Consider the following 57569-nt stretch of genomic DNA (forward strand, 5'->3'; position numbering starts at 1 on the left):
ACAGGGATTCATCACCCCCTGCCGCCCCCTCCTCTTTGCTCTCGATCGAACCCAAGGGCGGCCGCAGCGGCCGGCCTTGGCAGCGGCAGGTGGTGGCGGAGCAAGCCCGGCCACCCCCCGGCGGCTGGCGGCGATGAACGCGCGACGGCGACGAGCTTACGGGCCGAAACCCCGTTTTGGACCCAAGTCTGGCGCTTGGCCGGCTCAAAACCACAGTAAATCATGGCTAAATATCACGGAAGGAAGGAGATGAAAGTTAGAAGCCCTTACCTTAGCCTCCGACGAAGACCGGCGATCCTCTTTCTCTTCGGCGGTAATGGAGGAAGAGGAAGACCCGTGCCGAAGAAGACACACCTTTTTAATGGTTCTCTCTCTCTCTCTCTCTCCCCCTCTCTCTCGGCCGGCAGCAGCTCCTCTTCCAATCTCTTCAATGAGAGGAGAAGCCCTAAAAAAGAACAGGGGAGCCGGCTTCTTCGAGATGGCTCCCCCCTCTCACCCGCCCTCACGTGCGCCGCACGTGAGGTCGAAATCCTTGGGCTGGGCCGGTCAATGGACCGGGCCCAGTTTCAGGGTCTCACATCCTTCCTCCCTTAAAAGAAATTTCGTCCACGAAATTTTCATACATGCAGTTCAAGAGTAGATTATACTTCTTCCAAACTAAGTCATAACACTCTTCAAATCAAAGTCGTCTTGTCTGACCAATTTCAAATAATTCTATTCACCACATTTTCTCTGCACATTCTGATTTAAACCTCAACATACCCGTGTCAAGTCTAGATTTTTTTTCTAGAATTACTTGCTTGTTGGTACATTCATTACTATGTCTTAATCTAGGTGAACACTTTCGAAATTTAAAAGTTCATATTCTTCTTTTGATAATTAATCAAAAAAATGTTATGTAACTATTGAATCTTTTCTAGTAGCATAATGAGTTGTCTAACAAAGAGAAGTGGGCATGGCAAAACAATAAATAGAAATAAATATTGGGACTAGATTAATACATGTCGTCAACACATCAGAAGCCTGTGCATCTTGTTGTGTAAGTGCAAATACTCTTCCTTGAGTCTTTGGCCCCTGGCTTCCTTCCATTGCCTGAGTAGATCTATTCTCGTTTCTTTGTGGGCAGTCTGCAATTTTATGACCTATCTTACCACATCTAAAACAGGCACCGGTGTTCCAATGGCAATCCTTGTTAGCATGAGCCTTACCACATCTAGAACGTTTATTGATATTCACCTGCTTAGTGTTGTCACTCGTTGATTTCTTGTTCGAACTTTCGGCGTTTTCATTGCTCTGCCCCTGAAATTCATTCGATCTGTTCCTCTTCTTTTGATTTCTTTTCCTTTCCAACCGTTCATCATTAACTTTCCTTTCAATTATTAAAGTCTTATTTACCACAGCTGCATAGGTAGTCAATTCATAAGGTACCACTTGTTTTCTACTTTCAGTCTTTAGTCCCATCTCAAATTTATGCACTCGATCTAGCTCATCCTCGACTAACTTTGGAACAAATTTGGCTAGCTCGGTAAATTTAGCTTCGTATTCTGCAACAGTCATATTCCTTTGCTTTAGATGAATAAACTCCTGCTCTTTTTGCGTCCTTACACTCCGAGGAAAATACTTATCATAAAATGCTCCTCGAAATTTTTCCCAAGTGAGTGGCTCCCTATCCTGCTCATATTTATGTTCCAACATCCGCCACCAGTTGAATGCCTCACCTTGCATCATGTATGATGCAAACAAAATCTTTTCATCATCCTGGCATCTCAAGACAGCAAATGTTTTTCCATCTCTGTAAGCCAATTGTCTGCTTCCAACGGTTCTGTAGTCCCCTTGAAAGCTGGAGGAGCCAGCCTCTTAAATTCAGCTATACTGCTACGTTGTTCACATTGTTCCCCTCGTCCTTGCTGTGGTTGTGTCTGGGCCAACTGTGCTTGTTGTTGGAGCAACTGCTGTTGCACTTGCTGTTGCATCTGCATAAGGCCCACTCTGGTCTGCATAACTTGGCCTAGGCCTGGCTCCTGTTGTCCTGTCTGAGTATCACTAGCAGGATTGACGACTCTCTCCTGCTGAGGGGTGTTACCAGCTTGTTGGGGTGTACTGTCATTTTGCGGGTTGGGTGCCTTATTAGTAGCTCTGCGAGTAGTCTTTCTCGTCCGACATGGAGGCATCCTGATCTATGTCTATCAGATAGCATACCAATAATAAGCTTACCAGTTCATTACAAGTACATAGAATGGTTATTACAATCATCATAAACTAACGTCCCAATGTCCCTAGTGTCTACCCACCTACACTCATGTCATGTCAGAGTTTTTTTTTTTTTTAGAATTTATCCATTCATGCTCTGATACCATAAAAGTTGTCACGCCCCCGGCTCGCGATCTCACGCCCCCGGCCCGAGATCGCGAGCCGGGGGTCCGCGCCAACCGCCGCACACCCGTAGGAAACTCTCCCCACGAGCATGCAAGGCATCTTAACCAAACATCTCAGTTATATAAATAAAATAATTCAGCTGAAATAAATGCAATCTTATTCCATTGACTGACACAATTTATATAGTCTCACAGTTCTAAATACACAGCGGAACAATAAATATAAAACATCAATTTAAATAAAGCCTAATCTAGGATAACTTGTGCTTCAGTTCTTCTAGTCGCTCTCCCATTTTAAATCCCCGATAGGTTAGTTCTCAGAATCTGTAAAACAACAAGAAATTGTATAATGAGCTAGACAGCCCAGTAAGTAATAAACACCTTAACTAGTCAATTCATATAATAACATAAAATATAAATACAAATTACGATGAATCAACATAATAACATAATCAATTCCTTTTCAAGCATAAATTCTTTAAAATTCGTATTTTTCAAATATCTATATACATAATCATAAATCTGATTCGAAACAAATCATATTCATCTCATCAGCCTTTAGCTACGACCACACTTATACCCTGTGGCTAGGCCAGAAACAGAGCCGCACTTATACCCTGCGGAGTGGGCCAGAATACCGCACTTATACCCTGCGGAGTGGGCCAGAATACCGCACTTATACCCTGCGAAGTGGGCCAGAATACCACACTTATACCCTGTGGTGGGGCCAGAATTGCCAATGCATAACCCCCTATTGGCAGGATCCAGAACATAGCCAGGCTGAGAGTTCTAAATCTAATGCACATCAAAATTCTTTTGTAACATAATAGATATATCATAATCCGATCTAAATATGCATATACAATGCAAGAACAGTAATATAACAATAGTCTGAAAAATATTATTCCAATTTATATATCCATTTTTCATTCAAAGCATCATCTCGTAAAATTCATAAATCACATATAAATTTATTAACAATTTATTCGATACAAAAATAATATTATATAAATAAGAGTCTAGCGAAGGCAGTTCATTACTTACTTTGAACGCGATCCACAACAAATCCAATTAATCTCACAAATTCCTCGGAGGACCTAATATCCAAAAATCATATTTTCTTTTAAAACTAATCACAATATATATAAAAACTTAAATTTTAACATGCTCCCAGGGCCGACCCTGCCGAAGTGTCTAGCACCTCGGGTTCGAGTTCGGATTTGGATTCATATCCATAGACCACCCTCCTTTTATTTTATTATCATTATTTTTTTTCTTTCTCTCTTTCTTTTCTTTTCTTTTCTTTTCTTTTCTTTTCTTTTCTTTTCTTTTTCTTCTTTCTTCTTTTCTCTTTCTTCTTTCTTCTTTTCTCTCCCGACTCCCTTCCTCTCTTTCGGCGAAACAGGGATTCATCACCCCCTGCCGCCCCCTCCTCTTTGCTCTCGATCGAACCCAAGGGCGGCCGCGGCAGCCGGCCTTGGCAGCGGCAGGTGGTGGCGGAGCAAGCCCGGCCACCCCCCAGCGGCTGGCGGCGATGAACGCGCAACGGCGACGAGCTTACGGGCCGAAACCCCGTTTTGGACCCAAGTCCGGCGCTTGGCCGGCTCAAAACCACAGTAAATCATGGCTAAATATCACGGAAGGAAGGAGATGAAAGTTAGAAGCCCTTACCTTAGCCTCCGACGAAGACCGGCGATCCTCTTTCTCTTCGGCGGTAATGGAGGAAGAGGAAGACCCGTGCCGAAGAAGACCCACCTTTTTAATGGTTCTCTCTCTCTCTCTCTCTCTCTCTCTCTCTCTCCCCCTCTCTCTCGGCCGGCAGCGGCTCCTCTTCCAATCTCTTCAATGAGAGGAGAAGCCCTAAAAAAGAACAGGGGAGCCGGCTTCTTCGGGATGGCTCCCCCCCTCTCACCCGCCCTCACGTGCGCCGCACGTGAGGTCGAAATCCTTGGGCTGGGCCGGTCAATGGACCGGGCCCAGTTTCAGGGTCTCACAATATCCTTATTAAATGGCTTATTCTTTTGTTCTTGTTTTTACTGGATCTTAAGTACAAAGTCAATATATATTTGCGGTCAAGAATGAAATGAGAAATAGAAAAAACTAAAGTGAAGAAACAAGTAGAATAGAACGGAGCCATGGAGAAAGTTTGGTTCATTATATATTGAATTTGAATACTTTTAGACATTTAATTAAATAGCCTAATACTGTGAATGAAGGTCTTAGGGGCTAAAAAGTTTGTCAGGGCAGTCCTTTGAGCGTGTTTTGAAAAGAAGTGGTCGTCATAGAAATAATTTAAAAGCAGCACTGGGTCTAAGGATGCCACGAAGCTCAAGTTCGTCTTGTTTTTCATATTGAATTTTGCAGGCATGGACTTCTTTGGGAATTGATAGCAATTGTTGGGCAAGGTTAAAATTTTGCAATCTTGAATGGAATCATATTTCATATTGAATACCAAGCAAATTGTACAATCCATCAGTGTTGGGTTGAGTTTTGGAGCTTTAGCCAAAAAGATTATGGAAAATCAACAAAAATAGAAAAAATAAGGAAAAATAAAGCAAGTATTTACTTAACATTTTTCTTTGTATTTTATAGTCTGGAATTTCTCGGTATTATATATAGTCTCAATGGATTCATGGCTTTTAAAATATAAGATTTATCAGAAATAAAAGTGTAAAATGTTTAAAAAATTAAAGTTGTAGCACAAAGTTTGAAAATTAAATCAGATACCATTTTAATGTTATAAGACGCTACTTAGAATCTTATCCCAAAATGTGTGTGTGGGCATCAATTTATAAATTTTTTAACTTTTATAAAAATATATCCATATTTGTGAATTTTTGGCCTTTTTGTGATACATGACAAAATGTAGATAAGGTTTACAAAACTCTGTCTAGTTTGAGTCAAATTTAAATCAATAACATTTTTGTTTTAGAAAAATTCATGTTTCCACCAAATGTTTTGCAACTAAACACCTGACTGCTTACAAGCGATTCAAAACTACAAGTTTTGAGTTCAATCTTGCAAATATTGCATTCTAGGGGCTTACTCTTTATCATCCAAAAGTACCTACATGAACAAAGAAGAAATTAAAATGGCCATTTTTGTTCAAAATTAGGTTCCATAAGTTATTTTCTATCAAAACTTCAAAACTGACCCCAGATTCAGTTTTAGTTTTGGCTAAAAGTGTAGATTTTAATATCGAAGTTGCAGACAAAACTTCAAACGTTGTTTCCATCATCGCTGGATGATTAACTGAACATAGATTTCCCATTCCACTACCTTGCACATATCTTCAAAGTTGTGAATTGTGTGATCATGTCTAGTTGATGTTACCATTTCAGTTAGCATGCAAATGCACCATTTACTAGTACGCTCACTTCCGATAATTTCTCCACCATGATAAAGTTCAAGCTGCTCGAGTCTTTTTTATCATCCATTCCTCGAAAGATATTGCAAGAAGGGACATAACTTTTATTGGTGTGTTGTAGACCCCTATGTTTATGCACAGGTCAGATATATACTACAATTCTTTTTGTTTGCTATTCCGTGACTTCATTACTGGGTGATGCAGAAAGCCTATAACAAAGTCTATTGTGTGATTTTAGGAATTAAAGAAACTAAGATTTGCTATTCTGTGGCCTACAGCTAGCAGACCTAATGGTAAAGAGGAGTAATATTTGATGATTTTTGAGAGTGCTTCGAAGTCAAGATATCATAGAATAAGCCTAGAAAGGGTTACAGAATGGATGAATATTTTGATGCTGTTTCGGAGGATATAAGTTCAACTCAGATTAGACCTGTGGATTGGTTCGGGCACAAATATGATAGAGCTGAATCATTAGCGAAAATTAAGGTTAAAGTGGTGAGGTTGTTATTGGCATGGAGGCTGTCTTTTTCTAAGGAAAAAAATTCCTTTTGGGTTAAAAACATAACATATGGAGGCTGTGTTTATATGGGCTAAATGGAATAGTATTTGGCTGCTTAAAATTGTTTAGCGAGAATCTGGACGGATTCGTAATCAATCTAATGTTCAGATCTATTCTAGGTTGGTGCAAGCAGCTTCCCCTCATTTAAATAATTTGGCTAAGCTTAGTTTACTTATTTGACTTCATTTAAGGTTCTTAGGTTAAACAAAAGATGGAGGAGAAGAAATTAAGCAAGGAGATAGATATCTTGTAAAATCCTGTCTATGTTGGAAATGGACTTGTTCAACAGGCGAACCATGTAGGGTTCAGGTCGAGCTTACCCTTAAGGAATAACTAAAATCACTCATGCCCGGGCCTGGCTTCTGGCCTACTTACTAGGTCCAAGCTCGGTTACTGGAGCTTTGGGCTAGCCCAATCTAAATAAACAGTTGTTCAATTCCTAAATCATGCTTTTTCTATAGCTGGATGGGGACAACGGTAATTTGAAAACTATACAGAGTTGAAAGATGCAGATCATGTAACCATCCTTTTGTAGGTCAAACCCCAATAAAGAATAAAAAATAATATAAAATTTATCTTTCAATGAACGGCCTTTCCTTGGGAGAATATCAAAATTATGAACGTGCCGTCACTTGGCCAATTGTCCTCCAAGTGGGTGCTGAGTGAGATAAGCTTCACTTGGCCATATGTCCCTTGCACTGATAAAGAATACCAAATTATCACGTTCTTATGCTGCTTGTCGTCGGATCAGGGACAAGAAAATAAATAAATAAAATTTTGATTCTTCCCCTCTCCCTGGGAGAGGGTACTCCCCTCTTTCCCTCTCCCCAGGGAGAGGGAATGGGGAAGGGAAAGCCCGATAAAATCTCATTATGCAATGGAAGCCATCATGCAATCACCTTCCACATGCACAAGCATTAGAGAAAGCCCGATTAGAAGAGTTCTTAGGCAGAAGCTCAGCTTGAGGGAGATCAGCATGGCTCAGAGGAAAGGTGAGTGAAGTTCATTCAGGAACTTTTGATCCACATTGGAGAGTCCTCATTGTGGTCATATGTATTTTTATTGCCATTTGATCTCTTCTTGAGTATGAGCATTTGTTAAAGTTCCTTTTTAACGTTACCTGTTCATTATTTGTCAGTCCGCTCGGCTTGCTAAAGCCCGAAATCCTTAGGACAAGTTCCAGACTCTGCGGGCTGAGCCATGCCCGGAAAACAAACCTGTTTAATAAATAGACCAGGCTCGGACATCAGGATTAAAGCCAGCTTGGCCTGAATATTTTTTATTTTTCTTGTATTGTTTGTTTCTATTTGATCTATTTATTTACTTATTTGACAATTGTTGCTGATACATGAACTTAATAGAACAATAAGCATGTTTAGATTGTCAGCAATATTTAATCATTCATACTTCAGCCAGAAAACCCGAGATCCAACTTAAGGCCTGAAGCTCGAGTAAGGATTTGACTTGGACTTGGAAGATAAGCCTGAATCTATATAAATTATGTTGATATGCGGGCAAAGCCAAGCCCAGCCCGATCCACAAACACATCCACATGTAACATAAGAAGCCATGATGCACAACATGTCACGATTCCTCCAGCACTTTCCATTTCACATTGCTACATCATTAAATTCATATTAAGATATGTATTTCTACAATGTACCATCAAGTATCCTCAAGCATTTTCCGTTTCATGCTGCTACATCATTGAATTCATATTAAGATATGTATTTCTACAATATATTAGAAAAATCCAATCTTCGAGGAGATGCTCCTAGTTCCGGTGACAAAATTCTTCAAGGATCTGCTAAAGAAACCCCTAGCAAGCATGAGCCAAGCCACTTGCCTCTTCCTAAAGTATAACTTGGAGATAAGATGCTTAAGTTAGATATAAAATCGAACGACAAAGGTAAATGTTCAACTACAACAAAGGAGCTTCATATCGTCGATCTGTCAAATGGAACTAAATGGATAATCGATGACAAGATTGTAGTCGATCTACTCAAAAAGTACAAGTCTGCACCTGATCAGAAGACGAAAGATGAAATTATAAAACTTCTTCAGGTCAGCCAAAAGAGAAATTACATTGGACACAAGCTATAAAATATTGCCCATCCTCCTTTATTTTATCCTGTTTTATGTTTATCTAACATTTATTTATTTCCTTGTCTCACTTGCAGTCAAGGGTTGCTTCGTTGAGCACCAAACGTCGAGGCCGGCCAATCCCATGAGATTTGCCAAGCATCAAAGGACAGAGCAGGAGGTGGTTTGGATGGAAATCGTTTGGCTTGATGTTATCGCATATAATGAGGCAATGTGGTCTTTTACCTTTGAAGTTTGGCATAACCGTTTATGGTAGGTTTGTGAAAATTAAATTATATGCTTTGGTTATAGGGTCGAAATGGCCTGACTTTGCACGCTTTGAAGATCTTAGATTGCTAATAGAGGATAACAGAACGAAGTGTTAGTTTGGAATTATCAAGGAAGTTTTAAGGAGCAAAAATTTTTGGAAAATCCAAACAAACTATGTGGAATATAGGCTCACTTGCAACATATGGAATGCCAATTACAACAAGAAAAACAAAATCAATCTTAGAGCAAAATTGATATAGACAAGAAAACTAAAACAAATAATATAAAATTCTATTTTAGTGGGCAAATGAGGAAATATTAGTATTATCAGTAAGATATGGAGCTTGTTAGTTAAGGAGGGAGAAAATATATAAAAAAAAGGGCCTTTTGGCTCTTCGTTTTTTATAAAAAAAATATTAGTTAACATTTTCAATGCTCATTAGAGTAAGATATCTTTTTTAATCTCTAATTTTTATGTCAGCTGATTTTTTTTCCTAGATAAATAGTTGCTGAGCAATTTTTCCTAATATTCTTAATATAATTACAAATGGCCAATAATTTTAGCTAGGTGGATTAGGAAGCATCTTAATTGCAATGCGTGTAGCCTTTTTTTATTTACACGGAGTATAGATGCGTGTGCCTGCTCCCCAAATATTAGTATCTCTCTCAAAGAGAAATAAACCCTGCAGTAAAGAATACCTGGTGGATCATTTTGAAGTAATTTTTATTAAAAAAAATAGAACCCTCACGGAGTCCAAAATAATACTCAAATCTTTTCCTGCCGTGCATTATACGTTCAAATAAAATTAGATGGGGAGAAACAATATGCTTCTATTTATTAAATTCACTCTCTTGACTAAGATGACCTTATGAATTTGTTATATGAAAATTGCCTTCAAGCCGAATCTTGTAGCAAAAATCTTCAACGCCACATGCTTTATATTAAAATTCTTGAAGGCAATTGGTGGAAGTACATAAGATTTCCAATCCGTGAAAAGGAGGAGCTATTATTGGCACGTGCTCAGGGCCGGCCCGTCCGTTAGGCGACCGAGGCGGTCACCTAAGGCCTAGGCCCGAAGAAAGGCCCTGCATCGCTGAGAAATAGCTGTCAACTGTAGCTTGTCCCAATCCCATCGCCATGGCTGTAAAGCTGGTAAGCCGTAAACCTATCACCTATGGCATGCGGCTACGGGCTATTCCCCTTGTCCTTGACGTCTCCTTGCCTCCTTGGTCCCAATTCCCACTTTCCAGTTCCCAAATCCCAGCAAGGCAGCACGACTATTCCTTTTTCCTCCTCGGAAGTCAGACCTCATTTCCTTCAGGTATCATCGTCGATCAGTTCTTGATCCGACCCTGTCTCTTGGTTTTCTTTTTTCGATCCGGGCTCTCTATGTGGCCGTAGATTTCTAATTGGTTCTGGCTTGCTTTGCTCTCGTGATCTCTGTTGGCGATGGTTTTGTTTTTCCTAGCTTGGGTTTTGTATTGGATGGATTTGGATGGGTTTTTGTTTCAATTCATTTCTCATAAAGTTTGGGGATTTCAGTCGATCTGGAATTTAGGGGCTGTGGTTGTTGAACCACCATTTCCCCATTTTTATTCGAGTTTGATGGGGCTTTGTTGTGGGGTTTGAATCTTGATGGGGCTTGCCGCGGAGAAAGCTGAATGGCTTTGATGTGGCGCATGAAATGCTCTGTTAATGAGAGCTTCCCCACACAGCAAACAGTATGGGTTGGGATTTATTTTTTTAATCTGTTGAGGGCCAGGTTCCCTGTAGGTATTTGTTGTTGTTGTTGGCTTGCTGCTGCTGTTGTTTTAAGAGCTTAGCCGGTTGCCTGTAGGCTGTGGGTAGAATTAAATCCACCCTGTGTTTCTCAGAAAATAGAGACTCCCTCTGATTAATAATAATTAGAGGCTCTGTCCCTCACCGCTCTTCCTCTCTGATTAACAATGATTAAATTTTGGTTTTATTCGAGTTTTACTAGAGATTTTCATTTTCTTTTTGATAATTATATCGTCTCACTTGCTTACATTATCAGATAACTAGAGCTTATGTTTTGGATGGTGAAATTTGTATTGTATTTTTCTCTTCTCACCGGTGATCATGTTTTAATTTGGACAATCAATGTTCTTTTTTGTAATAATCAGGTTAATGTTATCCTGGTTGTGTAGTTCTTTTGTTTGAAACAGTCAATAATATTGCAACAAAAATGGGACTTGCATAGGTTGTCCAAGTTATAGCATGGCAAAAATGAGTTGTTTAAATCAGTTCCGATAGTTTCTATCTTTGTTTGACCTACCTATATACTTCTTATATAATAAAAATTAATATTGAGGATTCTTTAGCCCGAAAGTAGTACATCCAGTGGACCTTTGTGAATTTGATCTCAACTTTTCATGACTTATGTTAAAACTCTCTGACTCTTTAGCTAGTATTTAAACAGCCTAATTTTTTGTTTTTTCCAAAAAAAATAAATAGTCTGGTTTCTAAATATATGAAGTACTAACCACTGTTTCATATGATTATAATCTCTAAGATACATAAATGTCATCATAATACCTTTACAATTTCTCTGGGATTTCAATTCATAGTAATCATTATATGACTATTGTATAACAGTGCAGTAGGAATTTTCATTATTTCAAAAAATGACACCCTTATAATGACACCGGCAAGAAAATGGAAAGATCTTCAAAAGAAAATAAAATTACAATAGCCAGATAAATGTATTGCAAAGCTTATGCTATTTTATAGCACTTCATGAACCCCCAAAATTAGAGCTATTGTGGCTTGCTGAGTCCTTTTTTCATCCATTCTTGAGCCCTAGCAATGAACCCCGTATGGAACTCCATTCTTAATTAGCTGAAAGGTGATGTCTTATTTCTTTTTGTGGACGTGGGCTTTCCCATAATTGTATTGAAAGATGACAGCATGTGGGAATGCATAGCTAGTACAAATAAAATTCTACAGTTAAGTTATTGAATTAAAGTCAAAGAATGAAACCCAGTGACAAGCTAGTACAAATAAAATTCTACCGTTAAGTTATTGAATTAAAGTCAAAGAATGAACCCAGTGACAATGGTATGCACAATATAATAAAAATGTTTAGTTTTGGCTGGCACTCATGAGCTTAATGGTAAAGTTATTCCTTTTTCTTACTCTAGTTAAGTTTTCTTACTCATGAGCTATTCGTGACGTGCTCTCATATTTTCCTGGCAATAAATACAAATACCTGGCTACTTCAGTATGGGAGGCAAATACATGATGTATGGGAGGCAAATACATGATGTATGTACCAAGGCCATTTGCCCATTCTGAATCTGGACATCACTGAACTCTGAAGCTCTTGCAGTTTTAACTCATTATTAAAAATGTCAAGAAAAGGGTGGTAGGTCCCAACCAGAGAAGAAACCAACAAAGATAGGGGAAAGGAAATGATATTCAGTGGCTCTTCCCAAAGAGAAGAGAAGCCATGCAAAATAGCAAAGATACAGTTCCCTCTTCGGGTGAGAGAAACCCAATACAAGTTAACCAACAGAACAAAGACAAAAACTCCCCGCACTCCCCCTTCCACTTAATTACTCCCGTACAAGGCGAGCCATCGTCCATCACACCCTATCACGTCCCCCCTCTGCTTCGGAATCCATCAGTGCCCTTTTCCCCCACGTCGACGCGGACTACGGGCCATCACACATCGCTCCCATTTCCCCACGACCACTCCGAAGCCCCTCTGGCTCTCCATCCTTCGTCCGCGTGTGATCCGAGCCATCACGCGTCTCCGCCCCTCGTCTCGCGTTCGCTTCAATTGTACTTCTGCTCTTTGAACATGAAGGTCCTTTATCGGTTGAAGAAATCCGGATCCGACTGCTGACAATGAAAAACGGAGAAGATAGAGACAAATTATTAGAGCTTTACGAGATCCTTCACCTTCATCTGGCGAATGTCCGGCTGATAGATGCTGACAAAATCTATGAGGCATTCCTCTACAAGAAAAACAGAGCAGAAACAGATAATTACTGTTTCTGCTCTATTTTTCTTGTAGAGGAACGCCTCATAGATTTTGTCAGCATCTACCAGCCGGACATTCGCCAGATGAAGGTGAAGGATCTCGTAAAGCTCTAATAACTTGTCTCTGTCTTCTCCGTTTTCCATTGCCAGCAGCCGGACCCGGGTTTCTTCAACCGATGAAGGACCTTCAGAAGGAAGAGGGCAAAAACCCTTCTACCTTGTCACGCTTCCATCTTAGATCAGCTTTCTTAGCCTCAAATTCTTACCTGGTCAAATATCCATGCCCCTGGTTCATACCCACGATGCCTAAATCGGACAGATCCCTGCAAAATGTATATTTTTTTCAATTTATGCAGCTTTCCCATATGCTATAAGTGAACTATGCATATAAAATCAAGAGAACTATGACAAAAAAAAAGAGTTGGTCATCAGCTGTCATATCTATCACAATTCTGTAATAACAAGGAACATTGCATGAAGTCAACAACTTACTCATTTGGCTTAAGAACAGCAACAGCACCACCAGGCAATGCATAGGAACCATCAGGAGTTGCCATTAACATTGATTTAGGAATGCCAGTTGGGGGTCTCACCCTTTTAACATCATAACTTGGATCACCATTTGTGGGGCAGTGCTGGATAAAATTACCTGAATAAAATTAAAAAAAACTCTTAACATACATTAACTGGCGCTCGCAAATGCTGAAAACAATTAATTACAATGACCTCATTAGTCAACATATTATAAACGTACCTGGCACTTTGCATCTATGACAAACATAGCCTGCTGGAGGTGTCCTTCGCTCCAGCCCACCTCGGCCTTAATTTAATGAGAAAAATGAAAATGTCAGTATCCAGGAAAATGGGAAGATAAAATAAAGTGATACATGCAACATATATCATAAAACTAAGAATTTGACTGCTCTTGCAACAAAAAGTCTACAAAAGAATGGATAGCAAATGTTTTAATCCTAAAATGCATTTGTGGAATCCCTATCATCACAAACATATACAGGAACCAAGAGAGTATATGCTACTTTTAGAGGAATATACATATATAAAGATGCAATTAACCAAATCCTAGTTCAATTTAAAAAGTTAATGTTATTGTGAGGCTCTGAGTGTAAGACAGTCAAAGAAGGAAAATGACACAAGAATAAAAAGCTATACAAAGACGGGAAAAGAGACAAGCATGAAGAGTTCTACAAGTGTTCATGGGCTTACCAAAACCACGACCAGCCATCATCCTCCCACCCATTCCCCTACCAAAGCCTCTTCCAGCACCATAACCTTCTTGTGTTTGACTGCAAAGTTACATTGACCCAGTGAAAAACATTATGTTATAAATGATTCCTCATTGGTAAACAAAATGTGACTGCTATTGCTACTCCATTCTCTCGAACTTCTCTAAACTTTTTAATTTCTAAAAAATAAAACCACTGAAATATAAGAAATATCAATGATCCAATTAAATGTCTCACTGATTCCAGTCAAGGGCAGGTGTGTCAATTAAAGCCTTAATCTTGCTATCCTCATCAACCTTATTTGCAGGAGAAACATCTACCACTGAACAGCTTGACTGAGCAGGAAGGACTTCTGGAATAGCATACAAATCATTACCAAACTCATCCCATTCAGATTCTTCAGGCTGCAAAATGTGATTGAATGTGTATTATCAATATCCTTGCCATCAATCAAAGATGAGAACGTTCAGGAAAGATACACCCATTATCCACTCAAGAATTAAGATAATAATGGTGGCTGGCACCAATTCAGAATGAAAAAAAAAAAAATTAAGCACCTAGAGAATCATATTCAAAAATTATTAGTCTTACATATTTCATGGTAGATGGGTCGCCAACCAAAGTGTTACTTGCTGGTGGAAGATCTTCTAACTTATCCTCTACAACTTTTGTCCTGCAGATGGAATGCAAACTTTCAATATCAAAATCCAGTCAGGAAAGTCATCAACATTGTCTCAATTTTTATCTTACAAAATTTGATCCTAATAAAGTTTCAAAATATTTCAGTAACACTACATCCCTCCCACATAACCAAATCTACAAATCATTAGCAAAAGCATAATGTAAATGCAAATAGAAGAGCTCATCAAATGCTCAAGATTCAGAGTGTGAGATAGTACTCATCTCGTTCCGTAACAATGGGCTTCCATGGCCGTCCTGGGATGCGACAAATCAATACTGATGTATTTTTGGGTATCATAGCAGCTTCGTCTGCATATTCTGAAACCGAAAATGGAAGAACACAGAGTCTATAAAAATCCAGAGTGAGATTAGAGCAACCCACAGTGCTCCCAGCAAAGTAACTCAACAGACACACTATCAATCGAACAGTAGCCACAATCTCACCCCAACTCCATTACCCCTTATCTCTTAATTTTTCAAGCACAATTATCTAAAAATACTCCAATCAATCCTTTTTTTTATTAGTTTTTAGTCTAATGACAATTAATTCTGAATGAACTAAACTATCCTCCTACAAGTAAACTGCATGAATAAACCAATCAAGAGAACCTAGTCTAGAAGAAGAACCAACCTTCATTAGTCTGCGCATTGGAGACCATGAGGTCAAAATCGGTACCCCTTCCCAAATGCTTGGATTCAAAAATTCGTTCTTTCAAATTGGCAACAGATATGAATTGACCCTCAATTAGAATAGATTCGTAATATTTTGCACTTTTAAACTTATAATACACAACCATTATTTTTTTTTCCCTTTCCGGACTTCCTCTGATCTAATTGCAGACCAGCTCGACCACAATGAACAAATTGCCCGGAAAAAAGCAGCAAACTGAATTTAAAAGGCCGAAAATTAAAAAGCAGGCCTGATATTAAGGCCTGATACAAGCAATCCTTGATGTCGATAACGCTCAATTATCCCATCAAGAAACGATCTTTCCGGAAGGGAAAAGAGGAAGAGCTCGAGATGAGTTCTCCGCCGACCCCTTTACGTTCCGAACGAATAGAACAGCGATCCCAACAGCAAAGAGCCACGATCCGCAGATAAATCCCCAAGATCGCCGAACGCCCCCAGCCGCTACAAGAGGAGAGAGGCTTCCGCGAAAAGAAAAACCCCTTCGATCAAAGGGATTCAGCCGGAGGAGGAGAGATTGGATCCGAGCTCACTAGACCGTCATCGCCAGAGCAGAATCGCCCGAAGCCGCGGCGCATCCGAGGATCCCCCGAACAACCACTCCAACCGGGAAAATCGAGAAGAGAACGAAGAAACGACGGCTTCTACGATCGAGAGAACCCCAAATCGAACGGCAGAGGGACCTGGATGGATCAACCGGGGAAGGATCCGTAGAGAACTCAAAGCGATGGACAGATTTAAGGGGTGGAATCGGATCGAAGAGAGAGGATGGGGAGTTAAAAAAAGGGGTTAGGGTTAGGGATTCCCCGATCCTCCCCCTCTATTTCTCCAGCGCTCGGAGATGAAGAGGTGGGGAGCGGAAAGAGGGAATCCGGTTTCCTTTATAGAGCATCCCGGCGGCAGGCTTACCTTAATTTTTCACCAAAAAAAAAAATCCTTACTTTACCAAAGAGGTGGGGCCCAGAGCAAAATGGTAGAGAATAGAGGCCACTGGAATGGAGATGCAGGCCTCCTTGTCCTTTTCCATTTGGGCTGGGTCTTGCAGGAGTTTAGATGGGACTCTGAGATGATTAGGGTTTCAACTTTAGATTAGAAGAAGGAATAGAGGACTCATGTTGTCACTTGGTTTGGCAATCCATTATGTTCTATTGGATTGTAAGTATTTGTAGTTGTGTTATTGAATTGCATTTGGTTGTAAAGCCAATGACTATTATCTGCGACACCAAGTTTGGCAAAAAGTTGTGAACATCAAGGTCATATATATTGGCATGACAACATTGCATGCTTTGGTATTGCAAGAGTACTAGTTTCATGCAAGTCAAAAGTGTTGGATTAGTAAAGCACGACATCGGGTTATTGTAATGACTTGGTGGGTGAATGAGGCATTTCCCATACATAAAATAATTGCTCTTTTGATGCTTTCTAAGATCCATGCACACCGAGTCATATGAATTATGCATGTTGTGCATGACTAAATGTGGATGGCATGCCCTCACAAACAACAACAACAAAAACAAATGAATTATACATGTTTCTCAACATGCTTTGCTATGTATTATAAAACTTACCACAAAAGCATGTTGCCTCACACCATCACAAACCCCCCCCCCCCAACCAACAAAAATACGAAGAAGAAATCTCCTTCACCATTTTAAACTCGAAAAATAGTTTATCGAGCCTCAAAAGTATGCTTGGGCTTGGGTTGATCAACTTGGATTATAAGGCAAAACATAATGCATATTTAGATAGAGCCCCACATGTAGTGAATTTGCTGACCACTTATTATGTCTACAGAGATCATCTTTATCAAGTCATTCCACTCATAAAAAAAATTCAAAATTTAGAATCCTTCTTTATTGGTAGGTTTAGTTCAATTGGTTAGATATTGTAATCAAAAGTATGAGTTCATTATTTTATTGAGTCTAAACAATTTTGTCTAATCATGACTTGTACATAAAACAAGCCTATTTTAGCTTGAAGCAAGACATGTAAGAACTATTATAACTAATAAATGCTTGGAAGAATGAACATTTATAAAGAATCAATGGAACTGTAGACCATGATGATAGAGATGAAAGAAGAAGAAGAAGAATTGTAGATTGAGTGTTTGTCTACTCTCCTTTTGAAAGGATCAAGATCTTTTGTTTTACCAACTCAAAGTCGATAATGGACATTCTAAATTAAGAATACATAACATTGATCATGATATACATTAAGAAACCAAAAATCATGTTTCTTTGAAACCTCCTAACCATTCATCAAATAGCACAACCATCAACAGTTATAATAGTATTAATGTAGCAATGATATATGTAATAACTTATCTAAGCGGCTCATAACCAAAGTCTATACTCATTATTATATTTTACTAGTGGCTTCATCAACAATGACAAATTCTTGATCGAATTATAAACCTAGATTTGAGTTTGCTTTAGCACATTCAATTGTCTCCAATAATTATGAAAAAGATTTAGTAGCCCAATCCAAACATAAAAATTCAAATTACTAGTGTTTTCCACCAATATGAATGCTCTATAACCTTAAAAATAAAATAAAATAAAATCTATTAATAGAAATATACCTATTTATAGTATCCAAAAATGCCAATTACCTATATAATCCACATATAGATTCAACCACGAAGAACACTCCTTTTTGAAAATCTTTCTTAGTTCACTTTAGTACTATGAAAGATCCACATACAAATTCCACTTTAATACTATGAAACTCTTTCTTAGGCGATAAACTAGAATACGTGATCTACATATAGTTTCATTAGAGGTTATTGCCTCACAACTTCTTGCTAATAAATCCAAAATTTGCAACCGAACAATTAATAATAGAACAAGAACGTTATCATGGTTTGCACCCGCATCAAGTTTGGGATTCCAAATCACTTAAATGACGATTGAATAAGTACATATGGCATAATTAACCTACTAATGTAACACTATAATCCATAGCCAAAACCTCTTGCACTCATCTTAGGTCAACCCACTTATTGAAATTAGAAACATATATCATCTAGCCCTTCAGTACTCATCGTTTGCCAAACCCCATGCATAAATGTTATCACAATACCTAGCGATCTTAAACCTAGGCTCTGAATCTATTCTGTTACTTTTGTCATATCCCTAGTGATCATAACCTTAAGCTCTAATACAACTTTTGTCACAGTCCCTAGTGATCTTAAATCTATGCTCTGACACCACTTCTATCATGCTCCAAACCTATCATCCAGGTCGACCACATGACACAACTTGCATACTCCTTAGGACAAGGCTCTTCAGAACATGTAAAGCTTGAAGATTCATTGCAACCTCAATATTAGTAAATAATAATGATCTCGATTCATAACAAGTAATAAACTTGTACAATTTCAAAATTCAATCATCTAACTGGTATCAACCTATTTATCATTTCACCCATGATCCTAACCATAACCAAGTACTAAGAATTCTGCAACTCTAAAAAGAAAAGAAAAAAGTTAGTGTGAGCTTTACAGCCTAGTAAGATTCTCTGCCCATCTGTACCAATATAATATTATAATTTGAGAATAGTAATAAACGATATCAAAATGAAAACATAAATTATGGTACCTCTTTTCAAACATTCAGTATCACTCAATTAAACTGACAAATATCTGCATAAACATACATCAAATATTTGGCTTATCAAAAGGGATATATATATCACAAATACCAACAACCAAAACATTTTATTTAGCATTGGTTTCATATGTCTTATCATCCATTTCTTATTATCTCAATTCTAGGTTCTATAATAATTTACTTTCCAGCTTTGGACTAACCAAGATCATGTCTGAGTCCATGACTGATAAACAAAGTGTTGCCCAGTAGATACAACCCAAGAGGGGGGGGTGAATTGGGTCTTTTAAAACTTTTAAACTACTTCTAAGACTTTTTGATTAACTATGCTAAGTTATATAGATGCACAGTGGAATTTAAACTTAGCAACAGTATGATTTATTAAATGGGACTTGATTAAGTAAATTGAGTATGCTTGCAACTAAGGGATGCGTAGATACGAGTTAAGCAAGCAATATATCTAAGTAAGCAAGTTAGACAATGACAAAAAGCATCACAAACACAATAAACATATAGTGGTTCGGTGCACCCCAGCACCTACATCCACTCCCCAAGACCTCTTGGGAATTCCACTATAATCCTACAGATTACAGCCGGTTGTTTTACAAGCTCACAACCCAACTTGTTGTTTTGCGAGATAACAACGAACTCGGTCGGTTTTCCCAGGCTCACCGACTAGAACCACCCCCGATTGTTTTCCCGGGATCACAATCGAACCCTTACACGTTGGTTTTACCCTCGGCTCACCAACAAACCTAAACCCCGTTGGTTTTCCCTTTGGCTCACCAACAAACCTTACACCGTTGGTTTTCCCTTTGGCTCACCAACAAACCTTTAACCCCTTGATTCAATCCCTTGATTGAATCAAGTTACAAGATATTAAAACAAAGAATAAAAACAAATCAAAGCTTCTTAAGCAAGCAAATATAACAATATAAACAAATAGAGTAAAGAGAAGCCCTCAAACGAGTTTTGAAGATGGAGGAGCTCGGCTTCTTCTTTACTTGACCCTCTTCTGATTTGGCACGAGGTAGAGGATCACTGAGGCAGCACACGGATGGAGAGGAAGCTTTGGGATTCTCTTGGATGCTCTTCTTCTCTCTATTTCGCTTTGGATGGCCCTTTTGTGCTTATGGGAGATTTCCTTTGTAATCTCTTTGAGATCTCTTTCCTAGATGATCTCTCCCACTTCCATAAGTTCTCCCCAAGCTCTCTTCTTGCTTTTTATAGCTTTAGATGGCGTGGAAACAAGAATATAGCCGTTAGAGACAAAAATAGAGCCGTTGGAACCAGTCTGCACCTCCTGACAATATGACCGTTGGGATCGGAGTCGACTCGCGCGATCAGGAGTCGACTCGCCTGTTGCAGGAGTCGGCTCGTGTTTTACCGGAGACGACTCGGCCACTGTTCCAAATTTGAATTAATGTGCTTGCCTCGACTGGGAGTCGACTCGTCTTAACCTGGAGTCGACTCGCCAACTTCTGGAGCTGACTTGGCAATTTCGGAGTCGGCTCATCCACTGAAGTCCGTGGATCCAATTTTGAATTTGATCCACTCGAGTCGACTCGACTGTCCTGGGAGTCGACTCGAATCTCAGAGCCCGAACTCCCGATCCTCTGTCTTTTGGCTCATCCAGTCTTGGAGTCGACTCGAATTTCCTCGGAGTCGACTCGACTCTCAGTTTCCGAAAGTTGGTCTTCTGCCTTTTGACGTGAAGCTTGTCTTGGAGTCGACTCGAGCTGTCTGGGAGTCGACTCGAATCTCAGAGGCAGTAACTTGGTTTTCTGTCTGTTGATGGTCGCGGAGTCTCGGAGTCGACTCGTGCAATGCGGGAGTCGACTCGAATCTCAGAGTCCATGAAATGCTCTCTGACTTTTTCTTTATGTACCGCTGAGAGTCGACTCTTGCTTTCTTTGGAGTCGACCTGCCAACCATCGGAGTCGACTCGCGTTCCACTGGAGTCGACTCGAATTTCAGACCCGAAAACTGCTCTCTGACTTTTCTGCCTGTGACTCCTAGGAGTCGACTCATACTTCCCCGGAGTCGACTCGGTAAACATTGGAGTTGACTCGAATTCCTCAGGAGTCGACTCGAAGACTATTCTTTCGAATTTTTCCTTTGATTTTACTCCTCCAATTTGAACCTTTTGAACTTTAAACTTGGGCCAATGAATTGTAGCTTTCTTCTAACTTTTCTTGAGAGCTTTTGGAGGCCTTCTTATGTTCTTCCAACTTGCTATGTTCCTTGCAAAATAAATATCTTTCTCCTTGCAACATAAACATTAGTATCTATACTTCAAGGTTTTGTGATCATCAAAATCAATCTATGAATCAATCTTTGGGTCATCAATCTCCCCCTTTTTGATGATGACAAAACTTGGAGTATATGCAATATAAAAGATATTGTTTTCTAGAAGTAATACATAGCAAAGTTGCATGAAGTAGAAAACATATATTTTTAAAACATACTTCATGATAATGCTTTAGATTTAATCAGCTTAACACAATCAACATATTTCAATTTAAAACATACTTCATGATAATGCTTTAGATTTAATCAGCTTAACACAATCAACATATTTCAATTTAAGCTGATTTGTATTCAATTCAAAGCATAAAGGCATTATGAGCATATACTTAGATATTTGCATATACTTAGATATTTCTCCCCCTTTTTGACAACATCAAAAAGATAGGGAAACATTAAGCACAAAGATAAGAACACTCAAATATTTCTTTCCCTTATTGTACTCTGATTTGAATGTTAAATTATTGCAAGGATATGAATCATATAACTTAAGGCAATAATATTGGAATCAGATTAGTGAGCACAGATCAGAGCCAATTAAGATAGTTTTCAAGAAGTTTTTCTAAGTTGATACCACAGATAGTTTTCTAATCAAGTGTAGGTGGGATCTTCCTTAGGTTAATTCAAGAAGTGGAAATCTAACCTCTCTTCAATAATAAGTGTGAAAGCTTGTTCATTTAAGATCTTGTGCCCAATCTATTAAGTATTTTATCAACATGAGAGCAATTTAACTAATTTTCTGAGTATAAGAACAATATATTAAGTATGATTGCAAAGTTCTTTTATGGTGTAAAAATATTGTGGCATAAATACCAAAATATGAATTCATGCAATTTATAATATATCTTAGAGTATACATAAAGTTCAAGGCTTTGAAGGTTCTTTTAAAGCTCTTTTAAAGACTTTATTCTTCTATTCCAAAAAAAAAAAAAACAATTTGATACATAAAAATATGAATTGGCACACAATTTAAGTTCTAAAGATCAAGTCAATTAGGACTCATTAGTGAATATCAAAATAGGTTTTCTAAGAGATGCTCAAGAAAATTTTACACGTTATTCTCCCCCTTTTTCATTAAGTTAGAGGCTCTTTAAGCTCAACTTGCAATTTGGTTCATGATTTATGCATAAGATATACTAACCAAATAACACGCCTCAAGGTGTATCATAAAGATTTTCAGATTAAATTTCAGATAATACATATTGGAGAGTATTAGGATCATTTTTCATTTAGTATTCTTTCTCTCTCCTTTAGCTATAGATTTATGCAATTAAGTCCAATAAGACCTCTCCTTCTGAAATTTTCTTTCTCCCCCTCAATTGATCATTCCATTTAAGAGTTTAGAATCCTAAGATAATGTTCAATAAAATTGTCAATCTCAAAAATATATTTTCTATAAGTTTCAGCTTATTTTCATAAGACTCAAGGTTTGAGATAAGACAACCTTTATAGAACTCATCTCAAGGTAATTTAAAGCATGTCTTGCAATATAAGGAGGTTCATCAAAATCAATCCATAAAATTCAAGGTATGCATCAAATTAAAGTTTCTTTAGGATAAGATACTGAATATCTAAAGCTCCCCCTCAAAAGATGCATTCTTCTTTAATCATTCTTTTCTTTGGTTGAATTTCAGAATTTAATAATAAACGTGAATAAAACTGAAATTCTATGTTATCAAGAATGTAGAGTGATCTAGAATTATTCAAAATTTATAGTATTCACTCTATATATATATATTCTGATGGTAGTTTCTAAGAATGTAGGAGAGAAAAAAAACATATAGATGATCATTGAGGTATGTGTATTTATAGAACTCAATTTCTTAATCACAGTTTTTCAGCAATGTATACATGAAGCTCAATAAATTTTTTAAATATTAAAATAAAGTCATATATTTAAAAATATTTACTTGCAATCAAGATCATCGTAAGACACATCATTTGAATCAAAATTAGTATACTTTGAAGGTAAGAAATGATATGTTTCGGATGCGTATCGGAGCAATCAAAATAAATTCTGTTTTTCTTACATTAACATTTTATTTAGTAATCATATGGAGTTTAAACTTTTATACAAAATCGGATTCTGAATTACATAGGATTTTCAATAGAAGCTTTCTAAGTCATAATATGAGATATGTATCTTTCACAATGTAGCTCATCTTAAATTGTTACGATTGAAAAATACATATTTCAATAACATTAAAGCACTTTCAGAATCTTTGTGTTTAATTTTGAGTTTCGATACAAAATAAAGGATATTTTAACAAGTATTAGGACATTATGTATCAAAGTTAGGCAAGTAGAAAGATAGATCAATATCAATTTATTTTCCCTAAATAGAGATGTTCTTCTCTTCTCCTTTCTACAATTTTATTTAGCTTTCAGATTTTAACAATGATTGTGAATGATAAATCTGAAATTTCTTTTCAATAAAACTAAACAAAAGATGTTATGTAGCAATTCAAACATTCAATCAAATTGTCCAAGTATGAAACATTACAAAATATTGAGAATCCATAAATCAAGACATCATACCATATGCAAAATATACCATGTGTTAAGTCATGCATTAAAATACTAAGAACAAGAATGTCAAGGATCAAAATCAATTCTTTTCAAATAAACTCCCCCTATTTAAATATAATCTTGCAATGATTTCATCCTTAAAGTGTGTTTTCAAGTGATTAAAAATTTGACTTAATTCTACTTTCATTTACTTTGTTTTTTATTTATAACTTTCTTATGCTCTATACTCTATTTGCTCCCTATCCGGTGGAGTTGGGAAGGGGCACGAGGTACTACCACTAGCCTTCCTCTTGTGCCGTCCCTAATATGCCCTACACCGAATAGTTGGGTCAAATAGTGCCGGGTACTACCACTAGCCTCCCCATTGGCACCATCCCTATGATGAGCAATATAGAAAGGTTAAAATGTTTACTTCAAAAACTCCCTGTTTAAGTGTAATTAATTATGGATTTTATTCCTTCCAAAAGAATGCTCACACAAGTCTCACAAATGTGTCGAATATATTAAGTTTGTTTTGCTTTTCCTTAAGGTTGAAGTGTTTGCCTCTACTTGGATTTTACTTCTCTTGAATAATATCCATTTTCTTTTCTTTATCTCTCTCTCTTTTTGTTATTCTCAAGTAATCTACATGAAAGAGCAGAATAAAGAAATAATGAAATGTATCGTATAGAGGTATATCATGCAAACACTATTTTCATTATGCCCAAGAATTCGTAGCTTCTCACAAGTCATTCTAAATCAGAGTTTTAATCATATACTTGTGTATTTCATGGTTATGATACAGCCATAGAAATATTTTAGATTGAGCAAACCATGAAACAATTTCTAAAAGTATAAGTCAGTCAATACACATATAGACATGATATCAAAAATTAATAATTAAAGAATTTAATCATGCCATAATAGGATTTAAGTTATTGACTTTGCTCAATTAATTTGTGAGAAAGGTATCTAAAATTACCTATTCATTATATGTTCTTCAAGCCAAATTAGATTTCTTATGTGTGAACTTTTGGCTGAAGAAGATCCTCTCTCTTGTTTGCATGTGAATGTTTAGTGTATCTTACATGAAGATATCCTTCAAGTTGAAATTTCTCATTTTTCTTTCTTGAAGGAAGGTCATTAGTTTCTTTAAGATACAAAGCATTCATCCAATATATATATATTTTTTAATTAGATGACTCAATATGAGATATGACAATAGTTGCATGTTGAGTCACTTTATTCAAGAGATTGCCTAAATATAAGCAAGCACATATCACTTGAACTAAAGAGATAGATTCATTAACCAAGATAGTTCAAGGACAAGCATGTGAGGCAATAGACAGATTTATCAAGGTCAAATCAATTTAGTTTAGATTCTATTTGCTTAAGATAATTATCAATAAGATGTGTTAACTAAGTTTTAATCAACTTATCTTAAACGTTTGTTTCTATCAAAATTCAGATTATGACGTATTTGTTATCAATAAAATATGATTAATTAAAGTTAGATTGAAGTCTTGCACAAGGTCACATAATGAGCATACAATCTGGTCTACTAGCTGTATGATAAAATAATTATTCTATCATGCTTCAATACAGCTTTAAACAATAGATCTACTTTGCTCATCCTTTACAATTTCTACAAGATGGGGTCATAGATATACCTTCTTCACGCCAATCTTCTATAAGAGTTTTCTTATGGACTAACGTTGGTCAATGAAGATCCCCTTTCTTGTTTGTCTTAATTTGGAGTTTGAGAGAAGATGTTAATTCATTCATCATATTTCAAACTCACTTTGCAATATAACTCTTCATTAGTAGAACCAAAAATGATGTCATCAATGTGTGCTATGAGCAAGCAAGATATCATAGATTCTTCTTTTTGATGCATAGATTTATCACTATTACTTTCTATCAACAAGGTTACCTAAGCTTTTATATATCAAGCTTTTGATGCTTGTTTTAAATCACATATTGCTTTATCATATATGTAATGTGTAATTTTTAAATATGGTGGTTATTTAACATAGATCTACTTTTTAATGAAATAACCACATAGGAGTGAATTCTACACATTCATTTGACAGAATATAAAGCTCATGAGTCAAGCAAATGATAGTGGTGATCTTTACTTTTAATCATGCAAGAATCAAGATCTATTTCATCTTTTCTTGATTCAGTCTTTTAGTAGTTATCAATTTTTCTTCATTAAGTGCATTTCTGAAAAACTCAATTTTGTTATAATTATTAACAAGTTTTCAGATTGTTATATGTAAAAGATTAACCATATATAATTTGATCTTAGTATCTTGACAGTAAATCATTAGTCTCATAGAGAATAAGACGACTTGATATTTTTGCAACTAAAATCTTTTCATTGAATATTCTATATACATTGCTTGATGAATGATATCCAAGGATAGACATATCTCTATCAGATTTGGCATTATTTTTCATAAGAACATATCAAGCATAACATGTACGACTGAAAAATATGAAAGATATGCAATGGTTCATTTTCCATTTTTCAGAAGATCAAAAGGAGTTTTCATCAAAAATAGATCTAATAGAAATCATATGTATGACAAGCAGTGATGATAGCTTTTTAAAAATCATTTAAGTAGATGACTATCATACACAGTTGTCTTTTTCATTTCTTCAAGAATTCTATTACCCCTATTTTACTTAAGATGTCCTTGGTGCTGAAATAGTTAATTTCTGCATAAACTTTATCAGGATTTTGGTTTTCAACACTGTGCCATGATACTCTTTATCTTCACAGTTAGGAAACCTTTATCATTTGAAACACTTTTACAAGATTCAGCAAATACAGAAAATATTTTCAAGTTTATTTTCCAAGAACAAATCCAATGTAAGCTTTTGAAAACTTAGAGATGGAAACAACATCTTTAGATTTAGAAATGATTTTTGGTTGTTTCCTTAGTTAGCATGCATAGCAAAACTTTGACCTTTAAGAAGATAATTTAAGTAAGCCAATGGCAAGGTCTTTTGAGATTAAGTATATACTAGCATGAGTTGATTTTGTATGCTAAAGATGGTTTCTTTAATCTTGGTATTCATAGTGCATATATTTAAAAACATACCAAGTACACATTATCATATCTATGATCAATAAACAATAATGCCATGGATAAAAACTCTCAATCAAGCATATAGAGAATTCATAGAATTATTCTTAATAAATTAATCATTTTGCAACTTATCCAATAGTGAGTAAAGTACACTATGAAGTGATTTGATCATATTTCCAAAAGTATTTTCTATATCACAAAATTGATCACTATTAGCAATTCATATCAAATACTAAGCAAAAATAATGATGAGATGCAAGGATTACTGATTTTTGTTAATAACTTTTCATAAGTATATTTTAAGTTTCTTTTGTTCCATGGGTATCTTGGTACACCTATGTGTACATCCTCATTTTCTCATTTTGGGTACCCAAGCTTGCTTGAGTCCTTGAGAGTTAGGACATATGGTTCCTTTTGGAACCCATATCTGTTTAATAGTAATAACTTTACCATTTGATTTAATTATACTAGAACGATAGGTAAAGTTGTTATTCCCATCCTTTTCATTTTTGAAATAACTTATCTTATTTAATGGTTTGCTTGATGAATTGATAACCTTTTTCTCTAGAGATTTATTGTTAAGTAAAGGAATCAAGCCAAGTTTTGATTTATCACAAGCAACATATTGGCTTTCAAACATCATTTTTAATCGTTCTGAACTTACGGTGAATTTGTTAATAAAAGATTTTAATTGATTAATTTCTTTACTTAAGTTTTGATTTTCTTTAATTAAGCTATGATTTTTCTGAATCAATTCTTCTGAAAATGACCTTAAACTTTTATTTTCAGAATTTAGTTTGTCTTGTATTTCAGTAATAGAATTTCTTTCTTTTGAAATTTCCAAATTTAGCTTTTTAAGATTTTTATTTTTCCTAGCTAATTTTCTACATTCACTATACAAATCATGAAAAGCATTTAAAAGTTCATCATAAGAATATTTTTCATGAAAGTCATTTGGTGTAAGATTAGATTCAGATTCTACTTTATCTTCTTGTACCATAAGACATAAGTTAGTTACCTCTTGTAGTTCATTGTTGCTCCTAACTTTCAATTCCTTGTCTGACTTTCTCTTGGTCAAGGCTTTCTTGCGCTTTACCTCTTTCTTCCTTTCTTCTTGCTTCCTCTTCTTCTTTGTCTTTAGGAAGCTGATTTGCCTCGGAGTCGACTCGGACCTTATTGGAGTCGACTCGACTAACTTGGGAGTCGACTCTGAGCTTCTTGGAGTCGACTCGACTGAGGGAGATTCATCACCCTTTTCTGCAGTCTCATTGTTAGTATATAATTGAAGCATATGAGAGCTAATCTGAGATTTATCATAAATATTTTCTAAAGTATCCCAGATCTCCTTAGCAGATAAGCATGCAGAAATTTCATTAAACTTTGTTTCTTGAATAGCACAATATAATATGTTCATAGCATTAGCATTTAATTGTGCTAAGTCCTTCTCATTAATATGAGAGAGTGTGTGAAGGTCATTTATTATGATTTTCCATAGATAATAGTTTTGTGATTGAATGAAAATGCGCATGCGTATTTTCCAATGTGGGTAGTTTATACCATTAAACAGTGGAGGTGTATCAATTGATTGTCCTTCTCCTAGAAAACTATCTATTTGAGTTGTCATGATCTTTGGCTCTAGTCGGTTAAGACTACAAATAATATTTGAGCACCTGCTCTGATACCACTTGTTGCCCAGTAGATACAACCCAAGAGGGGGGGGTGAATTGGGTCTTTTAAAACTTTTAAACTACTTCTAAGACTTTTTGATTAACTATGCTAAGTTATATAGATGCACAGTGGAATTTAAACTTAGCAACAGTATGATTTATTAAATGGGACTTGATTAAGTAAATTGAGTATGCTTGCAACTAAGGGATGCGTAGATACGAGTTAAGCAAGCAATATATCTAAGTAAGCAAGTTAGACAATGACAAAAAGCATCACAAACACAATAAACATATAGTGGTTCGGTGCACCCCAGCACCTACATCCACTCCCCAAGACCTCTTGGGAATTCCACTATAATCCTACAGATTACAGCCGGTTGTTTTACAAGCTCACAACCCAACTTGTTGTTTTGCGAGATAACAACGAACTCGGTCGGTTTTCCCAGGCTCACCGACTAGAACCACCCCCGATTGTTTTCCCGGGATCACAATCGAACCCTTACACGTTGGTTTTACCCTCGGCTCACCAACAAACCTAAACCCCGTTGGTTTTCCCTTTGGCTCACCAACAAACCTTACACCGTTGGTTTTCCCTTTGGCTCACCAACAAACCTTTAACCCCTTGATTCAATCCCTTGATTGAATCAAGTTACAAGATATTAAAACAAAGAATAAAAACAAATCAAAGCTTCTTAAGCAAGCAAATATAACAATATAAACAAATAGAGTAAAGAGAAGCCCTCAAACGAGTTTTGAAGATGGAGGAGCTCGGCTTCTTCTTTACTTGACCCTCTTCTGATTTGGCACGAGGTAGAGGATCACTGAGGCAGCACACGGATGGAGAGGAAGCTTTGGGATTCTCTTGGATGCTCTTCTTCTCTCTATTTCGCTTTGGATGGCCCTTTTGTGCTTATGGGAGATTTCCTTTGTAATCTCTTTGAGATCTCTTTCCTAGATGATCTCTCCCACTTCCATAAGTTCTCCCCAAGCTCTCTTCTTGCTTTTTATAGCTTTAGATGGCGTGGAAACAAGAATATAGCCGTTAGAGACAAAAATAGAGCCGTTGGAACCAGTCTGCACCTCCTGACAATATGACCGTTGGGATCGGAGTCGACTCGCGCGATCAGGAGTCGACTCGCCTGTTGCAGGAGTCGGCTCGTGTTTTACCGGAGACGACTCGGCCACTGTTCCAAATTTGAATTAATGTGCTTGCCTCGACTGGGAGTCGACTCGTCTTAACCTGGAGTCGACTCGCCAACTTCTGGAGCTGACTTGGCAATTTCGGAGTCGGCTCATCCACTGAAGTCCGTGGATCCAATTTTGAATTTGATCCACTCGAGTCGACTCGACTGTCCTGGGAGTCGACTCGAATCTCAGAGCCCGAACTCCCGATCCTCTGTCTTTTGGCTCATCCAGTCTTGGAGTCGACTCGAATTTCCTCGGAGTCGACTCGACTCTCAGTTTCCGAAAGTTGGTCTTCTGCCTTTTGACGTGAAGCTTGTCTTGGAGTCGACTCGAGCTGTCTGGGAGTCGACTCGAATCTCAGAGGCAGTAACTTGGTTTTCTGTCTGTTGATGGTCGCGGAGTCTCGGAGTCGACTCGTGCAATGCGGGAGTCGACTCGAATCTCAGAGTCCATGAAATGCTCTCTGACTTTTTCTTTATGTACCGCTGAGAGTCGACTCTTGCTTTCTTTGGAGTCGACCTGCCAACCATCGGAGTCGACTCGCGTTCCACTGGAGTCGACTCGAATTTCAGACCCGAAAACTGCTCTCTGACTTTTCTGCCTGTGACTCCTAGGAGTCGACTCATACTTCCCCGGAGTCGACTCGGTAAACATTGGAGTTGACTCGAATTCCTCAGGAGTCGACTCGAAGACTATTCTTTCGAATTTTTCCTTTGATTTTACTCCTCCAATTTGAACCTTTTGAACTTTAAACTTGGGCCAATGAATTGTAGCTTTCTTCTAACTTTTCTTGAGAGCTTTTGGAGGCCTTCTTATGTTCTTCCAACTTGCTATGTTCCTTGCAAAATAAATATCTTTCTCCTTGCAACATAAACATTAGTATCTATACTTCAAGGTTTTGTGATCATCAAAATCAATCTATGAATCAATCTTTGGGTCATCACAAAGTTTTTATGCATAAGCTCGTGGAGGCTACCCCACGTATAAGCTTGTGGAGGCTGTTCTACGTATAAGCTTATGGAGGCCATCTCATGCATAAGCTCATTGAGGCCGTCCCACACATAACCCCGTGAAGGCTATCCACATGACGAGTTAGTCCAAACCGCTTCTTATCTATCTGATTTTATACGTTATTCTTGTCAAATCAACTCTAATTAAATAATGTATTTCTCATAATTTCAAAATAATATGAATTAGAATTTATATAATTATAACTTCAATAGCTGATATCCATATATAATAACACATAAATATGTTCATATCTGAAAATCAAATAAAACATATCTCATACAAAACAAAATTTGTTGATGCAAATCTCACGATATAAACCCAGCGATACAAACCAATCAATCAGTATAAATCCAACCCGTCCTTGACCAAACATTAATATAAGAAATAAATCAATCATTGTTAGTTTCCTATTTTGGAGCTCTAATATCTAAATTACTCTTAAATCTAATTTTTCTTTCCTACCTAATTTGAGATTAAATAAATAAATAAGAAATTAGGGTTCTACCTTGATTGAAGAACTAGAGTATAAAATTCTTTTGTTCTTCTTCTTGTTTGAATGACTGCACCCCCAATCAATCTGTATAAATCCAACCCGTCCTTGACCAAACATTAGTATAAGAAATAAATCAATCATTGTTAGTTTCCTATTTCGGAGCTCTAATATCTAAATTACAGTTAAATCTAATTTTTCTTTCCTACCTAATTTGAGATTAAATAAATAAATAAGAAATTAGGGTTCTACCTTGATTGAAGAACTAGAGTATAAAATTCTTTTGTTCTTCTTCTTGTTTGAATGACTGCACCCCCATACATAACCAAGGCTGACCATAAAGTAGATATGCATATGAAGAAAAATGAGGCCGGTCGGGTGGCGGTGGCGAGTAGTCAGATTCGGTCAGCATAATGTATCCCAATTCATCTGATCAAGAAATCGGTCTCTGATCAAAGCAAATGTAACATGTCATATTTTTAGATAACCGACGAAGGTCGGAGTGGAGGAAAGACATGGCCAGTTAGGTAGTAACATCAGACGACTCCGGTTGATCTGATCTAGGTAATCTCACTAGTCCAATTATAAACCTAGAGTCAGACTATAGTATAGATAGCTCAAGAAAGATTAATGATGATGAAATTAAACTGTGCTTGGCAAGTGCTGCGGTGGGGGCTGACATGCTGCATAGCTACTCAAGGCAATCACAACAATGGTGCTCTAAGACTGTCTACAAGGTTGACCAAAGAACATGGAGAGGAACAAAAGAGGGAGAAGGATTCTCTACTGGATCCGCTTAGAAGCAAACAAAAGAGAGAGGAAGACAAGAGAGAAAGGAAGAGATAGAAAAGAGAAAGAAAAGTGGAAACTCTTTCCTTCTTTCTCAAAATAGGGAGGTTAGAGGTTGATCTAGATGGAGGCGACACTGGCGATCGGCTGCATCATCGTTGGCCTAATGTCTGGCCACTGGTGACAACCACAACAACATCAACGACTGTGTTGGTCAGCAGTGAATGAAGTCTAAATAGGGAAGGTTTGGTAACTTGAACTAGGGTGGAAGAGAGCCGGCATCAGTGGCAACTAGCACCTGCCACAGGCTCAGCCTCCAGTGAGGCTGCGATGGCGGCAGAGACAGCGGTAATGACAAGGTGGAAGAAAGAGAATAGAAAAACAATACAATGGTCAGCCTAAAACATGAACCGGAGCCTCACTCAGCTCAAATCACTCGCCGGCGGTCGAAGTTCCACCATGCGGGTCAAGGAGAGTCCCATGAAGACTTGGCCGAAGGTCCGACTGGCCATCATAAAAAATATCAAAGTAAGAAGGGGTAGATCACAAAAATAGGGGATTTGCTCCCGTTTCCAAGTTCGATGATCTCATGATGAGATCTCGGCTGGCAACGATGGCTCGATGAACGATGAGGTCAGGAGAGGTAGGGGTGTGGTAGCACAACTCCGGCGAGGCCCTGAGAAGAATGACAGCGAGGAAAAATGATGGTTGAGCGAGAGCGAATCTTTTTTTTCTTCTTTCTGGCAACGACGAACCACTGACCCCTCGAGAGGGTAGAAGCTCGGCTTATAGGCAATGGAGGCTCCCCCCTACTTTTTTTGTTGGACCTATTTTAGCAATGGGCCAGGCCTTACACTATATCTTTTTTATTGAATATTATTTTAAAATTTTCTACCAGGTATACTTTACAGATAGGAATTTATTTTTGTATGTTAGAGAGACTAATGTAATTAAGATGCCTCACAATCCACCCAACTAAAATTATTGGCCACTTGTACTTACATTAAAAAGTAATAGGAAAAATTCTTAGGGAATAACCTTACGCTTTAGGTTATGCTATAAGAAATTTTGGAATAGATCCTAGTAAGCTATAAGATACTACCATAAGACATAAGCTTGGGCATAACCTTGAATCTGCATAAAGATTTATTTAATGGAGAGTGGAAATAACCTTACACTTTAAGGTACCTTATGAAGCCCTTCGCCTGGAGACATTGACTAACCAGCAAGAAGCCAATTGATACTTCCACTGTATATCAGCTCTTTTCATACAGAAATGGAATTGTTATTCATCTGCGTAATTTGCTGGAAGACACCAAATGGTACTTCCACTGCATTTAGATAGGTTGGAGAAAAAGACCTATCTGAGAAAATCAGAAATCTACACTGGCAAGCAAGAAGTCCAACCATTCAATCTGGCCAAAAAGGAAGGTAGGTTGGTTTTCGCCACTCGAACACATTTCGCCACCAGCTTTTCCTTAATTTTCATTCAAGGGTAGCAGTAAGGGTCTGGTTGTCTGCTAGGATTGGAGAGCTTCTAATCTTCTACAGACACGAAATCATATGTAGCCTAGTTGTTTTATATATACAAGTTGTTTAATGGACTTATGGGGGGCTAGTTAGAGTAATCGACCTGAAAGATCATGCATATGGTTGCATATTGAACGCTTACGAGAAAAGTAACATTTGCATAAGAAAGTCACAAGAAAAGAAATAGTTCGTGAACCATGAACTGGAACTCATTCTGATCTAACAAGCTTGCACATCAAACTTCAACAACCACTCTATGAGGTCATACTTGCATCACTAGGTGCAAAGAAAATTAATCCTACTAGAAATTTCACAGTTGGGAAAGCACTTTTAACAATCTGCATCTCAAGAAATGTAAGTAATATGCTCGTCCTTTAAGATCATGTGTTAATGGTCTCATCTGATCCATCTCTACTGGGTTAGACAGTAGCCTACAACAATGAAAAACACGATTCCCCTTGAAATATATGTTTTCATGCTAACAGAAGTACAATTGAAGCAATTTGGCACAAAATTGCGATTTTCCAAGAGCAGGATTTCATGTTCAAAGAGACGTAGTGGGGAACTGGAGTGTCCCTTTTCTTGACATTTTTAATAATGAGTTAAAACTGCAAGAGCTTCAGAGTTCAGTGATGTCCAGATTCAGAATGGGCAAATGGCCTTGGTACATACATCATGTATTTGCCTCCCATACTAAAGTAGCCAGGTATCTGTATTTATTGCCAGGAAAATATGAGAGCACGTGCCAATAATAGCTCCTCCTTTTCACGGATTGGAAATCTTATGTACTTCCACCAATTGCCTTCAAGAATTTTAATATAAAGCATGTGGCGTTGAAGAGTTTTGCTACAAGATTCGGCTTGAAGGCAATTTTCATATAACAAATTCATAAGGTCATCTTAGTCAAGAGAGTGAATTTAATAAATAGAAGCATATTGTTTCTCCCATCTAATTTTATTTGAACGTATAATGCACGTCAGGAAAAGATTTGAGGATTATTTTGGACTCCGTGAGGGTTCTATGTTTTCTTAATAAATATTACTTCAAAATGATCCACCAGGTATTCTTAACTGCAGGGTTTATTTCTCTTTGGGAGAGATACTAATATTTGGGGAGCAGGCACACGCATCTATACTCCGTGTAAATAAAAAATGGCTACACGCATTGCAATTAAGATGCTTCCTAATCCACCTAGCTAAAATTATTGGCCATTTGTAATTATATTAAGAATATTAAGAAAAATTGCTCAGCTACTACTTATCGAGGAAAAAAAAATCTGCTGACATAAAAATTAGAGATTAAAAAAGATATCTTACTCTAATGAGCATTGAAAACGTTAAATAATATTTTTTTTAGAAAAACCGAAGAGCCAAAAGGCCCCTTTTTTTTATGTTTTCTCCCTCCTTAACTAACAAGCTACATATCTTACTGATAATACTAATATTTCCTCATTTGCCCACTAAAATAGAATTTTATATTATTTGTTTTAGTTTTCTTTTATATATCAATTTTGCTCTAAACTTGATTTTGTTTTTCTTGTTGTAATTGGCATTCCATATATTGCAAGTGAGCCTATATTCCACATAGTTTGTTTGGATTTTCCAAAATTTTTTGCTTCTTAAAACTTCCTTGATAATTCCAAACTAACACTTCGTTCTGCTATCCTCTATTAGCAATCTAAGATCTTCAAAGCGTGCAAAGTCAGGCCATTTCCACCCTATAACCAAAGCATATAATTTAATTTTCACAACCTACCATAAACGGTTATGCCAAACTTCAAAGATAAAGACCACATTGCCTCATTATATGCAGGGGCGGCCCAATGCATTTGGAGGCCTAAGGCGAACTTGCTAAGAAAGGCCTTTTTTTATTTTTTATTTTAAATAATAAAAAAATTTTAATAAGTGCAATATACTTAGGAACCGTCTATTTACCAACCATTTGAAGTTACTAAGAAGGGTAGAAACTTATTTTTCTAATAAAAGCTTATGCTATCACTAGTGTTGGCGCCATCCTCACTTCACACCTCAACTCTCACATACAGGCACAGAATGAAAAACTAACAGCAGCAGCAAGGACAATAATCTTCAATTAATAAGCTATCAGAGAAAATACATACCTTATCCTGTGCAAGCAGAGGAAGATGTAGAAGAATTTCAAGTGGCTCTGTATCCACCGCCATCACAACAAACTCGGAGATGCCCCTGTTCAGAGTCTTCGTCACTGTGCAGTCAAAGAATTAAAACCCAAATATAGATGTTCAACATAAATATAAGTAGCCGAAAAAAATCAAAAATGCAAACTTTTTCCTTCCCGATGCATCAAAATTCAGACTTTTTAAAGAAAAGCAACAGAGAGAGAAGCAGAGGGATGTTTGTGTATATATATATATGGGCGAGAGTGGCAACCTTCATTAGTTTTCTTCTTGAGCTGCTTTTAGTTCGCTGCTTGCTGGACGAGATCGGAGATACAGTATGGTTATCATCAGCTGAGCATCGGCCAAAGGGTACGCCTTTGGATTCACAACCTCGACGCTCTATAAGTGATAGAAATAGAGAACGAATAGAAAAAACTAAAACAATCTAATTTACAAAGGGAAACAATGATACATATAAAAACCAGTACAAAACAAAGACAGAAAAGAGAAGATTACAGGGAAGCGAGATCGTGCAGGTGAGGGCAGACCGCTGCTTCTGGACGTTCGCAGACTTCTGCAGGCGTGTGATACCTTCCAGGCTACACATGTTTACAGGGAAGCGAATTGTGCAGCTGATTGGGTCGCTTCCTATGCGGCTCATCACACCGGGGATTTTATCTTGAGGGATTCCGACACAGTGCCGGAATCCCTTTCAGCTTTACTTGCTTCAGATTTTGCAGGCCGTATCCACACCCGTAGGGTGTGAGCCGCCGTTGTACCAAAAAAAAAAAAAAAAAAAAAAAAAAAGAGAAGATTAAAAGAGTTCTCAAGGAAGAAAAATACGACCGAAAACGCTAAAAAAATAGAAAGAAAACAACGGTCCAAGGGCGAGAAGGGAGAAGAGAGTGGAGGAACAGATCTATCACCATTTTTTTTCATTGTGGATGGAGCCCCCCAAGAGAGAGGGATATTCGACTGTTGTCCTCTGCTCTCGGCGAAAGGGAGAGAGAGAGAGAGCATTGTATATCATGCGAGATAAATGCCATTTATTTTTCTATGAATAAACTTTCCCAACAGCTACCCACCTCTCTGAGCTCTCTCTCCCAGGAGAACGAGTATTAAAATGCCTCACATGGGCTCTCCAAAGCAAAAAAAATATTTCCGAACAAAACCATCAAGAAAGCTAAAGCTCGAACGATCTGAGGCTCTAAGCTATACTCCAAACACATCAGCTTTCCATTTTCCAACGAGACAAGATCTAAATCCACGGAGAGATCTTCCATTTCCAATATGTAACAGGATTAGGGATTTAGAATTTATGGTACAGAGTGGACTCACGACGAAGGCGAAGACGGTGCGGTGAAGCACAGAAGCAGAAGAGGAGGACGATGAGGTGAGGACTGAGGACTAGCCATGGTCGGCGGTACTCCTTGTAAGTTGTAACCCCGGTGGCCGGCCGGAGATGACCTCGCCCGCTCGCCGACGCCCTTGTTGATCACGACGAAGGTGAAGACGGTGAAGCAGAACTGCGGAAGAGGAGGACGATGAGGAGGCAAGGAGCAGAGGAGGAAGATACAGGAGAGCTGAAGAGGTAGAGGCGTAGAGCCAGAGGAGCCAGAGGCGTAGGTTTATAGCTTTTTGCCGTGGGCGATGGGATTGGGACTGGCGAACAGCGACTCCGGACTCACACCCTTTGACCCTCCTTTTCACACGTCTTTGTCGAGAGCCGTTGCTCTGCGACTGCAATTATAGCCGTTGCTCTGCGACTGCAATTCACTCATGTAGTGTAGATACGGGTTTGGGCGGGGGCCTTCCTATGGGCGGAGCCTTAGGCCTAGGTCGCTTAAGCTTGGGCCGGCCCTGGTTATGTGCGATTCTACATACCACAAGATTCTCAAAAGTTGTGGTGTTATCATGCTACACAATCACTGCAAGCCACAAATCTTTGAGATCCTAAAAACATTATTTATCGAATCATTTATTTCTCTTTGTATCTATCCACTTCTTTTTCCTTGCCAGCCTTGTTATCAGTGTCGAGTTTCAAATTTTGAAGGCCCTTGGTTATCTTGCTCTCTTGATATTTTTGATTTTTGGCAGGCAAAACTCCATGAGTGCGCTTGTCCATCCAAGCCACCTCCTAAACCACCTCCTGCTTTGTGCTTTGATACTCGGCAAATCTTATGGGACTGGCCGGCCTCCACTTTGGTGCTCAACGAAGCAACCCTTGACTGCAAGTGAGACGCGGAAATAAATAAATGCTAGATAAACATAAAATAGAATAAAATAAAGGAGGATGGGAAATATTTTATAGCTTGTGTAAACCAATGTAATCAGGGGCAGCCCAATACATTTGGAGGCCTAAGACAGATTCAGTGAATGAGGCCTTTTTTTTAATAATAATTTTTTTTAATAAATATAAAATACTTAGAAAAAAGATATAAAAATAGATAGTTATCAAGTACATTATTTCTAAAAAATGCATGTATGAAACAAAGACAGATAAAAAGCTTTTTTTAGTTTAATATAATTTTTGAATGAAAGCACGAAAAAGTAATTATGCTTAAAGAAGGGCCATAAAATTGATTAAAAAACTGAGATAATGCTTGGGTTATCCCATGGCACTTCATGGTCAAGGTAAAGGAAAGAATTTGTCCCGGAAAGAATCTCTGTGAGAGAAAGTAGGGGCATTATGGGAAATTCACTCCATCTAATTAATAAAAGTCCCCCCCCCCCCCCTCCTCCCTTTTCTTTCTCTACCCTCCAAGAAGTCCATCTCCAATCCCCCTATCTTTCTTCCTGATGGCCCGGCTGGATCAGGAGTAATGTGAGGGAAGGAAAACCAAGACCAAAACCAAAAAAGAGAAGGGATGAAAGATAAGAGTGGCTTCAGACGCGCGTGTATCAAGCCAACCAAATCCCTTCTCTCTCTTTCTCCCCACCCAGAACAAAACTACTGTCCCCAACTTCCCAAATTGCCCCTCTGCAGGCCAGGAAACTCTCCACCTCCCTTCCATCAAGAGAGAAGACTCGTAGCCAGCTCCTGTTCCCGTTTTATATGGGGCCTTTGCTTCCTTTTGGTCAGCCTCCCGGAGGCCTTCCATTGGCCCGAGGCCTTAGGCGACCGCCTCGGTCGCCTAGGACTCGGGCCGGCCCTGTCCAAAGCTATTTCTAGATACTTATGAATATAGGCTTAACCCAATCTATAATTCTATAATTTTGCTAGTTGTATTAACCCAATCCATAATTCTATAATTTTGCTAGTTGTATTAGCCCAATCCACGAATCCAATAAAATTTTCAGTCCAATTATTCAAAACAAACCCTCAATTATAAGCTGTAGTAGGAAATTCTGGAAAGACCAATAAATTCGTTGCGAGTCTTTATTTTTCTCTGAACATAACACAGTTAGTTAATAAATTCAATATTCTCCAACTCGCATACATGAGGACTAGGGGCAATATCTCTTGTTACCGCACTTGTGGCACTGCTCTATATAAATCCAGAAAATGCCTCTGACTTCTCTTGTTTGTGTCACTCATCTCGCTATCGCCAGACTACTCTAACTCAACTTTTGCATTATTGCTTTCCAAGCAGGCTTTGATATAAAAGCCATCCTCGAAAGAAACAATTGCATGTTAAGATCCTTTTTGTCCAGCTATCATCTTTGCAGTTTGTAATGCCTCAAACGCTGCATTCCTGCCAAATGGTATAAGATCACTTTGGCATTGCTCCATGACATGGACTACTTTACTAGAGGCTTTGGAGAGATACTCCTTGGATCCACACACTTCATCAAGAAGTTAATCATCTGAATGGTTGAGAGATGCTGCTGGGAGTTACTCTTTGCAGCACCAACAGATAATATCTATGAGCCAGATCGCATAAGCGACCTTGCATAAAGCTCGGTGATCATACCATTATGCTTCATCAAAGACATCGGCAAGCCCATATGAGTATTTACTTCGGTCACCTTCTCCACCTCCCACTCGATGTTGTGGATCACGCTGTCGGGGAGGACCACCATGTCCAGATGGACCATGGCGGTGAGGTCTACCTGGTTGGTTGCGCTCAAAGGTAAGGGCCTTCTCGATGAGCTCAACCAGCTTGCTACAATGAGAGTCAACGAGGGCAACAAGGATGGATTGGGTCGGCCTAGTCTTTCATCCCAGTTGGGTCAGGTCAACCTTATTGGGTTCTGGGCTAAGATAGGGCTGGGGCTCGGGTGAGATTTTGACAATTTTGAGTCATACTCAACTAAGGGCCTAGCCTGACCCAGCCTGCTTGATTCTAGCTCTAGCTAGTATCCTTGATGTTGGCATGATCGTCATTAATTAGCAAGCGAGATAGGCATCAAAGTAGAATCAAGTATGACATGTGAAGTTCATGTTATATTTTGCTACTGTAACCCTTTGGTTGATACCAATTAAGATGGTTCTTCAAATTTGTGCTCCTAAGGAATAAAGTTCTACATTTATCATGACCTCGCTAAATGTACACAAGTCCAATCATTATCTAGCCACTACCCCACCATAACAGTTCATAAATAACAACAAAAACAATTGCCATTCAAAATTTCTAGTGTTCAATAACATAAAATCTCTATATCTACCGGAAGATATTTATTTTCATCTTATCATGCAACACTTTTTTTTTGGTAATCATCCATTATTTTCAGTTATAATGGGCTGATTACAGTCGGATAGATAACAGCTGTTATTTCTATAACATCCACAATTAACTGTTCCGTAGGAGCCCGTTACGTAGAAATATCGGTGTTATTTGGGTTACGAAACCGTAAACCCTAAAAACCACCTCCCTCTCTCTTATCAGGCCTCCACATCACATAGAGGAGAAAAGAGATGTGGAGATCCACAGGAGCTAGGGTTTTCCTTCTGAGATCCTCCTCGATTCAGAGGCCTCTTCCGTTCCATCCCCAATGTCTTTCTGAAATTCTAACCCAAATCCCACCACCAAACCCGATTCCATCCAGATGGATTCTCCCCACTCCCACCACCAGAACCATAGATTCTTCTTGTCCGGCAGCGAGGCGGTATCCGGAGAGGAGGATGGCAAAAGCACTAGCTTTAATTTTGTGGAGCCGGACAGCGCGTCGATTTCTGAATCCGGTGAGGCTGCAATCGATAAAAAATTCCGGTTTTGGCGACAAATCTAATGCTTCTCCAATGGCGATGTTGATGAATTTGGTGAAAAAGGCGACACCTCTGGTGAAAATCCAGGCTTGATTTTGGAGGAATCAGAAAGTTGTTCGTTGGATTTTGGTGATGATAAGAGGGAGGTTGAGGGAGAGAAATGAGTTCTTCGTGGAAGAAGGTCTCCATGGTGATGTTGTGGCGGATATTTTGCGCTAGAGGACAGAAGTGCTTGATAGTCCCAAACATCTAAAAGTCTAAAACAACCTTATCTTGACTGCATTGCTACAATGCTCCAAAGGAATTGCAACAGAACGTTTGAGCTTGCTGATAACATTGATATTTCAGCGGCCGAGTCAGCTAGAGGTCTTCAAACAACTGTTGAGATACTCAGGTATCCTGACCTTCAAAAACCTCTGCTTTAGTGGGAATATTTTGTGACTTCTGAGTTTCTATTGAATAGAAGTGCTCTTTCATCTTAGGGGTTCACTTCTATCGAATTATGAGTTGGTTCCTGTGTATGCTTTGCTTAGTGATGAAAAACACATGTTTAGGTACACTGTTGGAGAATAATTAGTATATAAATATATGCTTATCTGAAAAAGTTAGAAACTCCACTTCTTGCCCTTTCCAAACTTTACCATAATAGAATTCTGTGTTTACTTGTTAAATTAATTCAAAATTCGTCAGTGTGTTGATGATGTATCCTAGTGTGGACCATCCCCTAAGTTCATCTGGGAAGGATATTGTAAATTCTTTGAGAATTTCTAGATTATCCAAGTTTTAACTGCAATGTTGTTGATGATGTTTGGGATGGCATAAGGCCCTAAGAGTACATTTCTGAATAAAATGCAATTAATTTTACTTTTTCTCTTCCTTTTAGGAGAGTAAACTAATAACTGATGACATGTTAGGGATGTATTTATGCAATTAACTTTGCAGATGTTGGATTCTTTACAAACACCTGGTATAGTTTATGTCTATTTTACAGGACAGGAAGTTTGTTTTCTCTATGCTTCTTGCTGAGAATGCATTGATACTAATGTGGATCCAACAAACCTGGTTCAAGTGATCTATGCTTCTGCCAGGAAGGCTTTTCAAGAAATGCATGTTCCTGCGACCGAAACTCAGAAGTAGAATTACACTGAAGCTCAAGAAAAAAAATGTGGTCATTTAAGACCTAATATTTTTAGCTAGTGATAGTTGTAAACATGACACACTATTTCTATTATTTTCATACCCAAAGCTTGATCTCATGTTAGGCCAGCTTGATAGGTCTCAGGCAGACTCATTTCTAGCTTTATTTTCTGTTACTAATTCAATGATCCTAAGTTGTGAGGACCTGGCCCTCTCATTAATTTGGCTCACCGGCCCATCTTGAGATAGGCTCATGTGGCCCGCATGTATGCATGTATGCCAATTTATGACCACATGCAGACTGAAAAAAAATAGCAAATCTTTCAATAATCTTCGTAGAGATACACTATAAAGGGTTTCCATTCTGTAACTACCAAAAATGGATTTCTATTATGTCACCATTAATAGTTTTCCTTTTTACGACCTATTCCAAAGAGCCCTTCATCCTTAAATCCCAATGCCAGCACCAAAAAGCCAAAGGCCCAAAACACCTTATATTTTCCCCCCCCTCATTTTTCTCTAAAGATGGCGGCCAAGCAGTCCTTGTTCATCGTCAGCATTCTCCTACTAGCTCTCGTTGTATCAGCCCACGACGGTCAGTATCACAAAAAATCCTCTCTCTCTCTCTCTCTCTCTCTCTCTCTCTCTCTCTCTCTCTCTCTCTCTCTCTCTATATATATATATATATATATATATATATATATATATATATATATATATATATACATATATATCGATCTCTATTTTTTTTATATAAAAGTTTGTTTCTTTCAGCTTAGAGTTTTTGGAAAGCCTAATGGCGTGTCTTTGCATGCTTTTGGTTGGCAATGTCGAGCATTTGCAATTTCGCTGGGACGTGCAACTACTCGGACGAGTGCCCCAAAGTGTGCATTTGTTATCATAACAATGAATTCATATATGTATATATATAGTATATATGTAAAACCTCATCCTCAAATCCAGAACCAAACTAAAATTTGTTTACAATTTCCGATATTGTATGGATGCCCTTCACCAAGGCACATGTCTATCGTCCCCATCTAGAACGGCAACTACTCTTTTTCGATATTGTAGGGATGCACCTCATTAAGCCCTGTATGTTATAAGACTTCATTGGAGGAATGGGAAAGTTCTGGGAAACTAGTATAAAAATAATGCCTAGCCTAAAGCTCGACTGCTTCTGGAACCGAGGAAACTTAATTGTATGCGCGCGATCAAGTCAATGGAGGCCTCATTTGGTATCTGGGTTCTGGATTCAGCAACCACAAGCGACCCCCCAAGACCACGTGCTTTGCCTTAAATGTCTCTAGGTACGCAGAGAAATTTTTATATCACCTTATAGGCAGAAATTCAGGCTTGTGTCAGCGCGTGGGATGGCTTTGGGCTCCCAGGAACCTAGAATGTACCTCAACTAATTCCCGTCTCCATGATGAAGGTCCTTCATCAGTTGAAGTAACCCAAGTCCGGCTGATGGCAATGCGGGACATCAATTCTATCCCCGAGTTATCCTTGCTTTACGAGATTTTTGACCGTAACCTGACCGACCAGCTGGAACATGCAGACTAGATAACTGAGAAATCCTCTACAAGGGAAACAGAGCAGAAACAGGTGTAATTATCAGTCTAGTTTGATCTAGCTTGCCCTAAACCCTATGTGGTGGTAGTGGTTCTTGCTCGGCTTCTACTATAATTAGCGGTTCATGTGGTGGTGGTGGTACTGGTTCTTGTGCGACTGCTACAATGTATTATTAGAACCGATATTTTTTTTTATACTTTTTATTTTTATTAGAGTAAAAAACAGATTTACACCATACCTTATCAACATGAGAGGGTATCAGAAAACTTTATAAGTGAGCAGGATAAATGATATAGTTAAACAAGATTGCCAATCATCTCGTAGTGATTTTCTCGATGCGAAAAAAAAAAAAACACACACATTATCTACTTTTGCCCATATTGGTTTGATTATGTAGTGCTTCACAACATATATATATACAGCCAGGTGCCTGCTCGTTCTTTGGACTGCAAGATTTTACTTTTAGTGAGCCCACATTTATAGATGATTCCTATATGTAGATTCTAAGGAAGAATTATTCGATTCCACTGGACAAGCTCCTGTCAACAGTGCAATGGGATACTGGTGCTACACCCCTCTCTTTTATGATAAACATTCGAAGGCGATACGGAAAAGTGCCGGTGGGCAGAGGCAGCTGGAATCTGCGCGTGACAAAGACCATGGGCAGCGGGGGTGGAGAAAAGTGGTGCAAGCAAAATTCGAGGTATGACAAAGAATAAAGTTGGCACACTCAAATTCAAGATGACACAATATTCGCTTGGAGGAGAAGATGATCAGGTTAGAACTAAGAAAAGCTCAGAAGATAGTTTAGCTCTCGACCCTTTTTCACTTTTTTTCTAGTAGAGATCTTATTTTGAGTTTGGCTTGAAAGTAAATGCCAGCTTGCCCAGACTCTCATGACCCCGAGTGACGCATCTAATAAGATTGATGGTTTCTCTTGCCATCGTTATTGCAGCCCAAGTACGCTATCTGTCTGATTTTTCAGATCGCTCACACGACGGCTAGATTTCAGGGCGCTGCAACGGACTCTCGTCCTCCAGGCATAGGTTAGAGGGATCTCTCCCAAAACGGCGTTGTACCATCAGGTATTGGGGAAAAAAATATAGACTGGTCAAGATTTTTAATTTGATAAGTAAAATACAACATGCATGCGCACACGAGAGAAAATTTAACATTATCTAGAAATAATAATCACTTGAGCAAGATATATTCGACTCGAGAATAAATCAAAATGCTTGCATTCTGTGTCTTACTTTTTTCTAATTCATGCATCTGAATTTTCTTTTCTCGTTTGTTGTTGCATCAAGCAAGGTAATTTGTTTCATTAACCGTACGGCATACTATAGAACACATGTTTCATGCATACAAAAAGATATATATATATATATAAATATATATATATGAGTTTATTAGGATGTTTATTGAGAAATATGTATATAACATTTTATATTTTTAATACATAAAAATTTAAAAATAATATTTAAAAGTATAAATTAGTTAGAATTAAATTTATCCTATAGTCTTTGTATCTCTTTCTTTGCCACCAGGGCCGGCCCGAGCCCAAGGTGATCGAGGCGTCGCCTAAGGCCTTGGCCAATGGAAGGCCTCCGGGAGGCTGACCAAAAGGAAGCAAAGGCCCCATATAAAACGGGAACAGGAGCTGGCTATGAGTCTTCTCTCTTGATGGAAGGGAGGTGGAGAGTTTCCTGGCCTGCAGAGGGGCAATTTGGGAAGTTGGGGACAGTAGTTTTGTTCTTTTTTTTTTGCTGAAAACGGATTTTCATACAATACGTGTACGAATACACCCAATAAAGTCAAAAAATACTAACTCACGGAGTGCCAGTGGCAGCTCCCCCTCCCCCCACCCAAAGGGTGTATCCTAAATGATGAGCCGCAAAGGCAGCCACCCAATCGGCCGCCCCATTGGCTTCTCTGAATACATGTTTGGCCTGGACGGCCACCCCAACTCCGCACATCATCCCTATATCCCGAACCAAGGGGTGGTCTGTGCCCTCACCCCTCAGCCTCTCCTGGATCCAACTGATGACTGTGGTGAGTCGCCCTTCAGGACAACCGAGCCAGCCTGCAATACTTGCCTCGCATATCGAAGACCCGCCCAGACAGCTCGTAGCTCTGCCCTGGGAACCGACGTGCCGAACAACTGACAGCCACCTGCTGCCACCACTCTGGAGTGCGGGTCCCGTATCACAAAGCTCGCACCACCTTACGCGCCTCCATCCAGAACCGATCCGTCGAAGTCGACCTTGAGGAAACTCGGGGGTGGGGTTCTTAGGTGAAGAACACCGTCTGAGAAGCTTCTGGAGTAGAGAGGGAACCCCTGGTGTCCCGAGCTATTAAATGGTCCATCTGAAGAAGGTCTGATCTCCAATGCATGTACTCACGCGAACTCCGCTACAAACCTCGGTGACACCCTGCGCTCACCGAAGGTGCGGGGCATTCCTGGCCAGCCAGATCTGATGAGCTGTGCAGGGTCGCTCTCATAGCCGGCCTAACATGTCCGAGGGTTGGCCAAGCCACTGCTGTATCATCTGTAAAAACTGAAGCCTCCCACACCAGACCTCCCGCGGGATCCCTGGCCCACTGTCATGCCGACCCCGCCCACGTACACTAGAAGAGCACGTGGTTGACCGACTTCTCAACACTGCATGTCGCGCACTCCGCTGGGATCCCCCAGCCTCGCCTGCTCAGCACTGCTCTCGTCGAAAGGCGGTCCCACGCCACCTTCCATAGAAAGACTGCCGCCCTCAGATGAAGCCCCTGTGGGATTTGGTATCCTAAATGTCATTCGTCAGCATATTTGATGATTAAATTTTGAAAATGAATTGACAAATTAATAAAGTGTTATTTGGCATTATTCATCATTTCATCTTCAAATGAACTCTTATATGATAAAGTCCTTAGGACTTATGTTATAATAAAGGAGGATTATCTTTGAGTCCTTAACTTGTTCGTAACCAAATGATATGTTGTTACTAGGACGACAACATTATCGAGATTAGATCATTGTGTGACATATACGTTGGTTGTCTCTAACCAAAGAGTGTGGAGACACTGGTATGCCACACAGGTGAAGTGTAGGAGTACATTTTACTGAACGTGACCAATTCCGGAATGCTCTACTGTCGAGAGATGTTCCGAGTAGATATGGATATAAGTTTGGCTCTCTGACCTGAGACCGGCAATCTGTGACTACCAAGCAATTCACTGTACTTTGGTACCGGACTACCTAAATTTCTAATTCAGTGACGGAAGGTCACTGGGTACAGTCAAGTACTTGCGTAGTCAGTTATGAGTCAAGATGGAATTGACCCCTCCTGAAAGCAAGAGATAATGTCTTATGATTAATTTAGCAAAACCTTGCCCAGGGTAATTCCAGTGAGGAGTCATGGATATCTAAAGTTAATCACATAATGGATGTACTAATTATTAGGGTTGACAGTGAGCTCTAAGTCATCCTGGCATTAGGAGTCAAAGGGATTGAATTATACAGTAACCATAGTCTAGGGTTTCAGAATATTTGCTTCGCATATATTCAGCCTATCCGGACGTCGGGTACCATTGCTAGATGGTTACATCGATTAGTGTAGGAAGTCGTTCCTATACTACCGGCCTAAGTTCGAACCTATGAGGTCACACACATAGAAGATTTCTGATTGATCAAGAAGGCTGATGAATTATTAAGAATTATTCAGGGATAATTTGGTCAATTTGATTGGCAAATTATCTTATAAAATAATTAAAGTAATTATTGGAGGATTAATTAGTAATTAAATTACTAATAAACTCAATTTGATTGAGTAATTGTGCTAAGGATGAGCCAAATAGAATTGGATTCAACTTTGGGCTCAATCAGAGTTTTGACCTGATTGGATTAGGTCGGAACCAAAAAGGACTTAAGCTGATCAAATTAATTTTAAATTAATTTGCGCTTAATTGGGGATTGACCTAATTGGATTAGGTCCAACACAAAGTAATTAATTCAATTTGATTGAGTTTGGATGAGCCAAAAATTGAATTGGATTCAATTTGAGCTCAATCAGGGTCTGACCTCATTAGATTGGGTTCAACCAAATTGCTTTGTTTTTAATCCGGGGTTTGACCAAATTTGATTAGGTGCAACCCAAGAGGATTAGGCTCAGATGATGTGGCAATTAGTGGCGACATGGAATTGGATTTCATGAATTTTAAATAAACCAAAATTATTGCATGGCGCATGGGACCCATTGCTTGACACATGGCGACATTGTTTGTTGTTTGAATTTGAATTCAAATATTAAGCAATATATTAAATGATTTCATACATCAAATAACTTCCCTAGCTGGCGTGTGAACCTCTGAATCATTTAAATTCGAATTTCAAATGAAATATATGCGACAAGAGGAAGGAAAATTTATGCTGCATGGATTTCAAATTCCTCCCCTCTTGCACATGTGTTTAAAATTGAATTAAATCAGATTTGGTTGAGATCTGATTTGGGTTGTTCCTATTCCTTTGCATGCGGGCAACTAAAGGAAGTTTTCTGAAGATAAATTTTGAATTTCGAATGAAAATTCGGAGGGCCATTAAAAGGGGTCAAACATGGGCACCCAAAATATCTATTGCAGCCTTCTTCCTCACACGCCTCCTCCTCCTCTTCTTCTCCATTTTAGATAGAGTTTTCAGGTTGAATATCTAGAAGATTCAAGATCAGATCTGAGTCCTCTACTTTTCTTACAAACCTCATCTCCATCTGCTTCAAGACGATTGATCAAGAGTTGATTGAATCCCGACAAGTAGATTTCAGCTTTCAAGTGTTCTGCAACTATTAGCACTGCTGCGGAAGAAGATCCTTCAGGGCTTCGCGTGTACTTCTCGTAGAGGCCATTCGTGTGCATGGCTACGAAGTCAAGGATCAGATCCACAACTTTTATCCATCATAAAAGGTATTAATCTAGCATTAATCATTTATTATGGTGTCAAGGTCTAGGTCCGATTTTCCGAGATTTTACCCTCTTTTGGGACTCCTCACGGAGATATCTCCAGAATTCATTCAATGGATATTTGGAGATTAATTGGAATAGAGTTCTTAAGTTTCAGATCTGATAGTTAATCATGCATAAAAGTTTTAGCATAATTGTTTAAACGATTTCGGTATAATCCTATGTGTTCTTAATGTGCTGATTTCTAGATTTGATCTTGTAAGCATGCATGAATTAAATTATTTGATTCATTTTTTTGTTGTGTTTTTGAAACTTAAAAGAACTACATGTGGCTTGATCCCCCTTATGAAGGGGTACATAGGCAAACCCGATCAGGTTCAGCCATGGTTTTTTTAAAAAAAAATTCAGCATGCTAAACACCGAAGAACCTAGGGATGCACTTTCAGCCCCGACCTCCAGATCCAGGTGCAGTCCTGCCCCGGTTCATGCTCCTGCTGGATAACACGGGAAAGGTCTCCCAGTCTGATGCTGGACTAGCAAGAGGTGCCCCAAACCCTGATATCGGGTCCCCCACATCTGGGCACCAGAAGGGGATCGGAATCCTCTTAGCTAGGTATCCTTTGAATAACTATCGTAGCCTGGCGTCATCCCACGCAGACTCTCCCGAGGCAAGAAGATCGAAAAACCAGCAACCCCTCCACTGCCTCCGTATCGGACCATGGTCGGCCAGCACCTCAGCGGGGCGGTATCCACCCATGGGTCCGCAGTCACATCAATATTCTGCCCATCGCCTATCAGCCACCTGTGTTTGCTGACACCATCGGCAAGTACCTTCCAATCTCATGCCACATGAAGGAGGACTCGCTGCCCACTCCATGCCACCTCTGAGCCCTTTGCGGCCATATCTGGCTGCCATCACCTGACTCCACAGCCCATGTGGCTCTAGCAGGGAACCGAGCTGCATGCCCGAGCGATGAAAGCCTCGTGCCGCTCCAGTTAGGGACTGCACCCCGAGACCGCCCTCACTGGTAGGCCGGCAAACATGCTCCCAGGCCACCAAATGCACCCCGCGGCCTCCGCCATGTGACCCCCATAGGAAGCATCACCGCAGTCGCTCGACTCTCAGCAATGTCGTCTTCGGAACCACGGTGTTTGGCCATGAGATATACTGGCATGGACCCCAACATCGATCTGATCAAAGTCAGTCTCCCCATCATAGACAAGAAAGCCGCTCTCCATCCCTCCAACCTGCTCTCTATCCGCTGCACCAGACTAGAGCACTCTGCCACCTGTAGTCTGCAGCCTGTGATGGAAACTCCTAGGTAGGTCAATGTCTCTTCCTGCCTTAGGTATCTGCAGAATCCCTCGGATCTCCTGTATGACCCTGCTCTCCGTGCTCGGGCTGAAGTGAACAGCTGACTTTTGGAAATTAACTCTCTGACCTGACATCGTGCAGTAATCCGCCACCACCCTACGAAGGACCCGTGCATCAGAAACTCGCGCCCCTGGCCAAAAGAAGACAATTGTCAGCGAAGAGTAAGTGAGAAAGAGGGCTAGCCCCGGGGCAGGGACATAGGCCTCCAGCTCCCTAAGGGCACACACTCTCTGCAAGTAACGAGACAAAATGTCACATAAATAATAAACAAATAAGTGATAGAGGGCATCCCTGATGCAGCCCCATGGTAGACCTCCGAAGAAAGGTGATGGTGTGTCGTTGACCAAGATAGAAAACTTTGGCCTCCTGACACACCCCAGAACCCAACCGATCCATCACATGTGGGAAACCCACTACGTCTCCAGTGCCCTGCTGAAAGAAAACTCCATCTGATCCTTTCGTAAGCTCTCTCCATATCCAGGCTTAATAGCCATCAAGCTACATCGCTTCGATACTCGCTGAAGATCCCACATCATCTTCTGGGCCAACAGAACACTATAGGAAATATTTCTGCCAGCTACAAACACCCCTGCTCCTGGCTGATGATGCCAGGCAGAAGGGGCTTCATCTTCCGACCATTATTCTTGCCACAACCTTATACAAGGTTGTGCACAAACTTATGGGCCCTAAAGTGACCAGGCTCAGCCGCCTCCTGACGCTTCGAAATGAGCGTGATGAAGGTAGCCTTCCAATCCTCCGACATCACCGCCTGAGAGAAGAAGCACTGAATAGCCTCTACCACCGCTGTCTGAATGATACCCCCAATACTGTCGGAAAAAGAACGGGGGGAAATCGTCCAGTCCCGGGGCCTTATCTGGAGCCAAAGCCCAGACTACCTTCTGTACCTCCTATGCCGACATCAGTCGGACCAGGGCTACATTCTCATCATCCTTGATTCCCGCATCCACCCTCGGGGGGTGGTCTCTGTCGCCGGAATCCGCATCCTCCGTCCATCTGGCACGAAAGAAATCCAACAGGATCTGTCGAATGGCAGGCTCCCCTGCCACCCGATGTCCAGACCCATCTCGCAACGAATGGATCGTGCTCCGTTGCCTCCGGATAACCGTAGTCCAGTGGAAGAAACTAGTGTTGCGGTCACCCTCACGTACCCACTGAATTCGGGATTTCGGTCGCCAGAAGATCTCGTGCTGCCGTAGTAGTGAGTGGTGAGTCGCTAGAAGCCCCCAGAGGTCCACCATGTCATCCACCAAGAGCGCACCTTCTAGATCTTCTTTCCTCTGCAACGTAACGATCACAGTCTCGACCCCCTCAACTCTCCGAAAAATATCATCCACAACCTCACAGTTCCATTGCCGGAGATGCCTCTTAGCCAACTCTAGTTTGCGCGACACCCTGTGCATAGCATCCCCACGCACCAGGATGCGCCATGCATCACGGACAATATCCCAGGACTCGGGGTACGATAGCCAAACCTTCTCAAAACGGAAGGGGCTGTGATGACTAGGTCCCGATGATGTGGAAATCAGCAGGGGACAATGGTCCGAAGCAATCCGAGGTAAGTGACTAACCCTGCAGGTGGGAAAATAGAGGATCCAGTCAGAGGACGCAAAGGCCCTGTCTAGACGCTCCTAAACCTTAGCACTGTCAAGCTAATTATTGCACCAAGTAAATTGAGGTCCGGAGAACCCTAAGTCCACCAGGCCAATACGTGACACAAAATCGCGAAACTTCCTCCTGTCTGCTCTATCCATGAAGGCTGCCCCCCCTCTTGTCACTCGAACTCAAGATGCAATTGAAGTCACCAACTACAACTGTCGAGACACCCTGGGCGGTAAGACTGGTGATCTCCCGCCAGAGGACTCTCCTGATCCTGTAGTTCCTGATCCTGTAGGTGTCACTGGTGGATGGTGGACTCACAGGGATTATCTCGATGATCAATAAACCCTAATGAGTTGAGTTGGAATCGTTCCAACCCATTAAAAGGAGTTTTCAATGATATTGTGATAGAGATCCCAATATATCTCACTACCAGTCAGAGTAGAACCTATGGGGTCACACACACCAGAAGTATTGACCGATCCGATGGTTGAAAAGTGATTATGAATCACAAATAATCAATTCGATTGATAAGAAGCTGAAGAAGGAACAAAGGGAATTAATTAATTGGACTTGAAACAAGAGTCTTACTTCGAGTAGGATTCCTAGAGTCCTAATTAGATTAGGACTGGAAATCCTAGTTGGAGTAGGACTGGGATTCCTACTTGGAATAGGATTCCTGCAATCCTAATGAGATTAGGAGTTTTGAATCAAAATTGGATTCCTACTTGGAATAGGATTCCTAGAGTCCTAATCGGAATAGGACTTCGGATTCAAATAGAGTCCTAATTGGATTAGGACTAAAATTAAACAAATCCTAATTGGATTAGGATTCCTTAAGTCCTAATTAATTATTAATCTAATGAATCAACATGACTCCTAATTGGATTAGGATTGAAGAGTTCAATTGAGTCATGGTTCATTCAAGTCCTAATTGGATTAGGACTAGCATAGATTGAACCCAATTGATTCATGATTTGGTTAAAGCCTAATAGGATTAGGACTTAGCCATAAGAGGGACACCTAATCCTCCTTAGAGGAGGATTAGGGCAACACAATAAAGAAGGATCACGCCCCTCCTTTGCTCTTCCTTAGTGCGGCATGAAGAGAGGGGCCGGCGCCCCTCTTTGGAAGAAAATAAGGAGCTCCTAAAAGTTAGGAGCTCCACACCTTTAAAAGGAGAGGCCTTGGCGGAACCCTAGGTGGGTGAATAACCTCCTTCCAGCCGTGGCCTCCTCTCTCCTTGGTTCAGCCGCCATCAGCAAAGGGAAAAGAAGAGGAGGCGTCTCCCTCCTCTTGGTCTTCTTCCTTGGCTCCAACGCATGAAAAGAGAAGAAGGCTACAGGGGCTTTTGATCTTCTTCCCATCTTCATCCTTCTTCTTCCTCCTCTCAAGCACAATCAAGGATTGATTGAAAGAGAGGAGATCAGCCATCAAAAGCTATCTCTGCAAGGGAGATAGCACCCCGGTGAGATAGAGAGCTTGGATCGGTTCCTGCTTCGTGTGGACACCCGTAGAGGCCGGACACTTGAACGGCTTCAAGCGAACCTTCATCCTAAAACCACGAACTTCAGTTTGCGGTGATCATCTACCCGCACAAGGTGAAGATCTGATCTTCCTAAAGGTTTTAAAAGTTTTAATTCTTATCTAACTACGAACGGTTCATGAAACAACGTTCATGCGATGAACGTCGATCCCGCACATGCCTCTTCCGCTGCCATCTGAAAAATTTTTGAAATATCAGCGTCGTGTGCGGGTTCCCAACACGGCCACCCCCCGGCGGCTGGCGGCGATGAACGCGCGACGGCGACGAGCTTACGGGCCGAAACCCCGTTTTGGACCCAAGTCTGGCGCTAGGCCGGCTCAAAACCACAGTAAATCATGGCTAAATATCACGGAAGGAAGGAGATGAAAGTTAGAAGCCCTTACCTTAGCCTCCGACGAAGACCGGCGATCCTCTTTCTCTTCGGCGGTAATGGAGGAAGAGGAAGACCCGTGCCGAAGAAGACACACCTTTTTAATGTTTCTCTCTCTCTCTCTCTCTCTCTCTCCCCCTCTCTCTCGGCCGGCAGCAACTCCTCTTCCAATCTCTTTAATGAGAGGAGAAGCCCTAAAAAAGAACAGGGGAGCCGGCTTCTTCGAGATGGCTCCCCCCCTCTCACCCGCCCTCACGTGCGCCGCACGTGAGGTCGAAATCCTTGGGCTGGGCCGGTCAATGGACCGGGCCCAGTTTCAGGGTCTCACATCCTTCCTCCCTTAAAAGAAATTTCGTCCACGAAATTTTCATACATGCAGTTCAAGAGTAGATTATACTTCTTCCAAACTAAGTCATAACACTCTTCAAATCAAAGTCGTCTTGTCTGACCAATTTCAAATAATTCTATTCACCACATTTTCTCTGCACATTCTGATTTAAACCTCAACATACCCGTGTCAAGTCTAGATTTTTTTTTTCCTAGAATTACTTGCTTGTTGGTACATTCATTACTATGTCTTAATCTAGGTGAACACTTTCAAAATTTAAAAGTTCATATTCTTCTTTTGATAATTAATCAAAAAAATGTTATGTAACTATTGAATCTTTTCTAGTAGCATAATGAGTTGTCTAACAAAGAGAAGTGGGCATGGCAAAACAATAAATAGAAATAAATATTGGGACTAGATTAATACCTATCGTCAACACATCAGAAGCCTGTGCATCTTGTTGTGTAAGTGCAAATACTCTTCCTTGAGTCTTTGGCCCCTGGCTTCCTTCCATTGCCTGAGTAGATCTATTCTCGTTTCTTTGTGGGCAGTCTGCAATTTTATGACCTATCTTACCACATCTAAAACAGGCACCGGTGTTTCAATGGCAATCCTTGTTAGCATGAGCCTTACCACATCTAGAACATTTATTGATATTCACCTGCTTAGTGTTGTCACTCGTTGATTTCCTGTTCGAACTTTCGGCGTTTTCATTGCTCTGCCCCTGAAATTCATTCGATTTGTTCCTCTTCTTTTGATTTCTTTTCCTTTCCAACCGTTCATCATTAACTTCCCTTTCAATTATTAAAGTCTTATTTACCACAGCTGCATAGGTAGTCAATTCATAAGGTATCACTTATTTTCTACTTTCAGTCTTTAGTCCCATCTCAAATTTATGCACTCGATCTAGCTCATCCTCGACTAACTTTGGAACAAATTTGGCTAGCTCGGTAAATTTAGCTTCGTATTCTGCAACAGTCATATTCCTTTGCTTTAGATGAATAAACTCCTGCTCTTTTTGCATCCTTACACTCCGAGGAAAATACTTATCATAAAATGCTCCTCGAAATTTTTCCCAAGTGAGTGGCTCCCTATCCTGCTCATATTTATGTTCCAACATCCGCCACCAGTTGAATGCCTCACCTTGCATCATGTACGATGCAAACAAAATCTTTTCATCATCCTGGCATCTCAAGACAGCAAATGCTTTTTCCATCTCTATAAGCCAATTGTCTGCTTCCAACGGTTCTGTAGTCCCCTTGAAAGCTGGAGGAGCCAGCCTCTTAAATTCAGCTATACTGCTACGTTGTTCACATTGTTCCCCTCGTCCTTGCTGTGGTTGTGTCTGGGCCAACTGTGCTTGTTGTTGGAGCAACTGCTGTTGCACTTGCTGTTGCATCTGCATAAGGCCCACTCTGGTCTGCATAACTTGGCCTAGGCCTGGCTCTTGTTGTCCTGTCTGAGTATCACTAGCAGGATTGACGACTCTCTCCTGCTGAGGGGTGTTACCAGCTTGTTGGGGTGTACTGTCATTTTGCGGGTTGGGTGCCTTATTAGTAGCTCTGCGAGTAGTCTTTCTCGTCCGACGTGGAGGCATCCTGATCTATGTCTATCAGATAGCAGCATACCAATAATAAGCTTACCAGTTCATTACAAGTACATAGAATGGTTATTACAATCATCATAAACTAACGTCCCAATGTCCCTAGTGTCTACCCACCTACACTCATGTCATGTCAGAGTTTTTTTTTTTTTTAGAATTTATCCATTCATGCTCTCATACCATAAAAGTTGTCACGCCCCCGGCTCGCGATCTCACGCCCCCGGCCCGAGATCGCGAGCCGGGGGTCCACGCCAACCGCCGCACACCCGTAGGAAACTCTCCCCACGAGCATGCAAGGCATCTTAACCAAACATCTTAGTTATATAAATAAAATAATTCAGCTGAAATAAATGCAATCTTATTCCATTGACTGACACAATTTATATAGTCTCACAGTTCTAAATACACAGCGGAACAATAAATATAAAACATCAATTTAAATAAAGCCTAATCTAGGATAACTTGTGCTTCAGTTCTTCTAGTCGCTCTCCCATTTTAAATCCCCGATAGGTTAGTTCTCAGAATCTGTAAAACAACAAGAAATTGTATAATGAGCTAGACAGCCCAGTAAGTAATAAACACCTTAACTAGTCAATTCATATAATAACATAAAATATAAATACAAATTACGATGAATCAACATAATAACATAATCAATTCCTTTTCAAGCATAAATTCTTTAAAATTCGTATTTTTCAAATATCTATATACATAATCATAAATCTGATTCGAAACAAATCATATTCATCTCATCAGCCTTTAGCTACGACCACACTTATACCCTATGGCTAGGCCAGAAACAGAGCCGCACTTATACCCTGCGGAGTGGGCCAGAATACCGCACTTATACCCTGCAGAGTGGGCCAGAATACTGCACTTATACCCTGCGGAGTGGGCCAGAATACCACACTTATACCCTGTGGTGGGGCCAGAATTGCCAATGCATAACCCCCTATTGGCAGGATCCAGAACATAGCCAGGCTGAGAGTTCTAAATCTAATGCACATCAAAATTCTTTTGTAACATAATAGATATATCATAATCCGATCTAAATATGCATATACAATGCAAGAACAGTAATATAACAATAGTCTGAAAAATATTATTCCAATTTATATATCTATTTTTCATTCAAAGCATCATCTCGTAAAATTCATAAATCACATATAAATTTATTAACAATTTATTCGATACAAAAATAATATTATATAAATAAGAGTCTAGCGAAGGCAGTTCATTACTTACTTTGAACGCGATCCACAACAAATCCAATTAATCTCACAAATTCCTCGCAGGACCTAATATCCAAAAATCATATTTTCTTTTAAAACTAATCACAATATATATAAAAACTTAAATTTTAACATGCTCCCAGGGCCGATCCTGCCGAAGTGTCTAGCACCTCGGGTTCGAGTTCGGATTCAGATTCATACCCATAGACCACCCTCCTTTTATTTTATTATCATTATTTTTTTTTCTTTCTCTCTTTCTTTTCTTTTCTTTTCTTTTTCTTTTCTTTTCTTTTCTTTTCTTTTTCTTCTTTCTTCTTTTCTCTTTCTTCTTTCTTCTTTTCTCTCTCGACTCCCTTCCTCTCTTTCGGCGAAACAGGGATTCATCACCCCCTGCCGCCCCCTCCTCTTTGCTCTCGATCGAACCCAAGGGCGGCCGCGGCAGCCGGCCTTGGCAGCGGCAGGTGGTGGCGGAGCAAGCCCGGCCACCCCCCGGCGGCTGGCGGCGATGAACGCGCAACGGCGACGAGCTTACGGGCCGAAACCCCGTTTTGGACCCAAGTCCGGCGCTTGGCCGGCTCAAAACCACAGTAAATCATGGCTAAATATCACGGAAGGAAGGAGATGAAAGTTAGAAGCCCTTACCTTAGCCTCCGACGAAGACCGGCGATCCTCTTTCTCTTCGGCGGTAATGGAGGAAGAGGAAGACCCGTGCCGAAGAAGACCCACCTTTTTAATGGTTCTCTCTCTCTCTCCCCCCTCTCTCTCGGCCGGCAGCGGCTCCTCTTCCAATCTCTTCAATGAGAGGAGAAACCCTAAAAAAGAACAGGGGAGCCGGCTTCTTCGGGATGGCTCCCCCCCTCTCACCCGCCCTCACGTGCGCCGCACGTGAGGTCGAAATCCTTGGGCTGGGCCGGTCAATGGACCGGGCCCAGTTTCAGGGTCTCACAATATCCTTATTAAATGGCTTATTCTTTTGTTCTTGTTTTTACTGGATCTTAAGTACAAAGTCAATATATATTTGCGGTCAAGAATGAAATGAGAAATAGAAAAAACTAAAGTGAAGAAACAAGTAGAATAGAACGGAGCCATGGAGA

At 39.7% G+C, this 57569-nt stretch overlaps 1 protein-coding gene and 1 long non-coding RNA gene across 8 annotated transcripts; one reads left to right on the top strand and one right to left on the bottom strand.

Moving 5' to 3' along the window:
- Positions 1-7080: 7080 nt before the first annotated feature.
- Positions 7081-8804, top strand: LOC120107227. Its single transcript, XR_005509129.1, has 3 exons — positions 7081-7293; positions 8049-8365; positions 8482-8804. It is a non-coding gene; the product is annotated as an uncharacterized LOC120107227 (long non-coding RNA).
- Positions 8805-11982: 3178 nt separating this feature from the next.
- LOC120107231 (E3 ubiquitin ligase PQT3-like) lies at positions 11983-37274 on the bottom strand. Of its 7 annotated transcripts, none has more exons than XM_039120417.1 (10): positions 36119-37274; positions 35874-36001; positions 35585-35669; positions 14803-14902; positions 14495-14576; positions 14141-14307; positions 13884-13963; positions 13414-13479; positions 13152-13308; positions 11983-12982 (listed from the first exon to the last, which is right to left on the bottom strand). In XM_039120417.1, the coding sequence occupies exons 4-10, from the start codon at positions 14880-14882 to the stop codon at positions 12922-12924; spliced, it is 693 nt and encodes a 230-aa protein (XP_038976345.1). In that variant the 5' UTR covers positions 14883-14902; positions 35585-35669; positions 35874-36001; positions 36119-37274; the 3' UTR covers positions 11983-12921. The 7 variants fall into 7 exon arrangements, with proteins under 7 accessions (XP_038976345.1, XP_038976344.1, XP_038976348.1 ...); XM_039120416.1 differs by having other exon boundaries at positions 35585-35688; XM_039120420.1 differs by having other exon boundaries at positions 14807-14902; positions 36119-37272.
- Positions 37275-57569: the final 20295 nt, after the last annotated feature.

The sequence above is a fragment of the Phoenix dactylifera genome, unplaced genomic scaffold, assembly GCF_009389715.1.
Source record: "Phoenix dactylifera cultivar Barhee BC4 unplaced genomic scaffold, palm_55x_up_171113_PBpolish2nd_filt_p 000801F, whole genome shotgun sequence".
Taxonomy (NCBI): domain Eukaryota; kingdom Viridiplantae; phylum Streptophyta; class Magnoliopsida; order Arecales; family Arecaceae; genus Phoenix; species Phoenix dactylifera.

Bases quoted from the DNA above. Each gene is read 5' to 3' on its own strand.
- LOC120107231 (XM_039120417.1), bottom strand. From the start codon at position 14,882: ATGATACCCAAAAATACATCAGTATTGATTTGTCGCATCCCAGGACGG. The intron at 13,964-14,140 runs GTGAGACATTTA...GTAACTTTGCAG, and splicing joins CCTGCCCTTGACTGGAATCA to TCAAACACAAGAAGGTTATG. The intron at 13,480-13,883 runs GTAAGCCCATGA...CATTAAATTAAG, and splicing joins GATGGCTGGTCGTGGTTTTG to GCCGAGGTGGGCTGGAGCGA.